General features: G+C 46.0%; 3 protein-coding genes across 3 annotated transcripts in view; all 3 read left to right on the plus strand.

Moving 5' to 3' along the window:
- LOC128497768 (uncharacterized) overlaps positions 1-9,669 on the plus strand; it is a 33,439-nt gene extending 23,770 nt beyond the window's left edge. The window contains exons 10-15 of the mRNA XM_053467929.1: positions 1-71; positions 1,019-1,191; positions 4,125-4,410; positions 5,619-5,791; positions 8,736-8,955; positions 9,501-9,669. The exon at positions 1-71 is cut by the window's left edge and continues 215 nt beyond it. Of these exons, the coding sequence (XP_053323904.1) occupies positions 1-71; positions 1,019-1,191; positions 4,125-4,410; positions 5,619-5,791; positions 8,736-8,955; positions 9,501-9,669 (1,092 nt within the window). The remainder of the gene's footprint in view (positions 72-1,018; positions 1,192-4,124; positions 4,411-5,618; positions 5,792-8,735; positions 8,956-9,500) is intronic.
- A 5,630-nt stretch (positions 9,670-15,299) lies between these two features.
- Positions 15,300-32,905, plus strand: LOC128496386 (pentraxin fusion protein-like). The gene is made up of 5 exons (XM_053465998.1): positions 15,300-15,372; positions 16,628-16,913; positions 17,802-17,962; positions 31,551-31,836; positions 32,693-32,905. The coding sequence occupies exons 1-5, from the start codon at positions 15,300-15,302 to the stop codon at positions 32,859-32,861; spliced, it is 975 nt and encodes a 324-aa protein (XP_053321973.1). The 3' UTR covers positions 32,862-32,905.
- A 6,281-nt stretch (positions 32,906-39,186) lies between these two features.
- RHPN1 (rhophilin Rho GTPase binding protein 1) lies at positions 39,187-54,735 on the plus strand. Its single transcript, XM_053465993.1, has 16 exons — positions 39,187-39,253; positions 40,516-40,613; positions 44,281-44,396; positions 47,408-47,536; positions 48,012-48,087; positions 48,293-48,370; positions 48,784-48,908; positions 49,063-49,229; positions 49,472-49,659; positions 49,954-50,110; positions 50,685-50,801; positions 51,494-51,688; positions 52,343-52,419; positions 52,996-53,142; positions 53,392-53,550; positions 53,907-54,735. The coding sequence occupies exons 2-16, from the start codon at positions 40,542-40,544 to the stop codon at positions 54,111-54,113; spliced, it is 2,010 nt and encodes a 669-aa protein (XP_053321968.1). The 5' UTR covers positions 39,187-39,253; positions 40,516-40,541; the 3' UTR covers positions 54,114-54,735.
- Positions 54,736-71,722: the final 16,987 nt, after the last annotated feature.

The following is a 71,722-nucleotide window of genomic DNA, read 5'->3' on the forward strand; positions in this document are numbered from 1 at the left end:
GATTGTTGTCCAAATCGTTTGCTTGGAGCCCAAATAAGAATTGGGAATTCTGACAGTAACAACAACCCGATGTGAGTCTCAGTTATATCCAGTTATCTGCTAGTTACACCAACTAATAAACTCATGTCAGGTATCGGGGGCCGGATTCTCTCCATCTGCGCTGAGTGTGGGAGTCTCAAATCATTAGGGTGAGATAAATAAAACGCCTAATCACTCCTAACCACCGGTGTAACAGAATGTGGTCGATGCGGCGGAGAGCAATTTCCAGATTATTCTGGAGATGATAGAACCCCCTTCATCCCCCCAGGGGCATCTTGATAAATGCATTTGGGACAATAGACCCTCCTATTTATAGTATGATCTGACTGCATGATACGATTAACATATTGATTAACTGAGAATATGTCTGAGCCTGATAATGGATTATACCTCTGGGACAGCAGCAAATGGCAAAATGTCTTCCACTTGGAACCAGAAAGATGTTTGAGACAGCACCATTTTATAGCAGGTGGTTGCCTGTCTTGTCATTCCCATCAAACAACAAGCAGATCCAGATAGTTGGCTTGATTTATACTTAAGAAGTCACTATCCAATTCATCTGGACAGATGAAGGTGGGTGAGCTGGCCGGTGGTGTTCTGTGAGCTGTACCCTAGTAGGACTCAGCTGCAACTTGACCAAAGTCCCTGCCAAAACCTTAAGAAGGCTCATCATGCCCTACTTGAAATAAGCCAGGTTGAGCCAACATCAGCAGAGCTTGCTATAGGGAGAAACTGGAAACACAAGGGAGGATTTTAAGTCATAGTATGAGATCAAAGCACTATAGTCCAGATTATTAATATACCAGTGACCACCAGAATTCCAATGTGTAGCTGGTAAATGTGTTATGCCGCCTCCACGGACTTCCCGTTCACTTTTACGTCTGTAACTATGTGATATATAATAACCGTCTGTAACTATGTGATATATAATAACCAGATGCCGTATGTTGGCTATTCTGATGTTTTCTTTCTCCTTCAGATGTAGCACCATCACCGATGTCTCTCAAGCCACCATCGCTGTCTGCTGTAACGGAATGGAGGGTCGCTATATCACGGTGGTGATCCCTGACCGCACAGAGTATCTCTCGTTCTGTGAAGTGGAGGTTTATGGAGATGTTGGATGGGCCCAGTCCTGTGGTCTGCAGCCAGGAGGTGAGAGAATCTCCATTTATGTTTTACTAAATATGTTTGTATTGCTTTTTTTGGTTAAAATGAATAGAGGAGCATGGGGTTCCACAGAAATTTGTTCGAGGAGCAGATCAGCCCTATCCAAGGGAAGGGATATAGAGTGGTGTTATCAGGGAATTTCTGGGCAAGGAGTGCCCACTCTTAACCCCTACTGAAGACAAATATGTAAGAGTAAGATGTCCGGTACATCAACCTCAAAGACATTAAATGTGTACCACCTCTCTCGTCAAGGAGCTAATCTACCTTTTCGCTCCCGATGTCTCCGTAACCTCTCTTATTTAATTTCAATTCTCACTAAAAACCCACCCATAGAAGCTTACCTACCTACCTACATACTCACCTACCCTCCTAATGTACTCAACCTGCATCCTAAAGAAGCCGTTCTTCATACCCACCTCCTACTGCCTCACCTCCTCACCCTCTTCTCTTTCTACGCCTGTAAATTGCGGTTGTGAGGTAATTCCATTAATATACCCTCTCTCAATAGCAGCGAATGGGGGGGGGCTAAAAATATATATACATTTTCTAATTGAGGCGTGGGTCCTTAGCTGTGGTTCCCCTACACTCCCTGTAACCAGTAGTATGAGGGTTAAAGTTTAACCAGTGGCCCAGTGAAGGTGCACCCTTTGAGCAGTGACATATTTACCATACCGAAGCCTGACCCAGGGCAGCACCTCCAGCCATCATAAAGGCTTTCGAGTCTGTGCTGGCTGTAAATCAGTCACTAAGCAGGGACGTGGACTGCTACCACCTAGGCCTCTGTATATATATATATATATATATATATTAAAAAGTCCTTCCCTACCCCAAACTCCCCCTGGTAGGGGGTAATGAAGTCCATCCACAAGACCAGAAACCGGCTAGGAGATAAGGGAGATGTGATGCTTTGGGTCTGTGCCTCCCTTAAAGTTTTTTTTTAATTAAATATTTAACATATATATATGAATCGCTCTGAACATTTCTATACAGAACGAACGCTTTGTATTTCCCGACCACAACCAGATTTACAGAAGAACGTTGAACTGAATCCAATGCCTGAACCCCTTAACGACAATCCCCGTACATGTACGGGGTTGCCGTGCAACGTGTTAACGACAATGCCCGTACATGTACGGGCTGCCGTTAAATAGCGTTTTCGCCGCGATCGGCGGCTTTGCGGCATCCACGGAAGCCTCACAAGTGAGGCTAACCGTGGATCCGGGGAGGGCAGCCCTTGGCAGCCCTCCCCGGAAGAAAAATGGCCGCCGCCGCACCGATCATCAAAGATCGCCCGGCTAAAACTGCTTAGGAAGTGATCGGAATTGCTTCCTAAGCATAAACTGTGTTGCTGACATGCCTCAGTATCGAGGCATGCCAGCAACACTACCCCCCTACCCCGATCACCTTGTGATTGCTCCGAGGAGCAACCACAAGTGCCATCCTGTGAATGACGTTGCCGTCATTCACAGGATGGCATTAACAATAGATCTGAGTTCACAGAGGGTCTATCCAGACCCTCTTGAGAACTCTCGAGCTCCTCCTGCAGGTTGAATGCAGGTACTGCATCCAACCATGCAAGGTCAATGGAGCCCAGCTCACTAATGAGAGTGACTAGTAATAAAAAAAAAAAAAATATGGTAACATGTAAAAATCCCCACTGTCACCAAAAAAAAAAAAAAAAAAGTTTTTAATAAGCAAGTCCTAAAATTCTTTATCTTTACAAAAATTCCAGCATGGAAAGAGTTAAAATATTGGCATTACAAATGCCCATAGGATGTCTAGTATTAAAAAATATATGATTTGATGGGGTAAATTGAATTGGCCGGGTTCAAAGATGTCCCAAATATGGGACATGGGGCAGATGTCTAAATGGCAAAAAAATACACACCTCACAAAGGCGGCATTTTACCTCCCAAATAACCCTACAAACCCATGCATGGGGGGTATCACTGCGCTCAGGAGATGTTACTGAACACATATTGGGGTGTTGTTTGACACGGACATATACCAGCACGATAAATTTATACCTGAAGTACAACATGTGTGAAAAAAATACAAAAAACATTTACTACCATAAAGTTTCACTAAGGGTGGTGGTAAAATTAGTGCATGAAAAGGGTTAAAATACCAGCATTTCAGATACCTTGGGGTGTCTAGTTTTTAAAAATATATGATTTGATGGGGTAAATTGCATTGGCCGGCTTCAAAGATACCCGAAATGGCACATGGGGGGAAGAATTACCAGATTTGGAAAAAAAGGATGTGAAATGGCAAAACGCTACCTGTACTTATTGCCCCATAACGTGCAGAAAAAAGCAAAAAAACATAAAAACATTGGGTATTTCTAAACTCAGGACAAATAGTAGAATCTATTTAGCAGGTTTTTTCATTAGTTTTTGCAGATGAGTAAAAGTTTTCTGTTTAAAAAGTGAGAAAAGGTAATTTTTTTACAAAAAATCCCCATATTTTATCATTTTTTTATAGTAAATTAGATGATATGATAAAATGAATGGTATCTAAAGAAAGCCCTGTTTGTCCTGGAAAAAACAATATATAATATGTGTGGAAGCACGAAATGAGAAAGAAGAAAATCACAGCTAAACAGTAACACTGAAAAACGTGAAAAGAGCCATTGTCCCGCAATATACTACGAGTAAAAACCTCTATTGTCCTTAAGGGGTTAAGACTTGTTAAAGATACCAATTCACTTTACATGAATTGCTTTTTATTCTATTGTGCAAATAAACCTTAGCAGATTTTGACGTTTTTCATCTTCCTTTAAAGTTTAAAGATATAAAAACGACCGTTAAGAAGCATTTTTACACTCGTTATCCGTTGTGTAGTAGAACCGGTAACAGTTAGTTCATTGCAAAGAAACAAAGATATTGGTTTTATATATTTAATTTTTTTCATTTCAGCTGTAAATTTGGCGAGATCGGGGACAGCCAGTCAAAGCTCCACTTACAATTTTAACATAACCCCAGGGGAAGCCAGTCTGGCCATTGACGGCAACAAAGAAACAAACTACTTTATCCATGCGTGTGCCCACACAAACGGTGATCATGAACCCTGGTGGAGACTGGATCTCCAGAAGAGCTTTAAGATTGACGCGGTGGTCATCGTGAACCGAATGGATTGTTGTCCAAATCGTTTGCTTGGAGCCCAAATAAGAATTGGGAATTCTGACAGTAACAACAACCCGATGTGAGTCTCATTTATATCCAGTTATCTGCTAGTTACACCAACTAATAAACTCATGTCAGGTATCGGGCCGGATTCTCTCCATCTGGGCTGAGTGTAGGAGTCCCAAATCTTTAGGGTGAGATAAATAAAACGCCTAATCACTCCTAACCACCGGTGTAACAGAATGTGGTCGATCCCTTATGAAAAAATTACTGCAGTTTTTCTGAAGTAATACTGCAGTTTTTTGGACATGAAAAAATTGCAATACTGCACTTTTAGTGCAGTATTACTGCACATTTACTTCAGTTTTACTGCACATTTACTTCAGTTTTACTGCATTTGTACTTCACTGTACTGCACTTTTACTGCAGTTACTTTTGTACGGAAGTACAAATGCAATAAAGCTGTAGTATATTGAAGTACAACTGTAGGTTTGCAATATAAAAAAAAAGTGCAGTAAATGTGCAGTAATACTGCACTAAAAGTGCAGTATTTCAGTTTTTTCATGTCCAAAAAACTGCAGTATTACTTCAGAAAAACTGCAGTAATTTTTTGTAAGGGATGCGGCGGAGAGCAACTTCCAGATTATTCTGGAGATGATAGAACCCCCTTCATCCCCCCCAGTGGCATCTTGATAAATGCATTTGGGACAATAGACCCTCCTATTTATAGTATGATCTGACTGCATGATACGATTAACATATTGATTAACTGAGAATGGGCCTGATAATGGATTATACCTTTGGGACAGCAGCAAATGGCAAAATGTCTTCCACTTGGAACCAGAAAGATGTTTGAGACAGCACCATTTTATAGCACGTGGTTGCCTGTCTTGTCATTCCCATCAAATAACAAGCAGATCCAGATAGTTGGCTTGATTTATACTTAAGAAGTCACTATCCAATTCAGTTGGACAGATGAAGGTGGGTGAGCTGGCCGGTGTGTTCTGTGAGCTGTACCCTAGCAACTTGACCAAAGTCCCTGCCAAAACCTTAAGAAGACTCATATTGCCCTACTTGAAATAAACCAGGTTGAGCCAACATCAGCAGAGCTTGCTATAGGGAGAAACTGGAAACACAGGGGAGGATTTTAAGTCATAGTATGAGATTAAAGCACTATAGTCCAGATTATTAATATACCAGTGACCACCAGAATTCCAATGTGTAGCTGGTAAATGTGTTATGCCGCCTCCACGGACTTCGTGTTCACTTTTACGCCTGTAACTTCAGATGTAGCACCATCACCGATGTCTCTAAAGCCACCATCGCTGTCTGCTGTAACGGAATGGAGGGTCGCTATATCACGGTGATGATCCCTGACTGCGCAGAGTATCTCTCGTTCTGTGAAGTGGAGGTTTATGGAGATGCTGGATGGGCCCGGTTCTGTGGTCTGCAGCCAGGAGGTGAGAGAATCTCCATATATGTTTTACTAAATATGTTTGTATTGCTTTTTTTTGGTTAAAATGAATAGAGGAGCATGGGGTTCCACAGAAATTTGTTTGAGGAGCATATCAGCTCTATCCAAGGGAAGGGGAATAGAGTGGTGTTATCAGGGGATTTCTGGCCAAGGAGTGCCCACTCTTTACCCCCTACTGTAGACAAATAAGTAAGAGTAAGATGTCCGGTACATCAACCTCAAAGACATTATATGTGTCCTACCTCTCTTGTCAAGGAGCTAATCTACCTTTTCGCTCCCGATGTCCCCTAACCTCTCTTATTTAATTTCAATTCTCACTAAAATCCCACCCAGAGAAGCTTATCTACCTACCTACATACTCACCTACCCTCCTAATGTACTCAACCTGCATCCTAAAGAAGCCATTTTTCATACCCACCTCCTACTGCCTCACCTCCTCACCCTCTTCTCTTTCTACGCCTGTAAGTTGCGGTTGTGAGGTAATTCCATTAATATACCCTCTCTCAATAGCAGCGAATGGGGGGGGCTAAAAATATATATACATTTTCTAATTGAGGCGTGGGTCCTTAGCTGTGGTTCCCCTACACTCCCTGTAACCAGTAGTATGAGGTTTAAAGTCTAACCAGTGGCCCAGTGAAGGTGCACCCTTTGAGCAGTGACATATTTACCATACCGAAGCCTGACCCAGGGCAGCACCTCCAGCCATCATAAAGGCTTCAGCGTCTGAGCTGGCTGTAAATCAGTCAGTTGTAACCGGCCCACTGAGCAGAGACTTGGACTGCTACCCCCTACCCAGAATATGTCACTACTTGTGTGATGGACAAGGTTAAGTTAAATTTTAGAATTATATATATATATATATATATATTTATATATATATATATATTAAAACGTCCTTCCCTACCCCAAACTCCCCCTGGTAGGGGTTAATGAAGTCCATCCACAAGACCAAAAACCGGCTAGGACAGCGGCGCGGCCCGCGTGAGATCGGCAGCCAGGATCACAAGAGCCCTGAGGCTTACTTGTGGGAGGGTCTTTTCTCTGCTCCAGTCCTGCTTCCTCTGTGGGGAGAACGAGGGAGGCCGCGCCCCCTGCTGAAGTCTGTGAGCGGCATCAAGAGCTGTAGTGAAGGTAAGGGGGTAGGGGGGGTTGTGTGAATGAGTATGCCTGATTGAGGGAATTAATCTGTGAATGAATGGTTTGTGTGTGTGATAGCATGGATGTGTAAGTGCTGGAACCTAGGCATGATGGGACTGTGATTGCTGTTAGCAATCACACTCCTATCATGCCAAGTCAGCCAGTACATGCTGAAACCTGGCTAGCTGTCCCCCTTGTGTATTGATGCTGCCAGTATTATGGCGTCTGCACATACAGCCACCCTGTACCAGCATGTACTGGCTGATTTGGGATGATAGGAGTGAGATTGCTAACTGCTAACAGCAATCTGCTATCAGCAATCACAGTCCCATCATGCCTAGATTCCAGCATTCACTGGTTGCCTGGGTATAAAAAGAGTGTGTTTGCTGTTATAAATCACACTCCTATCATGCCAAGTCATATTGTTGATTTTTTTTTTGTCCAATTGTGGTGTGTTACTTTTAATAAAAGTGTGGTTACACACTAAAATTGGACAAAAACTACAATGCCCAGCCAACCAGTACATGCTGGAATCTGGGTATGCCTGAGATTGCTGTTAACAATCATAATATATAATTTTTTGTACAATTTTGGTGTGTAAATTACTTTTATTAAAAGTGTGTGTGGGGGGGTCACCTTCAGTTTCGGCTAAGTGAACCCTGAATTTTCGGTTTTGGTCCAGAATTTTCATTTTAGTGCATCCCTATTTTTATTTATTTTTTTACTTATCCAGAATCCTGAATTTGTAGTCACAAAACTTTCTAGGCCCAGAAATCAGTGAGAGGAAAAGTAAAGGTTTTGTGTCATTTACTTTATTTTAATCTGCATATCTTATTAAAGGCACGTATACAATTCTGATGAAGTGGCCCACTGCAGAAAAAACTTGGACACCCCTGGGCTAGGAGATAAGGGAGATGCAAGGCTTTGGGTCTGTGCCTCCCTTAAAGTATTTTTTTAATTAAATATTTAACATATATATTCACCCAGAGTCATTTAATTACCCCCTGTTCGTACAGAAGCAAAATAGGACCCTGTTCCTAGGAGCTTAAAATCTATTGGGGGGTGAGGAGGAGATGAGACAGAAGAAGACTTCTTGGGTGACCATGACCCTCCCGTAATGTTTTTTAAATATATATTAAACCCCCATGCCTTGCGTTTTGGGGGTAAAAATATGTACCTTTGAAGGCTGGAGCTGCAGCCACATTCAAACAAGGTACAAATAAATATAATAATAAGAACAGTGAAGATCAGACATGGTTCTTCACATATATATTATCTAATCTCCAACGTGTTGAGTGGTTTTGCCGTTCTCTGAGTGCAGGTTGTGGTGTTTGCGTCTGAGGAGCATTTTGACTGAGGCAGCTCGTTCGCTTTGATCGTTCATTGAATCGCTCTGAAAATTTCTATACGGAACGAACGCTTTGTATTTCCCGACCACAACCAGACTTACCGAAGAACATTGAACTGAGTCCAAGGCCTTAAGACTTGTTAAAGATACCAATTCACTTTACATGAATTGCTTTTTATTCTATTGTGCAAATAAACCTTAGCAGATTTTGACGTTTTTCATCTTCCTTTAAAGTTTAAAGATATAAAAACGACCGTTAAGAAGCATTTTTACACTCGTTATCCGTTGTGTAGTAGAACAGGTAACAGTTAGTTCATTGCAAAGAAACAAAGATATTGGTTATATATATATATATAAAATATAATTTTTTTCATTTCAGCTGTAAATTTGGCAAGATTGGGGGCAGCCAGTCAAAGCTCCACTTACAATTCTAACGGAACCCCAGGGGAAGCCAGTCTGGCTATTGACGGCAACAATGAAACAAACTACTTTATCCATGCGTGTGCCCACACAAAGGGTGACCATGGACCCTGGTGGAGACTGGATCTCCAGAAGAGCTTTAAGATTGATGCGGTGGTCATCGTGAACCGAATGGATTGTTGTCCAAATCGTTTGCTTGGAGCCCAAATAAGAATTGGGAATTCTGACAGTAACAACAACCCGATGTGAGTCTCAGTTATATCCAGTTATCTGCTGGTTACACCAACTAATAAACTCATGTCAGGTATCGGGGGCCAGATTCTCTCCATCTGGGCTGAGTGATTTATACTTAGGAAGTCACTATCCAATTCATCTGGCTCCATTAACAAAAACAGAGAAGGTGGGTGAGCTGGCCGGTGGTCTGCTGTGAGCTGGACCCTAAAACCCTAGTAGGACTCAGCTGCAACTTGACCAAAGTCCCTGCCAAAAACTTAAGAAGGCTCATCTTGCCCGACTTGCAATAAGCCAGTTTGAGCCGACATCAGCAGAGCTTGCTGTAGGGAGAAACTGGAAACACAAGGGAGGATTTTAAGATTTTAAGTCATAGTATGAGATCAAAGCACTACAGTCCAGATTATTAATATACCAGTGACCACCAGAATTCCAATGTGTAGCTGATAAATGTGTTATGCCGCCTCCACTTCGTGTTCACTTTTACGTCTGTAACTATGTGATATAAAATAACCAGATGCCGTATGTTGGCTATTCTGATGTTTTCTTTCTCCTTCAGATGTGGCACCATCACCGATGTCTCTGACCCCACCATCGCTGTCTGCTGTAAGGGAATGGAGGGTCGCTTTATCACGGTGGTGATCCCTGACCGCACAGAGTATCTCTCGCTCTGTGAAGTGGAGGTTTATGGACAGGCTGCTATGGAGGAACCTCGGGTCTGCTGGTAGACCATAGTCACATTTTGTCCAGTGCGGTCCATGTCATGTTATTTAGTAATATGGCCTTATACATTTTGTGATATTGCTTTATGGTGCACTTGTCTTCATCAGAATGAAGGCAACAACTGTTGTTATACTGATGCAGCAATAAAGGCTATAAATATGGCTGGTAGACTGTTTCATGCACAACGTTCTCCTCTGGTCTGTCACTTCATTCATGGACAGCTTTGTGTCACAATAACATTTATGTGTTGATGTGAGAGCCGTTTCGCTAGCACACTGAATATATACAGAGTCATAATTACCCGCATTGGACTTCAAGATGTATTGGTCTGTTGGGGTCATTTTTTTGTCTGAACATCATAAGAAATCTGATAACAGCGCTTGGAGTGGCAAACGTTACCCCAACTGCTGCAAGACTACCAAGTGTCCTATTGTGTTTCCAAGCCTTTATGTCCCTTTTTTTTTACTACCCTCTTTTTTGTAATACATCATGTATGAAAGTAGTGGGTACTGTGTATAGAGAGGCCGACAACACCAAAAATGCCAACCCAAGCTTGAATAACCGAGATACACAACTTCCATGGTGAAAGCAAGCCATTAATTCACTAATAATGAACTTTTGTTCAGTGTAACTTAAACATATCAATATATAATAAGCCTAAATAACCCGTCCTTGCCAACCTTAATTAACAATGACATATAAAAACTATTTGGGTGCACCCCTCTACCAACCAATCGGCATCCAGTCCTGGCCTTACATTCAATTAGCGCCAACCTCTGGCCGGCTTTTAGCTCAGTGGGCACTGCAATTATCCTGTATCATTACCAGTGGCTAGGGAGGGATATCCCATCAACTCCTAAACCTTCCTGATTGGCAAGAACACCCTCGCCCGCTGCGACAATAAAATAGCTTTAGCAAATAAAACACACACCAAGTAATAAAAGGGAGGATGGGCAGGAAGCGGTTACCAAGCCATTGATTTCAAAGAAAAGGTCTACTTATGAGGCATGTATTGCCTAATTTGCCCAGGCCCTGTAAAATATTCTCACCAAAGCAGCTCCTCCATGCTCAGACATCTGCCCCCTCAGCTCCTGCATCTCTGCCCAGTCTCTACGTCTACCCCAACTTCCACCCTGTTATAAAGGGCCGCCTGCAGAGGATTCCTGAACCTGTACTCCATCCAGTTTGAAATGTCTCCTGCCCTCTTTGCATCTGACCAGGCAAGAGTAGACTATATCATTTCTCTGCTCACTGACCGGGCCCTGGCCTGGGCTTTACTTTTGTGAAAGAGAGGCTTGCCGCTGATCAACAACTACACAGACTTTGTAGCAGCTTCAGGACAAGTTTTTGACCAGCCTAGCAGGAGTCAGATGGTGTCATGACCCGGGCGAGCAGGTCGGGTAGGAGCCCATGTGCAGGGGATACTGGGGAGTTTGTCTGTACCCCTTTATGCATATTGATGGGTAGGTAGGTACAGACAGGCAGAGACAGGGGAGCTGAGGCAGAGACAGGGGAGCAGAGGCGGACGGCAGGTAAGCCCGCTGGCAGGGGCGGACGGCAGGTAAGCCCGCTGGCAGGGGCGGGCGGCAGGTAAGCCCGCTGGCAGGGGCGGGCGGCAGGCAAGCCCGCTGGCAGGGGCGGGCGGCAGGCAAACCCGCTGGCAGGGGCGGGCGGCAGGCAAGCCCGCTGGCAGGGTCGGGCGGCAGGGAAGCCCGCTGGCAGGGTCGGGCGGCAGGGAAGCCCGCTGGCAGGGTCGGGCGGCAGGGAAGCCCGCTGGCAGGGTCGGGCGGCAGGGAAGCCCGCTGGCAGGGTCGGGCGGCAGGTAAGCCCGCTGGCAGGGTCGGGCGGCAGGTAACCCCGCTGGCAGGGTCGGGCGGCAGGTAAGCCCGCTGGCAGGGGCGGAAGACAGGAACAAGGCTAGGTTTCCACTTGGGTTTTTGTCCGGCGTTTTTTTCTTGATGAAAAACGCCAGGAAAAACGCCAAGAAAACTGCCACTGCATTTACCTGCGTTTTGGCGTTTTTTCTGGAGTTTTTTCTGGCGTTTTAGCCTTTCTGTGGAAATTGCTTTTTTTGACCTTAGGCAGTTTTTCCAGCCTTTACAAGTTAGAAGTTTCACCCAGCTAAAAGGGATTAGGATAAATGGCAAATGCCCTCTCCTGATGTCATTTACTTGGTAGACCCTTTTGTCTCTTTTCTGTGGTTTGTAAGGCGTGCTTTATTTCGAATGTCTGCTCCTCTGGGAAGATTGGCCCCAAATGATGGTGCAAATTGTTTGCTGTTGCTTTTGGCACGCAGGATCCGGTCGCGTATGTTTGTTTGTAATGGCATGTTTGTTCCAAATGGTGTAAAATTCTCGTTTCTAGTAGGACACACAGATACTGGGTCCATCCTCTGCATTGTAACTGTGGAAAAAACGCCATAAAAACGCCAAGGCAATAAACCCACATGGCTTTTTCATGGCGTTTTTTCTCTCCCATAGACTTCTATTGGAGAAAAAAAGCCAAGATTTCTTGCAAAAAACGCCAGAGTGTCAACATGCTGCGATTTTGAAAAACTGCCACAGAGCCCAAAAAAGCAGAAAAACGCCAAAGAGGACTGAAAAAACGCCAAACAGAAAAACGCCAAGTGGAAATGGCATTTTGCGATTTCCTATTGAATTACAGCTAACATCTGGCTGCAGCCGTTTTTCACAAAAAAAAACGCCAGGTGGCGCTATTGGCGTTTTTATAGGCGTTTTTAGCAAAAAAAAACAAATGGAAACCTAGCTCAATACAGGTCCAGAGCAAAGCAGTCTTCCAAGGTTAATGTCAAGGCCCTGACTGAAGGGCAGGTCTTTAAAGGCAGGGCTCCACTCAGGTAATAAGGCTCAGCTGTACCTGGTAATTGGGTTCTGAGCACTCCAGAGGGAGGAGGGTGGCCACTAGTGGTAGCAGATGGATATACCACATGTATGATTAAGCCATGGATCAGGCAGCGAAAAGTGGACCCTAACAGATGGCTACTTCTAACTTGTTTACTTTTCGTAAGGGTTTCCACATCATGTCCAATTATGTAATTGCCGAGGGGAACTGGAACAATGAAATCCTGGTTGCAACATTTTCTATTGGCCTGATTGGTTGAAAGATAAAATCATGACCAGATACTTGGTGGCCAACCCTTGCTTGTTCTCCATTTTCTCCTTTTCCTGGGACTATGCCATGCTCTCCACTCTTGGTTTTCGTTTGATAGGAACAAGATGTACTTCTAGACAATAAATGCCTGACTGATTATTTTGTTCCTTCTATCTGCCCTGATATGGAGACTACAGAGATAGCCCCATCTCACCTGGTGCAACAGTCTCCTGCTCTCCAACCATCATATAACATTATATTATAATGCACATAATAGAGGGGGTCACCGTTAACATTTCTTTTTAGATAACATTCTGGCTTTTCCGGTGAACTCTTAAGGAGAAATCACAGGTTAAACATTATCCCTTTGGCAAATACCAATTTACAAAGAAAAGGGACGGGTCTGTTAAGTGCCTGCTTGGGAGTCTTTATAAAGGCTGCTTATTTTATCCTCCTGCTGTAGAGAATCTGGTGATTAAGGTGGGTACTAAATGTTTTTATTTTTTATAAAAAATAATTATTTAATTTTTATTTCATTTAAAGTTCATTCCGTAATGGTACTAATTATTTTTAATTTCATTTACCACCTCACTAAATGGGAAATTGGAATTAGAATTTTCTTTCTTAAGCTCTGGAGAGGGTGAATTGGAAATTAATTTATTGGATCATAAAGTCAGTTTTAAGTTTTTCAAGTTCGGAGGACCTCCTCGATTACCACCCAAATTAGGACAGGGGGTCTGTTTGCATGGACAATGGGACAGTGCCTGAAAATCAGGATGGTTGGGAGATATGTGTTTACAAGAAACTTGTGGAATTTGGAATCCACAATTTTGGATTTTCATAGACATCCCTCCTGTACCCTTCCACACACCCTACTAACCCCAATGTGTTTCGATACCTCCTATCACTATGTACTGGTGCTATTATACCGCTTTTCCAAAGGTCTTTGGAGTTCTGCTTTCAAATGCTTTACCATGGACACAGGCACCATCTTTTTGGGTAATCTTGTTGGTTCCATGCTATTATTCTACTTCCAAGACTCCATCTCCCTCAAACATATCTGAGAATCTTGCTTGTAATGTATGCCAATCCATAGGTGTCTGGCTGTCAGTTTGCTTTGTCCATGTATGACCATCAATCACCATAATGTTCAGTGAAATTCATTGTCCAGACAGCATTTATTCCCAGCAGAGGAACATGGTCACCCACCTCTACCACTGTAAATTTCATCTTTGGTTGTTATGTGGGGTTTTCAGTTTAATTCTGCAATCAGTACTTGATTTGTAGGTTCTATGTCTGCAGTCTTATTGAGCAGATGAGACGGAATAACATTCCAGCTTGCTCCACAATTCAGTTGAAAGTGAATAGTTGGCTTCTCATTATGAAGAAGAAGTTGGCTGAATAAGAAGTCAACCTCAGCATCGTCCAGGCATGTCGGTCCATACGCTGGACGTTTCTCTGTTTCCCTCATCTCATAGTATTTACACAGCAGTAGATATCCTGGCGTTAGCATGTCCCTTTCTTACTTTTGAAGTAATTGCATGTACCATGGAATGAGAAGCTCCAAACTCTTTCTCTTGTGAAGCTCTACATATTTGAAGAAATGTTTCCAGATTCAGCTCATTTTCCGTTAACTGTGAATCTCTGACTATTCTGTCCCAGATTATATCAAACTTATATTGCCTTTTCAAATCAGTGACATGAGTAAATTTTCTCCCGTTGCTCTTGATTGCTTGAAAAAAAAACACATTTTCCACAGTTTCAAAAGCTTGTAAAATGCAGGGGATGCTTAGTGTCTATTTAGTTGTTATTTGTCTACCTTTCACGCCAATCGAATTAAAAGTAAATGGCTCTCCAAGCTTGAGAGAAGTTAGCAGCATTGAGATTCAAGCTTTGTGGTGGTCTTAGAACAGCCTCCATGATATTATGAGTAAGCTTACTTAGGGCTTTCTGCTGTGTACTAGTCTGGTACTCCAGCAGCAGGCTTCACAGCGTTCTGAAGGCCTCAATGTGTCTCTGCTGTATTTTGCTGAAAACTAGGTTTTTTTGTGCAGTTTAGAAATCCAGTATTTTATGTGTGCCGCGGCCACCATGTTTGGATACCTCCTATCCATAGATTAACCCTAAACTGAAAGTGAATCAAACAGACTTCTTTATTATGTGGAGCTTAAAAGCATACGACTATGGGCCATGCTGGGCTAAAATAAAAATGGCTGAAGCTCACTGAACGCTACAGCTCCCTCTGCTTCGCTACAGATTGTTCAATGATCCAGGTGGTTTTTCTTCCTGGAGTCCATCATCCCCTTTGTGTAGATGTTGAAATAATATGAATTGTGGACTTGTGCATTCTGTAGTTTGTACGAATGTTTAATAACCTGGAGTGGGTCCAACGAAAATGAAGCTGAAGGCTCCAAATTCTTGTTGGAATTTTGTTTTCTATACTCACTCTGCCATGCTCTGTCACACTCTATCACATTCGTAGTGTTAAATTAACAGTAAATTTGATTTTCCATATCATGTTAGGATGAAGTGCTTTCTTCTTCTATTGGTGTGCGGAGCTGTTGGATGGGCCCAGTTCTGTGGTCTGAAGCCTGGAGGTAAGAGAATATACATACCGGTACATGTTTCACTAAATATTTTTGTAATGCCACAGAAATTATATTAGCCCTATCCGACTGGATGGTGAATAGGGCATTATCAGGGAATTTCTGGACAGTTAGTGACCACTGTTGCCCCTTAATGTGGACACAATGTAATAGTAAGAGGTCCAATTACATAAACCAGGGGTAGGCAATCTTCGGCTCTCCTGATGCAGTGGACTACATCTCCCATAATGCTCTTACAGTCATAATGCTGGCAAAGCATCAAGGGAAATGTAGTTCACAACATCTGGAGAGCCGAAGATTGCTTACCCCTGACATAAACCATTAAGACCTTGGAGGTCCCTGGCTGAAATCGTAGCTGTCTGATCAAAACTTTAGTGCTAATCTACCTTTCCTCTACCCTTCTTCTTCAAGCTCTTCATCTGACTTCCACTAGACCGGAGTAAACTCAGTGTAGACAACGTGCAAGAACACACTGCACATGCGCAGTGAAATAAAAAAACTAAGTGCACCAGGACATTTAACCCTCACAATGCACTACAGTATTTAACACTATGCGGCATGAATCAGCAGGATAAAAAAAATAAATTGCTCGGCTGCGCATTAAATTAATTTAGAAACCCTAACTGCTTCAAGTTCTGTTAATGGTAGACTTCAGTCAACATTAATGAGAAGTGTGTTTCTAATTTGAGTTGGCCAAGTTCCTGAATAAGGAACCCATCCCAATTAGCTGTAATCACAATTTGTCAAGGCAGCGCTCCAACGTGTTGAGTGATTTTGCCGTTCTCTGAATGCAGGTTGCGGGGTTTACTTCTGACGAGCATTTTGGCTGAGACAGCGAGTTCGTTTTAGTCACGTTCATCTGAACATTTCTATACAGAACGAAGGCTTTGTATTTCTGGACCCCATCCAAACTTAGTGAAGAACATTGAACGGAGTCCAATGACGCAATGCCTTAGATTTGTTAAAGATACCCTCACTCTTCACTCACACTTTACATGAATTGCTCTCTATTCTATTGTGCAAATAAACCTTGGCAGATATCATTTTATTTTATACTTTAATAATTTAAAGCAACACAGAACCTTTAAGAAGCATTTTCAGTTTATATGGGAACAGCCAGTGCTGACTGTGTGGTTCATGGAAAGAGATAGAAACAAAGATATATATAATGTGTCAAGCTCCGCACGTTTCATGTTCTGTTGTAGACCATTAACAATACGAATTATGTTTACTTTTTTCATTTCAGCTGTAAATTTGGCGAGATGGGGGACAGCCAGTCAAAGCTCCACTTACAATTATCACCTACCACCAGGGGAAGCCAGTCTGGCTATTGACGGCAACAAAGAAACAAATTACTATCTCCATGCGTGTGCCCACACAAACGGTGACTATGGAGCCTGGTGGAGACTGGATCTCCACAAGAGCTTTAAGATTGACGCTGTGGTCATAGTGAACAGAATGGATTGTTGTCAAAATCGTTTGCATGGAGCCCAAATAAGAGTTGGGAATTCTGGAAGTAACAACGACCCGCTGTGAGTCTCAATCATATCCAGTTATCTGTTCAGGAGCCTCATGCCAAATTCATAGAAGGTATCAGGGGCAGGATTCTCTGCTTCGTGGCTGAGTGTAGGCACCCTAAATCTATTTGGGGAGTGATAAATATCCTGACATAACACTAGTGTAACAAGACTGGGGAAGAGCTGCTTCCAGATTATTCTGGAGAGAATAGGTCATCTTCATTTCCCCTGGGGGCATCGTGATAAATGCATTTAGGCCGATAGATCTGTCTATCCGTAGTATGATCTGACCGAATAGTACAGTTAACATGTCATATCAGCCATCATATGCACTTGGATACTTATATTATTATTACTATTATTATTTATTATGTTAGATCAGTGGAAACAGTCCCTTACATTTTTTGGGGGTCCCAATTGAAAACGCATGAGGATTATGCAGAATCCCCCCATATGCATCTGCTCCTCCCCCACCCTCAAGCTCTTAGATGTGGAGAAGATATGTAAGGCCCGCTTTCCCTGCACGTCATGTTATTTACTAAGCTAAATGTATTACTATAATGCAATAATACTAATAATCACTGACCTTCTCCCTCAGGTGATTATTCTTCATTTTTAAAGCATTATTAAAGTATACCATATAACCAAACGTATGCTCTACTCTCGTGCTGGTCTTCAGGGTCTTGTAGGACGTCATGTTAGGGCATCCTCAGTCGTTCCAGAGCCAGTAAAGGGAGCACCATCATTGACACCAAATCATGAGTGGATCCAGACAGTTGGCCTGATTCACACTCGAGACGTCACAGTTGAGCGCGACACCTGGCTCTATTCATAGAGAGAAACACTAGAGATAAGTCATTGATGCCGTATGTTGGCTGTTCTGATGTTTTCTTTCTCCTTCAGATGCGGCACCATCACCGATGTCTCTCAATCCTGCATCCCTCTCTGCTGTAAGGGAATGGAGGGTCGCTTTATCACGGTGACGATCCCCGGCCGCGCAGAGTATCTCACCCTCTGTGAAGTGGAGGTTTATGGACAGGCTGCTATGGAGAAGCCTCAGGTCTGCTGGTAGACCCTGGTTCCAGTTTGGTCAGTGCGGTCACCAAATATCTTCCTGGAATATCTTGAAAATGCAAAGACTGCTGGTTACGGGTAAAGGGGAACTCTCGCCTTCACAGCTTTTATCATTAAAATCTGCTTTTGCTTATAATTTCTCCATCTGTGCATTTTTTTTGGATTCAATGAACAACAAAAGATATGGCGGGACTGGAAGCAGTTGTAATATGCCTGGGTGCTAACAATCCAAAAAGTATATACAGCAAAGTTGATGCACTCAGCGGGTCTTCTTTTTATAAAGTTTATTGGCTTGGTGAAGGTCCAACGTTTCGGGGGTCAATGAGCCTTCCTCAAGAACAAGAAATGATGCAGTCTGTGGCAGATGTATAACGGAATAAATGAAGTGAAGTGTGCTAACCTGCGCAGGACGTGGTCGTGTAGCCTGTTCCTGGTGTAATGTGCTCCTCATGATAACCCGCTGTATTGAGGGCGAGCTCTAATCAAAACTGACCACGTGCTGAAAAAACGGCAAGAAAATATGCTCCAAAGTAAAAAAAAAGGTGTAGTGGATAACTGTGTATGAGTGCCAGAGTCAGTGGTATGAACAAAATAATAGGAGGACTGACTAAACGAGTAGTTGGTGCGTGAAAGCTATGTTACATTGTGTGTATGTGATGGGGAGATTAAATACTTAAAACAGAATAAAACATATAGTAATATGTGAAATGTGGATAATAATAATGCTCATACACGACCCAAAGTGACAATATAATACTAAGATAAAAAAGCGCTTGGAGATACATGATACGATATCATAGAAGAGGCTGAACAATAAGCACTGTCCATAATAAAAATCCATAGGACATGCCTATGTAAAATATATGTGCGACTGTAATGCCACAGAATACATCCTGAAAACAAGAAACTATTATATCCAAAATGAGGTGTGACACGAAACCGCTCCGGCTGTTACAAGAGAGCGAACACATTTCTCAAGAACTCCGTATATAAGGCAACCTGTTATTATAAAAAAGATCATAAAACTTCAATATTAGAGAAAAAAGAAATGTGTTCGTTGAGACCCTTAGGTGTGACCGTATCTAGGCGGTGTATCCAATAAGTCTCTTTTTTGAGTAAGTTGTTGGAACGGTCACCTCCGCGGGGCAGTGGTGGTACCCGATCAATCGCATGGCAGGCGATGTGCATGCTGTTTGGTCCAATTTAGAATCCCTGAATGCTGTAATGATCATAGAACGATGACCTCTGATGCGGTGATGAAGTGTTAGGTCCGTTTTACCCACATAGCTTAATCCACAGGGGTAAGTGATCGAGTATCTAACGTGAGAAGTGGTGCGGGTTATGTGATGATTAATCGGTATACGTTTGCCCCTGTGAGGGAAAGAAGTTCCTATCTGCGTATGGCCGCAGGTCACGCAACTGGGGCATCTGTAGCCTCCTGGTTTCGGAGCTTGCTTGGTGGAACTGCAGCAGTGTTGGGGATCGGTTTTAACAATCAGATCTCTGATGTTGCGACTTCTCCCGTAGCTGAACGTCGGTGGTCTCTGGTATATTTTGGGAAGGGTGGGATCTGAGCCTATGATATTTTTTCTCATAGCGTTGGTGATTGTGGTGGTAGGGGTATTCTATGTAAGTGGCAAGAAGAAGGACTCTGATCGTTCCTTAGGTTGGGTATCAGTCGAGTTTTTTCTGTTCCAAGCTTCCATTGCTGCCTTGTTCAATGTCTGGGTGTTATACCCTCTAGCTTTAAATCTTTCTGTCATTTCACACGGCTGTCGCCCCCTGTTGGTGATGTTGCTATTGTATCTTAGTACTCTCAGGTACTGGGAAATAGGTAGAGCTCGTATAAGGTGCCATGGATGGTGACTGTATGGTAAAAGCAAGGAATCTCGGTCAGTATCTTTTCTATACAGGGTATACCCCAAGCTGTTATCGGTGGCTCTGTACACGCTTACATCTAGAAAGCGAATAGAATGACTATGATGTGTAAGCGTCAGCTTGACATTGGTGTCATGGCTATTGAGGGTATCCACCACGTGTTGAAGCTGTTCCTCGGCGTCTTGCCAAATTAAGAAAATATCATCAACAAAACGTGTATAGTATTTGATTTGAGGTCGGTATGCATCGAAAATATAAATATATCTATCTGTGAACCAACCATTATTCCACCCCCACCTTACACTGACCAGCCCCACCACTGTGACACTGACGAGAAGACCTTCAATCATTCCTTTCACCCCTTTATCCTAAGCCCAGCTCCTCACCCTGTCCATGGCTGGGGGGGCCTCACAGAAGAAACATGCAGGTCATCGAAGGACCACTTGACTTTATACCAAGCAGAAACAGAATTTGGCCCATGTAAAGGGTCACTCAACTCATCACAGGTACTTTTACCTTTTGGGTGCCAAAGGTCTGGCTATTTTTTTCCCTCCGGGAGGCCAGGGCATTTCTAACAATTTCTGTACCTTTTCTGGGGTTATTGTACAGAGCGAGGCATTTACCTTCTCCGCTGCCCTAGGCCTCGGTCTCATCTTAGATTCAGGATCCATATGTCCGTCTCATGCATAAAATAAATAAAACGTAGGCGAAGACGAAGACACACACCACAAAGATCTTCGTGATTGTCTTCGTCTTCGTCTACCATTCCCCCCCCCCCCTTCTAACTTACCTTGTCTTTGCAGCTTCGCGGCAGTTCCCGGAAGTGGAAATCCGCAGGTTCGCCGTCACGGGTTACAGGGCGGTGCGAATGAGCCTATTGGTCGCCTACAGGGACCTCCTCTGGCATCAACCAATTGGGTGATGCCAGAGGAAGACCCTGCAGGTGACCAATAGGCTCACTCACACGGCCTACGTCTACCCCAACTTCCACCCTGTTATAAAGGGCCGCATGCAGAGGATTCCTGAACCTGTACTCCATCCAGTTTGAAATGTCTCCTGCCCTCTTTGCATCTGACCAGGCAAGAGTAGACTATATCATTTCTCTGCTCACTGACTGGGCCCTGGCCTGGGCTTTACTTTTATGAAAGAGAGGCTTGCCTCTGATCAACAACTACACAGACTTTGTAGCAGCTTCAAGACAAGTCTTTGACCAGCCTAGCAGGAGTCAGGTGGTGTCATGACCCGGGCGAGCAGGTCGGGTAGGAGCCCATGTGGAGGGGATACTGGGGAGTTTGTCTGTACCCCTTTATGCATATTGATGGGTAGGTAGGTAAAGACAGGCAGAGACAGGGGAGCTGAGGCAGAGACAGGGGAGCTGAGGCAGAGGTGGACGGCAGGTAAGCCAGCTGGCAGGGGCGGATGGCAGGTAAGCCCGCTGGCAGGTTCGGGCAGCAGGTAAGCCCGCTGGCAGGGGCGGGCGGCAGGCAAACCCGCTGGCAGGGGCGGGCGGCAGGCAAGCCCGCTGGCAGGGTCGGGCGGCAGGCAAGCCCACTTTCAGGGTCGGGCGGCAGGCAAGCCCGCTGGCAGGGGCAGAAGGCAGGAACAATACAGGTCCAGAGCAAAGCAGTCTTCCAAGGTTAATGTCAAGGCTCTGGGCAGGGCAGGTCTTTAAAGGCAGGGCTCCACTCAGGTAATAACAGCTGTACCTGTTATTTGGGTTCTGAGCACTCCAGAGGGAGGAGGGTGGCCACTAGTGGTAGCAGATGGATATACCACATGTATGATTAAGCCATGGATCAGGCAGCGACAAGTAGACCCTAACACAGGGGCGTCCAAGTTATTTCTGCAGTGGGCCACTTCATCAGAAATGGATGTGTTCGTGGGCCGCACTAATTTTTCACTGAGAGAAAATATGGCCTTTTAGCTTTGTAATACATATTAATACTGAGTTAATTTGGCAATAATTAAAAAACCAGTCGACAAACAGTTTTTTTAATCAACTTTTATATATTATTCCATAAATACTAAATTACTTAAAACAGTAAAACAAAGTAATTCCACGAACCATTTTAACACAAGTTTAGTCAAATAAAACTGCACAAAAAGGTTACAAAATCTAATGAGAGTACTGGTAATTAGCTGACTGAACTATGTTTGAGAACTCTGGAGTGTATTCAGTCAGGCCACATCTTAATTCGGATTCCAAGTTAACATCACTTAATGTGGCTCTCAGCTTGGATTTGAGCAGCTTCATAAACGAGAATGTGCTTTCACAGAGCCAAGTAGACCCAAACATTGCCCAGAGCTTGGCAACATAGGTCGAAGTTTCTGGATAGTTTTGTGATTTATATATCTGTCTCCAAAAGTCCAGAGACACTGGGTCTTCTTGGTGGACATAGTTCGATTTTAGTTCAATCAGTTCCTCTTGAAATTTTGCTATGTTGATAGCGCCTATTCGTGAAAATTCAGACACATCCTGAGGCTTGCATTTCAAAGGGAGGCGAAGAAAGTCAAAGCATGAACTAAACTCATCAAAGTCCTTGAACCTTTTTTGAAATTGGGATTTTGTTTCAAGCAAATAGCTCTCCAGTTGTTTAAAATCTGGGACTCCACTGAGTTCAGGGGAGTTTAGCAATGGGAAATGAGTGCAATCTCCCAGTGCTATTTGCTCAATCCACATGTCCAGTTTCAGTCTGAATATCTGGACTTCTTTGTACAAATCTGCAATGCTTTTGTTTCTTCCCTGTAGTTTCAAGTTCAGTGTGTTCAGGTGTCTTGTCAATTCTGTAAGGAAGTACAGCTTTGTGAGCCACTGAGGGTCTGACAAGTTGGGTCTCTGGGAGCATTTTAATTCCAAAAAATCCCTTATCTGTGGAAGCAGCTCTGTAAACCTTTTCAACACATTTCCGCGACTTAACCATCTGACTACATTAAAATATATTAAATCTCCATACTCTGCTTCAACTTCTTCCAGGTATCCCAGAAATTGCCGATGGTTGAGGGCACGAGCACGGATAAAATTTACAATCTTTATTACTTCTTCCATCACCTCGTGCAATTCACCTGACTTAAACAGTTCACAACACAAACTCTCCTGATGTATAATGCAGTGGAAGCTGGGAACACAAACTTTCTCCTTTAATTGGAACAATCTGCTGAAACCTTCATTTTTCCCTTTCATTGAAGGTGCCCCGTCTGTGGCAAGTGAAGTCAGTTTTTGCATATTTAATCCAAATTTTTCAAACTCCTTACTGGCAGCTTGAAGTATATTGCATCCTCGTGTTCGGTCATTAATTGGGGACAAGGCTAGTAATTCTTCCTTCACTTCAAAATCTTTGGTGACCAGTCTTATCCAAATGCACAACTGCGCAGTGTCTCTCATGTCGGTGGATTCATCAAGAGCGATACTAAATGAGAGACAAGAATTCAGCTCTTTTTTCAGTTGATCTTCAATATTCTGAGACAAATTGACGATTCGTCTAGCTGTCGTTTGTCGGCTTAACGGCATCATCTTGACTCTTTTTGTCAGTTTTTCTCTTTCCTTTTCGGTAAAGTCAAAAGTAAGAGCTTCCAGTGCTGCTAGTAGAGTTTCTTTCAGCATTTCTGCATCTGCAAAAGATTTCTTTCGCCTCGCCAAAATCCAAGAGCATCTTAGTGTGGCAATTTGGATCATGTCACCTTCACCTATGAATTTTCTCATTCGCTCTGCCTGCGCATTCAGCTGCCTTTTTATCTTTTCTAACTCCTGCTTTCTTTGCTCAGATTTAGGAGGAAATCTCTTCTCCATTTCAGCGTGAGTTGTGTCATAATGACGTTTCACATTGTATTTTTTACCGATAGCAAGAGTTTTGTTGCAAAGCAGACAATATGGCTTGGAGTCCTTTTCTGTCACAAAAAACTCAATTTCCCATTCTTCTTTGATTTTGCGATTTTCTACTTCCAATGCTCGTGTCTTCTTTGTTGGTGGTTCTTTGCTACTACTGGCACATTCCTCAGTCACGTGGGAGTCCTGTGGTTGTGATTTTTTAAGCCATTTATCCATTGTCAGGGCTTGACAAGACGATTCTTTGTACAAGAAAGAAAAAGTCACCATTTGTGGCCGCAACAAGAAATGCTTTCTCATAGTAATGGTGTAAGTGTCTCACAGAGCTCCACGCCAATAAAATCCACAGCAATGCACAGTGTGTAAGTGTCTCACAGAGCTCCACGCCAATAAAATCCACAGCAATGTACAGTGTGTAAGTGTCTCACAGAGCTCCACGCCAATAAAATCCACAGCAATGTACAGTGTGTAAGTGTCTCACAGAGCTCCACGCCAATAAAATCCACAGCAATGTACAGTGTGTAAGTGTCTCACAGAGCTCCACGCCAATAAAATCCACAGCAATGTACAGTGTGTAAGTGTCTCACAGAGCTCCACGCCAATAAAATCCACAGCAATGTACAGTGTGTAAGTGTCTCACAGAGCTCCACGCCAATAAAATCCACAGCAATGTACAGTGTGTAAGTGTCTCACAGAGCTCCACGCCAATAAAATCCACAGCAATGCACAGTGTGTAAGTGTCTCACAGAGCTCCATGCCAATAAAATCCACAGCAATGTACAGTGTGTAAGTGTCTCACAGAGCTCCACGCCAATAAAATCCACAGCAATGTACAGTGTGTAAGTGTCTCACAGAGCTCCACGCCAATAAAATCCACAGCAATGTACAGTGTGTAAGTGTCTCACAGAGCTCCACGCCAATAAAATCCACAGCAATGCACAGTGTGTAAGTGTCTCACAGAGCTCAACAGCAGTACAATTAACAATCATATGTGATGTGTCTCATAATGCCCCACAACAGCACAATTATATGCAATGTGCATCACAGAGATGCATAGCAGTAACTCACAGTATTGGGCTGATTCAGGCTGGCTGGAGCACACTGTGGGTACAGGCTGGATTCAGTCAGGCCGGAGCACACTGTGGGTACAGGCTGGATTCAGTCAGGCCGGAGCACACTGTGGGTACAGGCTAGATTCAGGCTGTGGGTATTGGCATGGGGGCACACTGTGGGTATTGGTCTGGGGGTCACACTGTGGGTATTGGTCTGGGGGGCACACTGTGTTAAGTTAAATAAATGGTACCCACAGTGTGCCCCCAGTCAATACCCACAGTGTGCCCCCAGGCCAATACTGGGGACACACTGTGGGTATTGGCCTGGGGGCACACTGTGGGTACTGACTGGGGACACACTGTGGGTATTGGCCTGGGGGCACACTGTGGGTATTGGCCTGGGGGCACACTGTGGGTATTGGTCTGTGGGGCACACTGTGTGAAGTTAAATGAATGGTACCCACAGTGTGCCCCCAGTCAATACCCACAGTGTGCCCCCCAGGCCAAAACCCAAAGTGTGCCCCCAGGCCAATACTGGGGACACACTGTGGGTATTGGCCTGGGGGCACACTGTGGGTACTGACTGGGGACACACTGTGGGTATTGGCCTGGGGGCACACTGTGGGTATTGGCCTGGGGGCACACTGTGGGTATTGGCCTGGGGGGCACACTGTGTGAAGTTAAATGAATGGTACCCACAGTGTGCCCCCAGTCAATACCCACAGTGTGCCCCCCAGGCCAAAACCCAAAGTGTGCCCCCCAGGCCAAAACCCAAAGTGTGCCCCCAGGCCAATACTGGGGGCACACTGTGGGTACTGGCCTGGGGGCACACTATGGGTATTGGCCTGGGGGCACACTGTGGGTACTGACCTGGGGGCACACTGTGGGTGTTGGTCTGGGGGGCACACTGTGGGTTTTGGTCTGGGGACACACTGTGGGTATTGGCCTGGGGGTCACACTGTGTGAAGTTAAATGAATGGTACCCACAGTGTGCCCCAGGCCAATATCCACAGTGTGCCCCCAGTCCAAAACCCACAGTGTGCCCCCAGTCCAAAACCCACAGTGTGCCCCCAGTATTGGCCTGGGGGGCACACTGTGGGTTTTGGCCTGGGGGGCACACTGTGGGTTTTGGCCTGGGAGCACACTGTTGGTTCATTTAACTTTAAATTGTTTTTTTTTTTTTTTTAATATACTTTATTGATTTTTTAAATATATAAACTTTACGTTGTAAGGCTGCTCCTCCACGTACCTGGCGTCCCGGTGAACTTCCTCCCTCACTCTGACCCTTGCGTATGACGTCACACGCAGGGAAGAGGAGGGATCATGTGGCGAAAAACTTCCCCCGCCGCTCCTCGGGTGACGTGCGCTTCTCTCCCTCACATGCAGGGTAGAGGAGGTGCGCACGCTGTGTTCCTCCGGTCGCCGCGGTGAGTTAGGCTTGCTGTCAGCAGTGGAGGTGCGGCTACCGCTGCAGATCTCGCGCGGGCCGCACCTCGGACCCCGGCGGGCCGCATTTGGCCCGCGGGCCGCATGTTGGACGCCCCTGCCCTAACAGATGGCTACTTCTAACTTGTTTACTTTTCGTAAAAGTTTCCACATCATGTCCAATTATGTAATTGCCGAGGTGGACTAGAACAATGAAATCCTGGTTGCAACATTTACTATTGGCCTGATTGGTTGAAAGATAAAATCATGACCAGATACTTCCTGAATGATCTAGAGACCCTTATTACCATCATGGGTCAAATAGATCTCCGTCTTAGAGAATACCAGGTCCAACAAAACCATCAGAAAGGACTCTTAGTTCGGTTAGGCTCAAAGAAGGACTTTGCCCGGACTCAAGCTGTGAAATAGCAGCTCCTCCAGTACTAAAGATATTTATTTGTTTCTTTGTGCCTATTTCCTTGTATTTCTTGGGAAAGAGTCTTCATACCACTGCCTTTATTGATTGTCTGAATTGTTTGATAAAGTCTGTAGAGCCTATAATTTGAACCTAATTGTTGGGTTGTCCTGAATTTGTTGGGTTTATCTATAAAAAGCTTGCGAAGTGCTGTCCTTATTAACCAATGGCATCTTTTCGTTCGGATTGGATAATAAAGTGACTTGCAATCTCTTTTCCAGTTCATCTAAGTTATTCGAAGGGGTTGAGGTCAGGGCTCGGAGCGGTCGGTCACGTTCTTCCACATCAAACTCATCCAACCATGTCTTAATGGACCTTGCTTTGTGCACCACTATATGGACACATGTATTAGCACACACCTCTAAATTTTTTTAAATTAGGGTTTGGGCCCCTTACTTCCAGTAACGTAAACTCTTAATGCTTCAGCACACCAACACATTGTACAATGCTATGCTTCCAGCAACGTCAGATGTAATAGTCAGGTGTCCCAATACTTTTGACCACATAGTGTCTGTTTACAATGTAAAGTGCAAGGCTGAGCTCGTATGGTTATTCATTGGTATGAGGCTATGAGTTCACAGGAATTGTGTGGGTAATGTTTGTGTACTGGGAGGACATGAGAGAATATAATAAGGACATTACATGTTTGCACATTAATATCACATTCTTGAATTTGTTGGGTTTATCTATAAAAAGAGTACTTCACCGGAAGCGCCACCATTTTGACAGAAGTTCACACAAGGTTATCTCAGTACAAAATGGCAGAGGTTCCGGAAACATCCTCTGTCTCGACCCTTCAATCGGACGTCCACCACTCATAGCGCTAAACATCTCTTTCTGCAAAACGGATACAGTATCATGTGGTCTAGCGCTAAAGAGTTTATATGCCTTGAGTGTCTTCTTATCCATTATTCAATAAGTATCAACAGGAAGAAATATGGAGCATCACAGTTATATGAATATGGCAGGATTCTGGAATATGATTTCATAATGAAATCATTATGAGTTGAAATGACCAGAATAACAACTGGCGCTACATTTGTGCACCTCTCTCAAAGACCATATAATGGCTTTATCTGCACTGAAACGCGGCTGCTCCGTATTTCATTCCTGGCAAGGGTTTCCGTTCCGGGATCTCATTGTGGATTCCTGTAACTCAGCTAGAGACTCCTTTGTGTTCCTCAGACCTTGGCACGCATGTACATCAATTAGCAAGTGGAGAACCTAAGTCTGTGGAAAGCTGAGAGACAGCATAATCTCAGGTGTCCTGGCCACCCTTGCTTCTTCTCCATTTTCTCCTTTTCCTGGGACTATCCCATGCTCTCCACTCTTGATTTTCATTTGATAGGAACAAGATGTACTTCTAGACAATAAATGCCTGACTGATTATTTTGTTCCTTAAAGTTACCGTCTGTCGATGGTGCCCAAGGAGCGCTTCTATCTGCCCTGATACGGAGACTACAGAGATAGCCCCATCTCACCTGGTGCAGCAGTCTCCTGCTCTCCAACCATCAGATCTATGAATATAACATTATATTATAATGCACATAATAGAGGGTCACCCTTAACATTTCTTTTTTAGATAACATTCTGGCTTTTCCGGTGAACTCTTAAGGAGAAATCACAGGTTAAACATTATCCCTTTGGCAAATACCAATTTACAAAGAAAAGGGACGGGTCTGTTAAGTGCCTGCTTAAGTCTTTATAAAGGCTCCTTATTTTATCCTCCTGCTGTAGAGAATCTGGTGATTAAGGTGGGTACTAAATGTTTTTATTTTTTATGAAAAATAATTATTTAATTTTTATTTCATTTAAAGTTCATTCCTTAATGGTACTAATTATTTTTAATTTCATTTACCACCTCACTAAATGGGAAATTGGAATTAGAATTTTCTTTCTTAAGCTCTGGAGAGGGTGAATTGGAAATTAATTTATTGGATCATAAAGTCAGTTTTAAGTGTTTCAAGTTCGGAGGACCTCCTCGATTACCACCCAAATTAGGACAGGGGGTTTGTTTGCGTGGACAATGGGACAGTGCCTGAAAATCAGGATGGTTGGGAGATATGTGTTTACAAGAAACTTGTGGAATTTGGAATCCACAATTTTGGATTTTCATAGACATCCCTCCTGTACCCACACACCCTACTAACCCCAATGTGTTTCGATACCTCCTATCACTATGTACTGGTGCTGTTATACCTCTTTTCCAAAGGTCTTTGGAGTTCTGCTTTCAAATGGTTTACCATGGACACAGACACCATCTTTTTGGGTAATCTTGTTGGTTCCATGCTATTATTCTACTTCCAAGACTCCATCTCCCTCAAACATATCTGAGAATCTTGCTTGTAATGAATGCCAATCCATAGGTGTCTGGCACATTATGGTGATTGATAATGTGCTTTGTCCATGTGTGACCATCAGTCACCATAATGTTCGGAGAAATTCATTGCCCGGACAGCTTTTATTCCCAGCAGAGGAACATGGTCACCCACATGAGGAAGAAGCTGGCTGAATAAGAAGTCAACCTCAGCATCGTCCAGGCATGTCGGTCCATACGCTGGACGTTTCTCTGTTTCCCTCATCTCATAGTATTTACACAGCAGTAGATATCCTGGCGTTAGCATGTCCCTTTCTTACTTTTGAAGTAATTGCATGTACCATGGAATGAGAAGCTCCAAACTCTTTCTCTTGTGAAGCTCTACATATTTGAAGACATTTTTCCAGATTCAGCTCATTTTCCGTTAACTGTGAATCTCTGACTACTCTGTCCCAGATTAGAGAGAGTCTCTTATATTGCCTTTTCAAATCAGTGACATGAGTAAATTTTCTCCCGTTGCTCTTGATTGCTTGAAAAAAAACACATTTTCCACAGTTTCAAAAGCTTGTAAAATGCAGGGGATGCTTAGTGTCAAGCTTAGATTCAAGCTTTGTGGTGGTCTTAGAACAGCCTCCATGATATTATGAGTAAGCTTACTTAGGGCTTTCTGCTGTGTACTAGTCTGGTACTCCAGCAGCAGGCTTCACAGTGTTCTGAAGGCCTCAATGTGTCTCTGCTGTATTTTGCCGAAAACTAGGTTTTCTTGTGCAGTTTAGAAATCCAGTATTTTATGTGTGCCGCGGCCACCATGTTTGGATACCTCCTATCCATAGATTAACCCTAAACTGAAAGTGAATCAAACAGACTTCTTTATTATGTGGAGCTTAAAAGCATACGACCATGGGCCATGCTGGGCTAAAATAAAAATGGCTGACGCTCAGTCAACTCTACAGCTCCCTCTGCATCGCTACAGATTGTTCAATTATCCAGGCGGTCTCTTGTGATTTTCTGGAGTCCATCATCCCATTTGTGTAGATGTGGAAATAATATGAATTGTGGACTTGTGCATTCTGTAGTTTGTACGAATGTTTAATAACCTGGAGTGGGTCCAACGAAAATGAAGCTGAAGGCTCCAACTTCTTGTTCAAATTTTGTTTTCTATACTCACTCTGCCATGCTCTCTCACACTCACATTCGTAGACACATTTCTAGTGTTAATTTAACAGTAAATTTGATTTTCCATATCATGTTAGGATGAAGCGCCTTGTCCTTCTGTTTGTGTGCGGAGCTGTTGGATGGGCCCAGTTCTGTGGTCTGAAGCCTGGAGGTAAGAGAATATACATACCGGTATATGTTTCACTAAATATTTTTGTAATGCCACAGAAATTATATTAGCCCTATCCGACTGGATGGTGAATAGGGCATTATCATGGAATTTCTGGACAGTTAGTGACCACTGTTGCCCCTTAATTGTGGACACAATGTAATAGTAAGAGGTCCAATTACATAAACCAGGGGTAGGCAATCTTCGGCTCTCCTGATGTAGTGGACTACATCTCCCATAATGCTCTTACAGTCATAATGCTGGCAAAGCATTAAGGGAAATGTAGTTCACAACATCTGGAGAGCCGAAGATTGCCTACCCCTGACATAAACCATTAAGACCTTGGAGGTCCCTGGCTGATATCGTACGAAGCTGTTTAATCAAAACTTTAGTACTAATCTACCTTTCTTCTCTACCCTTCTTATTCAAGCTCTTCATCTGACTTCCACTAGACCGGAGTACACTCAGTGTAGACACCTTGTAAGAACACACTGCACATGCGCAGTGAAATAAAAAAGTGCACCAGGACATTTAACCCCCACAATGCACTACAGTATTTAACACTATGCGGCATAAATCAGCAGGATAAAAAAATAAATTGCTTGGCTGCGCATTAAATTAATTTAGAAACCCTAACTGCTTCAAGTTCTGTTAATGGTAGACTTCAGTCAACATTAATGAGAAGAGAAATGTGTTTCTAACTTGAGTTGGCCGAGTTCCTGAATAAGTCTGGGACATCTCAAATTAGAAACATGTGTCTCTTCTGAAGTCTACTATTCACAAAGACTGAGGCAGTTAGTGTTTCTATGTTGTTTAATTTAATTATTTCATTGAAATATTGCTCTATCAATGAATGAAAGGTTGACGCAGGTTACCCATCCCAATGAGCTGTAATCACAATTTGTCAAGGCAGCGCTCCAACGTGTTGAGTGCTTTTGCCGTTCTCTGAATGCAGGTTGCGGTGTTTACTTCTGACGAGCATTTTGGCTGAGACAGCGAGTTCGTTTTAGTCACGTTCATCTGAACATTTCTATACAGAACGAAGGCTTTGTATTTCCCAACCCCATCCAAACTTAGTGAAGAACATTGAACGGAGTCCAATGACGGAATTCCTTAGATTTATCGGGGTCTGAAGATAATTATCAGATCATCCGGGGCTGAGTGTGTAGTAGAACAGGCCACAAGAGTGCATGGCAAGAGACAGAGACAAAGATATATATAATGCGTCAAGCTCCGCATGTTCCATGTTCAATATGAATTATGTTTACTTTTTTTTCATTTCAGCTGTAAATTTGGCGAGATCGGGGACAGCCAGTCAAAGCTCCACTTACAGTTATAGCGTACCAACATCGGAAGCCAGTCTGGCTATTGACGGCAACAAAGAAACAAATTACCACCTCCATGCGTGTGCCCACACAAACGGTGACTATGGAGCCTGGTGGAGACTGGATCTCCAGAAGAGCTTTAAGATTGACGCTGTGGTCATCGTGAACAGAATGGATTGTTGTCAAAATCGTTTGCATGGAGCCCAAATACGAGTTGGGAATTCTGGAAGTAACAACGACCCGCTGTGAGTCTCAATCATATCCAGTTATCTGTTCAGGAGCCTCATACCAAATTCATCAGGGGCAGGATTCTCTGCTTTGTGGCTGAGTGTAGGCACCCTAAATCTATTTGGGGAGTGATAAATATCCTGACATAACACTAGTGTAACAAGACTGGGGAAGAGCTGCTTCCAGATTATTCTGGAGAGAATAGGTCATCTTCATTTCGTGATAAATGCATTTAGGCCGATAAATAAAGTATGATCTGGCCGCATAATACAGTTAACATATCATATCAGCCATCATATGCACTTGGATACTTATATTATTACTATTATTATTATCATTATTTATTATGTTAGATCAGTGGAAACAGTCCCTTACATTTTTGGGGGGTCCCAATTGAGAACGCATGAGGATTATGCAGAATCCCCCCCATATGCATCTGCTCCTCCCCCACTCTCAAGCTCTTAGATGTGCAGAAGATATGTAAGGCCGCTTTCCCTGCACGTCATGTTATTTAGTAAGCTAAATGTATTAATATTATGCAATAATACTAATAATCACTGACCTTCTCCCTAAAGCATTATCATATATAATAATGTATACTATATAACCAAAAGTATGCGGACGTCTGACACTTGCTCTACTCTTGTGCTGGTCTTCAGGGTCTTGTAGGACGTCATGTTAGGGCATCCTCAGTCGTTCCAGAGCCAGGAAAGGGAGCACCATCATTGACACCAAATCATGAGTGGATCCAGACAGTTGGCACTCGAGACATTCAGCGCGGCACCTGGCTGTATTCATAGAGAGAAACACTAGAGATGAGTAATTGGGCTGATGCCGTATGTTGGCTGTTCTGATGTTTTCTTTCTCCTTCAGATGTGGCACCATCACCGATGTCTCTCAATCCTGCATCCCTCTCTGCTGTAACGGAATGGAGGGTCGCTATATCACGGTGACAATCCCCGGCCGCGCAGAGTATCTCACCCTCTGTGAAGTGGAGGTTTATGGACGGGCTGCTATGGAGAAGCCTCAGGTCTGCTGGTAGACCCTGGTTCCAGTTTGGTCAGTGCGGTCACCATATATCTTCCTTGAATAGGAAGGGGAACTCTCGCCTTCACAGCTTTTATCATTAAAACTATCATCTGCTTATAATTTCTCCATCTGTGCATTTTTTTTGGCTTCATGGTTAAAGAGTGGCTGGATCAGCATTATCTATTAATGCTGCCATGGTGCACACTACGCGACCACATTTTATTTCTGCCATAAATTATGCAATCTGTGGCAGATTTATAACGGAATAAATAACCCGCTGTATTGAGGGCGTGCAATGACCAAATGTGCTGAAAAAAACGGAAAAAAAAGGTGCTCCAAAGTAAAAAAAAAAAAAAAAAAGGTGCCAGAGTCAGTGGTATGAAGTAAATAATAGGAGGACTGACTAAAGGAGTAGTTGGTGCGTGAATGCTATGTTACATTGCGTGTATGTGATGGGAAGATTAAATATTTAAAACGGAATAAAACATATAGTAATAGGTGATGTGTGGATAATCCATATAATAATGCTCATACACGACCCAAAGCGACAATATAATACTAAGCTAAAAACGAACAATAAGCACTATTCATAATTAAAACCCATAGGACATGCCTATGTCAAATATGTTAAAATGTATTCACGTGTAAAGAAACAGATGTAATTCCAAAAAACACTCTGTGCGACTGTAATACCACAGAATACATCCTCAAAACAAGAAACTATTATATCCAAAATGAGGTGCGACGCAAACCGCTCCGGCCGTTACAAGAGAGCGAACACATTTCTCAAGAACTCCGTATATAAGAAAAAAGAAATGTATTCTTTGAGACCCTTCAGTGTGACCGTATCTAGGCCAGTAAGTCTCTTTTTTGAGTAAGTTGTTGGAACGGTCAGTTGCAATAAAGCGTAAGCATGGCAGTCCGATTTAGAATCCCTGAATGCTGTAATGATTGTAGAACGATGTCAGGGCCCAGCGGTCAGAACACGCCGCAGCGACTCACCGGAGTACCCACTATCCACGGGTACGGGACTCATCGCCGCGGCATCCGTCTCCTTCTTCCTCCCAGTGGCCGATACTAATGCGCCCTCTAACAAAACTTTATTGCTCGGCAAGTTTAAAAACGAGCACTGAGCTTTGCTCAGTGCTCAGTTATTGTGCTTACCCTACGTATCGCCTGAGTGCTCCTTATTCCCTTTTACTGTGTACCAGACCCGGCTTGCCTTCACTACTCTATATATTCGGACCCTTCGCTCCTGCACCTGTGTACCGACTTTTGGCTTTCTCCTTCAACTTCGTTTTTGGGACTGATCACCTAAGTACCGTGCCTGTTTCTCCTGCATACTGGTCTCCGTTCCTCTACTGACGCTGCTGACCAGTCCTGACAAACGATGACCTCTGACGCCAGGGGCGTAACTAGAAACCTCAGGGCCCCAGTGCGAGAATCTGTTAAGGGCCCCCCCACCCCCCACCCATCTATCCCTTTTTCACGATCTACCCTCTCCCTCCCTACCCCCCCTTCTCACGATCTACCCACTCCCTCCCTACCCCCCCTTCTCACAATCTACCCACTCCCTCCCAACCCCCCCTTCTCACGATCTACCCACTCCCTCCCAACCCCCCCTTCTCACGATCTACCCACTCCCTCCCAACCCCCCCTTCTCACGATCTACCCTCTCCCTCCCTACCCCCCCTTCTCACGATCTACCCACTCCCTCCCTACCACCCCCCCTTCTCACAATCTACCCACTCCCTCCCTACCACCCCCCTTCTCACGATCTACCCACTCCCTCCCTACCCCCCCTTCTCACGATCTACCCACTCCCTCCCTACCGCCACTTTGTAGGTCACTTACCGTCAACTCCTGTGTTGGGAGCGTGAGGCGTTTGTCTCGGGTGCCGGCGCTTCACTACTGAGCGCCGGCATATGACATCATATGCCGGCGCTCAGTGTGAAGCGCCGGCACCCGAGACAAACGCCTCACGCTCCCAACACTGCACTCTGGGCAGCGCTGAGGCAGGGGTCGGCGGCGGTTGGGGCGGGGCGGCAGCGGCAGCGGGGAGCGGAGGTATCCTGGATTTCTGTCAGTCAGGGGGGCCCAAGAGTTGCCGAGCGGTCGTTTTCAGCAACCGCTCGGCGCCCCTTGGGCCCCCCTGACTGGCAGAACTCCAGGGCCCGGTCGCGACCCCTGCGACCCCGGTAGTTCCACCACTGTCTGACGCGGTCACGAAGTGTTAGGTCCGCCAAGTTGCTGGGCCAGGATTTTAAAAGTCTGTACAAGCGACCCTATTGGTCCCCAACAGAGGCTCGTCTGGCATTAACCAATTGTTTGATCCCATAGGAGGACCCTGCAGGTGACCAATACGCTCACTCACATGGCCTTTTTAACTCCTGACGGCGAACCTACAGATTTCTGTTCCCGTTAACCCCTGCGATGCTGCAGAGATAATGGGAATGGTAAATCCGTAGGTTCACCGTCAGTGGTTAACTTGGCCGGCAGAGACCACTGTTAAAAGTCCGAAGTTGCTTGTACAGGTGTACTTCATTGGTTGATGGCAGAGGAGGCCCCTGCAGGCGACCAATAGAGTTGCTTGTACGGACATTTAATCTTCTGGCGCCAAAGCTGCTGCGTAGTCCATACCACGTTAACCCCGTATTAACCCCTTCTACAAAAAACGGAAAAAAAAACAAACACAAAGAATGCACACGAATATTCGCCCGAACCGAACACAGGAACGGCGAATATTCACGGAATACGAAGATTTTTCCCCTAACGAAGATGAACACGAAGAGTTGGCCGGCACCCAAGTCTAAAAAATAACATCAATAAACATAAATAATTAACAAAACCCATAAAGACTACCAGGCAAACAAAGGGACAGACATACCAAGATGCCCAAACCTGAGGCTCCCAGCACCACCGGACCCCCCGCCAAACGCTCCTCCCAGAGCATTCACACCCCCTAGATGCCTGGTAATCTACCCCCCCTGGCAGAAATACCCCAACATAACACAATAAACAGGGAGGGAGGGCGGGAAAAACAACACAAGGTGAGGTGACTACAAAATGTCCCTCAGGCTCGTGTCACACCCCCTTAACTAACTTCCCCCTAAACCCCACCCCCAATTTACCAAAACTGGCGCCAAAGCCTTTGCAAGGTGAAAGTCCTACGTCTTACCGGCAATAAAACGCCTCTGCAGGGTATTTCCATAAAAATCTGAAGTAACACGGAAGTGTCGGTTACAAAAAGTGCAGGAAATTATCGATACGGCTAACTTTGGCAAATAAATTATGATAATGTAATTAGTACTAATATTAATAAATAAGAATAATACGATTAATAACATATAAAGAAAATGTAATTTCACTTAGGATTTATTATACCCAATTTATGTTCAGAAACATTATAGTAATACCCCAAAACCATTTTTTATGTTCTAGAGGGGCTCATTGATCCCTTACATATTATTCTCTAGTGTTTTTAATATATCTTGGTATGGGGGAGGTTTTTGTAATTTTCTGATTATAGGCTATTGGGGCATATTTTTTTTAAAAAAACAAACTAATTATATTTTTATTTTTTGCCCTGCTCCCGGTATAGATAGAGATCCCCTTGGAGGTTGTCACACATACCCTTCTTGTAAGAATATTAAGATGCAGAGAGACCCCTATAATGGCCTTGCATTTCCTTGACCCATTTCCGCCAGTTTTTGTTTTTTTTTATCAAAACAAACACTTTCCGCAAGGCTGGGAAAAAATATTTTTTGCTGATTTAGTTTTTTTTTTACTTCAAAAGGGAATAAAACAGAATTCAGATCAGACATTTTCAATAAAGCATCAATAAAGGTGTTAAATGAAGCTCGATCATCAAATCATCCTGTGAGCAGTGATGCAAGCCCCGCCCCCGAGGAGCAAAGATCACTGGATATTGTAGTAAATACTTGTCTGATGCTCATGATGATTACTCCTCAGTGTAAATATGAGTATAAACGTATAAAAGCACCCAAAGCTTGCTGGTTTTTTCTCTATATGGTGGGACGGAATATCAGGGTATTTATGGCTGGGTTAGTGATGCTAAAAACTATTTTAGGGACAGATATGGCTTATGTAATAAATAGCTTTGTATTTTTTTCCTCATTTCCATAAAAACATCTCAAAGTTATGTTTTTTAAATTATTCCCCGGTTGGAAATAAGCCCAAGACCAAACTATGCAATTATCACTCATTTATCAACCAGAGAAGGATGAACACAAAAAACAAAATACTGTCTGCGCTTCTCACCCTAATAAAGTTGGCAACAAATATGTAAACATAATATAAATGAGAGGTTTTGGTTATATGAATTGGCCAAAGCATAATTAAGCTCACCCGCCACGTCAAGGCACACTCTCAATAGGGTGAGAACCTACTCTCACCTCCTACATAGTGGGCACACAAAGCAGTTTATACTGCTACCAAAACCTTATTAATGTGTTGGGGGAGGTGCAATTAAACCTCCTCCCCATTAACCCCTGGACAGCAAGCTGCAACCAGACTGATGAGGAGCCAACAACCTCAAATATGTGCAAACAGGGAAAAGAAAAAATGTCGCTGCGCTAAGCTAGTCACAGGCTCAAATAATACAAATGTATAATACGAGGCCTACCAAACAGGTGTAAGCATGCTGCAAGAAACAGTGTATTGGCTGTACAATGTATACAAGAAACAAAAACTGTCTGCGCTTCTTACCCTAATAAAGTTGGCAACAAATCTATAAACATAATATAAATGAGAGGTTTTGGTTATATGAATTGGCCAAAGCATAATTAAGCTCACCCGCCAGAGAAGGATGAAGGACTGAATTGTTTCTACTGGGATTCAATTGGGCAACCCTGAGGATTGAGTGGTTTCCGAAGGCAGGGAATTTACCCGCTGAGCCGTTGCACTAAGGATAGTACTTTTTGGGGTCTACATACCAACCAATCAAATCCATCATAGCAGAGTGACAGGTGTCAGTCACTGGGAATATGATGAGGGTTCTCATGGAGCGGGGGTCTTAAAGTGCTGGGGTCACCTAATCATCCCTGTCCGGCTCCGCTCCTCGCATTTACGGATCCACCGGAACTTCTATCCGGGCATTACTGAGAATCACACCCGGGAACTCCCGGGGCTTTTTGCCCCAATCTTATGGTCTCGGGGTAGATTCTCGGGGTCACACACTCTGGATCTGACTCCTTTCTATATAAGACTCCCAGTTGGTGCTTTTGCTCCCGGTATGTTATGGTTGATATCCCTGCTTGAATGCAGGTGACTCCATTCAGTGTAACTTCAAATAATGACAAGTCAAGGTTTCCATGGCGACCGGTATTAGGGGTAACACATTCGGCCACTCGCTACATAGAATCTTCACGACGGGCTATTAAAGGGTTAATTCTTCCGCTCATTTAGAGAGTCCCCGGAACGCTGATCATTTCCTAAAATAAATACGGTAAGGAAGTGTTTTTTCACCCCGTGTTGGCGTTTAACGTTTCTGACCTCTGCTGACCTTCCACTCATTAACGATGCTTTTGTGGCCCGTTCTTTGTGTCGGTCGGCTGGTAGCGACCGTCAACCCCGGATCTCCTTTCCCCATTCCCGTGTTAATATTTCGAGTTTATTGTAGCTCCTTTTGGCGCCGGCTTTGTCTGCGCAGGAGATCGCGTCGGCACGTTATAAATAATGAGACAGCCCCGGGATCACACGAGACAGCCTGTATGATCCGTATGTAACCGGACGCTAATCTCCATACACACCTAAGCAGGACTCTGTCGTCGAAGCCCATACCTTTTATCAGGTCTGACATAGAAGAAAAAAGATCTAAAGTAACATAAGCTTTCAGGACTCAGAGGTCTCTTCTTCAGATGGAATGCATTTAGCCAATAGCGGTCCATCTCAGTTTTTCATCAAGAATTAACTCCGCAACAGCCGTTCATAACCCACTAACTGCAAAGCCCCCCTCATCTATATTCCGAGCAGCGGCCAATCACATACGCAGCACCTGCGTTACAGGTAACAGGACTTGGTATGTATGCTACTAATTTCCTGCTCTCTGCAGTGCCCATTCTAAAGCAGCAGGTGGCGCCATCACACCACGCATAGACTGGTAAAAAAACACGCCTCATTCTCCGCCCCTTGCCTGACGTCACCCGGCGTGCCGAGCTCCTCTGTTGCCATGGGAGACTCAGGTCCTCTCTGTAAACCCAAGCTTTCGCTCTCTGCCTGGGTACCCGCCTCTTCGCTCTGCTGATTGGTGAAGGGGGATGAAGCGAGTGGAGCTCATTGGTGCAGTGGATGGTTGACGTCACCCGCCAGTGCTGGTCCCTCCCCGCTGGGTATCAGTGTGTGTGTGTGTGGGGCAGGCGGGCTGGCTCCGGGGCAGATGCGCAGGTACCTGGGGGGTTTATGAGTCATGAGGGGCAAATGGGGAAGGAGAACGGGGCTTAACCTTGACGAAGAGGGCAGGAAATGTCTGGGAAGTGTATAGGTGCAGACATACCCCTCCGAGACTGAGAGGGGGGCTATTAACCATGCAGTGTTGCGCATTGGCTCCCACTAGGCTGCCCACTTAGCGGCATCGAGTGGGTTAACTAGCGGGGCAAAGAGTGCGGTGGGCAAGTAGTGGAGGTAATTGAGGGAGGGCATGGTGCAGATGGTGCAGATGATGCAGTGTGTGGGGGGGTACCTGTTGGGTGTCTATGGGGAAGCAGTGATTGGGCGTAGTGGGGGGTATTAGGAGGTCTGTATAACGCATGGGGGTATTTCTCTAAGATGGGGGGGGCGAGAAGAGGTTTGGGGGTAAATGCAGAGATTCGTATATGTGGAGGCAGGGATGCTGTGAGGTAATTCAGCCTCGTGTTGCCCTGTGTGGGGTATTTAGGGGAGAGGGCTCGGGATCTGGGTCTGTTTTGCTTATTATCAAACAGCACAATTCCCAGAAGTGCCCCTAAGGATTGCCTTCAGGAGTTTCATGCTTGAGAACAGGTGAATTGGCTGTATTTTAGGTCTACAAGCCATCTGACAGGTGTACGTGTGGGTGGGCCTGCCCACCTCAATACAGTCCACCTATGGGCCCCCAGATCCGGGTCGTATAGGGGCCCCAAGGATATCTTACTTACAGGATACTACTACTATGTATATGTTGTGTGTATGTACAGTATATATATGTATGTATGTGCGTGTGTGTATATTGTATATGTGTGTGTGTATATGTTGTGTGTATATATGTATGTATGTGTGTGTGTGTGTGTGTATATTGTGTATATATGTGTGTGTGTATATATGTGTATATGTTGTGTGTATGTACGGTGTATATATATGTGTGTGTGTGTATATATATGTATGTGTGTATATATGTGTATATGTTGTGTGTATGTACGGTATATATATGTATGTATGTATGTATGTGCGTGTGTGTATATTGTATATATATCTGTGTGTGTATATATGTGTATATGTTGTGTGTATGTACGGTATATATATGTATGTGCGTGTGTATATATATATATATATGTGTGTGTGTATATATGTGTATATGTTGTGTGTATGTACGGTATATATATGTATGTATATATGTGCGTGTGTGTATATTGTGTATATACATGTATATGTTGTGTGTTGTATTTGTGTCACTAATTTCTCGCCCCCCGCAGACCTCCCGAGTCTCTTCTCGCTGAGGATGATGGAGCCGGTGAGTTCAGACCCCGATCCCTTCCCGCCGCGCCACGACACTGAAGGCAGCGTCCGCAAGGTGAGTGCGTTCCGCCTGCTTCTCCTTTATGAATTGCTGGTCTTTCGTTAGATTGCAAGCTCTTGGGAGCAGGGGACTCCTCTCCTTCTGTACCGGATGCCTTAGCGAGGCGGCCCCCGACAGAAAGCGCCTGAGAGGGGCGGCCCCCTGAAAGGCTTTCCATCACCCCGTGCGAGAGGGACCCCCCTGCGAGTTGGCAGTGGGATTGCGGTTTCATCTCCCTGCCCCCCCCCTGGGCCCTGTATAATGTATAGCTAATATGGGGAGCTTTAACGCGTTCCATTATTCCTTCCTCTCCTCTTATAACGCAAAAAAGAAAAGAAATCCGCTTTAAAGAATTATTTAATTAGGAGATCCCGTAAATAAATAAATAAACCCTCGCGCTTTATTACTTAAAAGGATTTCCCATTAATAAGGGCCAGAAATATCGTTCAGACGACCCACGTCATACGGGAAGCAAGAGGTCAGTGTACTTTACTGAAACAGTAGTGGATACCTGGAATAGACCTTAAGTGGAAGACATTAAAAGTATTGAAGCAAAGCTTCGGATGCCCCTAAAGCTCTCCTAAAGAATGAATGGGCTAAATGGGCAGGTTAGACGCCCCCCCCCCCCGGTGGAAGCTGTGTTTGGCATAGATGTGACGTTTGGTTGTGTGTTTTGTAGCCGGTCCCCTGCGCCGGGGTAGGAATCACATTTAGGGCCGGATACGGCGACATAAATACCGTTCTGTTTGTTGCCGGCTGATATCTGCACTTCGTGCTTCCCGTGTAAAATTACAATATACAAAACACCGTGTACACCGTCGTCATCATCATCATTACATCATCATCATCATTACATCACCACCGTCACCATCATCATCATTACATCATCATCATCATTACATCACCACCGTCACCATCATCATCATCATCATTACATCATTACATCATCATCATCATTGCATCATCATCATCATTACATCACCACCGTCACCATCATCATCATCATTACATCATCATCATTACATCACCACCGTCACCATCATCATCATTACATCATCATCATCATCATCATCATCATTACATCACCACCGTCACCATCATCAGTAACCTCTATAGCGCCAAAGTGCTGTACAAGAGAGGAGAGCGGTGAACCTGCCGGCAGATCGGCCCCATCCGGCCCCCAGTCTGTAACGACTCAAACGTTAATCAGTCGTTGGTCTATTCAGGAGCCGTATGTCTATCCCATGCATGTTTAATCCCCTCACTGTATTACCCTCTACCACTTCTGCTGGGAGGCCATTCCATTTATCTACCCCCCCTCTCAGTAAACTAAAATTGCCTTCCATCCCATCTCAGTCTCTGACCCTCTAGTGTTAGATTCCCTCCTTTACCCCTTTATGTATTTAAATGTCTCTCCCATCCCCCGTCTCTCTCTTCTCTCCCCCAAGGTATTATTTTAGGGAACGCTGAAATGTTTAGAGGCAGGTGCGTGCGGGACGGGGGGGCAGATCTGTGAAAACCCGGAGGAGGTGATGGTCAGGGGGCGGAATAATGTGGCACACGCTTGGATCGGGTCAGCTTGGTCACTTGTACGCAGTCTCTCTGTTCCTCGGTCCGGATCGGTTGCTGAGACGCAGTCTCTCGTTCCTTGGGCCCCCTCCAAAGCTGCGGACCCCCTTTTCTCTTTGTTATTCTGCCGGGGGGGCTGCACCTGAGCCGGAGGCTTCAGCGCAGAATGATGAACGGTTTGTTAGCGTTACTGGAATTCCACGGCTTCTAAAAATAGCAATGCGTCCGTCTAATTAGCTGTAAAGTGAATCGTGCCCTACGAGCGACCGGTCGGAGGGGGGACCCAACGTGCGCGGCCGCGCTGCCCGGGGTTAGCCGCAGATCTGGCTGGCTTTTTGCCGGTTTTAAGAGGCATAGAAATGGGGCAAATCCATGGATTCAGGGGATTTACGATCGACCTATAGAAATGAGTATAAGATGCCGCAAAACTTTGAGCGCAGGCAGTACGGTTTTAGGAGCCACGGCTGAGCTTTATGAGAGTCGTAATCCACAGCAGTAGCCCAGCGCCTGTAGCACCCGCCAGCACCCAGAGGGTTAAGCGTGCGAGGGAATCCCTCACGGCCGAGGCTTTGATCTCCCCAGCTGACGCTCTTTTCCTGACGTGAGGAGGAGGACCCCCTGGCCGCCCCAGCTGGCTCGCATCTCCCTTCCTGCGAGAGGTGGGCCGCCCCGGAGTCTGGCACCGCCTGGGCCCTGCGATGGGACGGCGGCCAAATGGGATGAAATTGTGCCTCTAAAACCTTTTTTTTCTTTTTTTTTTTTTTGTCCTGGGTTGATATTATAATTTTTGTGGCGTGTAGAGTCCTGCACCAGTGATTTCACTATGTTTGCATTGGTGATTCTCAGTTCGTGCTAAAACTTAAGCTCCTTCCTTCCTGCGCTGGGCGTCGGATACCTGCTGTGTCCTATGGGCGGTGATAGAGTCCGGGTGCTTACTTTGTGTTTAATATTATTTTTAGTATTTTATTATTTTTTTATTTTAATATTTGATTATTATATACATTTTTTATTATTATTATTTTATTTTAATATTTTTTATTTTTGTTTTAATATTTGATTATTATATAAAGTTTTTATTATTATTATTTTATTATTATTATTTTTTTATATATAAATATTTTTTCCGGGCCTCCGACTCTCAGCAGGAATTCTGAAACCGTATGGAAAAAATAAATAGTGAAATTTCCAGTTCCTGTTTATCGTTCCAGTTCAGTCATTAGATCGTAAGCTCATCGTTCAGCTCGGCGAGGTCTCTGTATAAATAAAGAGAAAGATAATTAAGAACAAATATTATTTTTTTTCCGTGTTGCTGGCGGCGACGGCTGTTACTAAAACAAACAAAAGACATCAACATCCACGACTCCATCAGAATTTTATTTTTAAAAAAGACCCTTTTTGGGTCAGATTTGTTTCATACAAACACTTTTAATGTTCTTCAAAAACAAACAAAAATACTTATTTGTAACATTTCAAGGGCTTTTTTTATAATTTTATAAATTGTTTTGCTCTATTTTATCCGTTTTTGTTTTTTATTATTTTTTTTACAATTTTATTTGAAATGCTTGAACGGAGAAAAAACAATGTTATAAATTCTCTTTGGCTGCCCTCATTACCTTCCCTCCTTCCAGATATGTGCCGTGAGAATCTGGGTTTATTTACCAACTTGTGGAGTTAAATACTCGTTACGGCAGGAGAAAGCCTGCTATTGCCCTCGACCACTTCTGCTGGGAGGCTGTTCCGTTTATCTACCATAAATAACATGCCAGTGTTCCGGAGATGGACATACGCCTCATGCATGCGTTGTAAAGGTCACTAAAACCTATTCCACCATTGGAGTCCTAACTGTCTCTCCTGCGTTTAACCCCTTGGTGGCTTCGCACTCCCGCAGCGTTTAGCATTCATTCATTCATTCGATCCTCCTAGGGCTGGTACTCCTCGTTTGGCTGTTGGTGTAATTATGATATAATAATTTAAATATAATATATGGAAGCTGAAGCATGGCAGATCCCGTAAATAACCTGTCAGCAACTAACAATAGAGGGGGGAAAAAAGGTAATGGGGAGGAATAATCCTGCCGGTCCCCTAACTGGCTGTCGTTTCTGTTGTATTGCAGGGATGCGACCCCTTTGCCCAGTCCCAGCGGAGTAAACTCCAGCACCGCCGGGCGCGGATCAACCAGCAAATCAACAAGGAGATCAGGATGAGGGCCGGAGCCGAAAACCTCTTCCGGTGAGTTCCGGCGCTGTTAAGTGCGCGCGTGGCTTTGACTGCTAAACGGTGCGTTCCTACACCAAGCACGGCCTCTTATTCGGCAACCGCGCTAATCCCGCAGATACCATCACGAGTTCCCCGGCCCCGAGGAACGGACGATGTGTTACACAGAAGCCTGGCGCTCAAAGGGTTAACCCCCCCCCCCCCACCCAAAAAAATTGTCAGGTTCTTGGAAGCGTTCTGTGTCACCGGCCGCGCTGCCTAATCCTTCCTGAGAGGGTTATGTCTCCGCGGCCTTAATCCGCTTCCCCCGATACGCGCTGGCAGCGGTGGGATTATCTGTATCCGATCCCCGCTCATTCAGAGAGACGCCGTCTGCGATCGTCGCCGAGCATAAAGACACCCATACTGCCCCCAGCATCTCCGTAGGCTCTCCCGGGTGCTTGTGTAGTAGCCCAATCTACTAGACACCCCCCCCCCGACTCCTTATCATACTGCCTGTGGGAAACAGTAGAATGCCTCAGTCTTAATCACCCAGTTGGACTCCCTGACTAATCAAAGTCTATTGCGGAACGGACTTCATTAGCATCGCCATAAAGCGTCAGCTCAGTGCGGTGTTTGAGCCGGGAAAGTCACCCAAAATATCACATGACTGACAGCGATGGCGGCTCCAGGTCTGCAGATAAAGGGGGTTTATTGGGGCAAAATGAGATAAAACCAGGTTTTTGTCAGCGTCGACCGTCATGCGGGTTTAAAGCGGCTTCCTCTGCGCAGGACTTTCCGGGGGGGGGTTCTGTTCTGTTTGAAATGAAAGAAAAACAAAGCAGCAATAATGGCGGCTCGTGGGATGAACCGAGATGCCGCGACCCCCCCCCCCCACGCCAGAAAAAGGACCCAACAGCTGGAGGGCGAATTAGATAAATTCATTAACTTTCAGCATTTTCTACCAAGTGACCCGAGGAAAACAACCCGGCTTTGTTGATTTTGAATCTTAAAAGAAAACATGATCCGGCGGCCCCCCAGTCGACGACGCCCCCCCCCACAGCCTTCCTTACTGCTGAGCTTGGCACAGCCCTCCATATTTTTAATGGGGGATCGGTGATCTCACCCAAGAGATCTGCCGCCCTGCCTAGGCCAGAATACACTACTGCTTGCAGTCTGTCATTAGCCGGCAGAATTCATTAGCGAAGATGCCATTTATCTCTTAAAAATACAACGGCATTTATCTGAGGTGTAAGCTGCCGCCCTGCCGCTGCAGCTGCCTTCCTAGGCTGTGGTCCTGCGGTTCTTGGCCACTAAGTACTGTCAGGAAAGCACCGCGTTGCAGTAAAGAAGCGCTTTCTGCGCATGCACGCTCTGAATGCCGAGAGTGTATACCGCGCAGAGGGGGATGCCTAACACATAGCTGGGGGGTGGGGAATGGGGGCAAATCTGCTGAATGCGACAATGCTGCTCTCATATGATAATTGCAGACATAGAGATAAAAGCACCAGATACGGAAGATGGATGGGCACACTCCGTGCTCTCTGCTGCGTGACCGCGTCCGCTCTGTCCCGTCATACGTGTTACATGCCACTAAAGAGGCCATGATACGTATTGTATGTTTTTGGGGTTTTGAGTGACATCACGTGTGTTTCTTGGCTTTTAAAGCACCCCGGCATATGTTGGATTCACAAACTAAAGCCACGCGCTGGAAGCTCCTACCTTTTCTAATGATCCGGAGAGTTTCGGTGCGGTGCGATACGGGTGCGAGAATAATATTTGTATCTGTGAGACTCTTTAGCTTCTACACACATTTGTTAAAATAAGTTAAATAATAATAAAAACAAGAAAACCAGAAAGACCCCCCCCGGGGTAATGTGTCACTTTGTATCTCTCCGTGTGACACTTGCAGGGGCCGCTCCTGGCTTTCTGCTGTCCGCACAGATAAGGGACGCACAATGGAGCAGATTCGTGACTCAGTCCTCCCCGGCATCTCTGCGCATTATCTTCCCGCGGCCCTTTGTGTGGCAGAGTTCGGCGGCGTGGAGCAGACAGAGAGGGGCTTTTTGTGGGTCCTGAATGGGTTTGCAGCACAAAGGGCCCCGAATGCCTTCAAAGCAACAATGTGCCCTGCTGTGTGAAAGCGAGCGGATTCTTCTAAAGGAAAAGGACGCCTCCTCCTTCTGGCCGATGCAACAACAACCTTCCTATTTATATCATATATGTTGGTTTATATAGCGCCATCGTATTCCATAGCGCTGTACAAGCAGTGAATAGGACGTGCGTTGCTAATGGTGCAAAGAATGTTGCAGTTAATACATGATGAGTAAAATAGCTTTGATACAATGTATCACATTCACTCACACAAACACTTTCTCTCATTCTCACTCACACACTCATGCTCACACACACTCAGTTTCACACACACTCATTCTCATACATTCTCTTTCTCACACATACTCCCTCACACACTCTCATTCTCACACATTCTCATTCTCACTCACACACTCATTCTCACTCACACACTCATTCTCACATGCACACACTCTCCCCATCTTTGAGACTTCATGCTTAATGCCTGGAGCACCAATGTTTAAATCTTTAAGTCTTCTCCTTGGCCAAACCGGTGTGTTAGTGGTTAGTAATTGTCGGTAATCCTGCTGTCCATGGAAGAAGACGTTACAATCATCGCTGGGAATTACAGTCTTTATTCACTCACTTAGATGACACGAGGGCCGCAGTCAGGATCCATGACCATGCTCCATTTATAATTAACCATTTGTTTCCAAGGGATGTGGGTAAACGAGATGCATTGCCCAATCTTCTTGGATTCTTCTTCTAAGGGCCACAGGCAGGGTTATGACCTCTGCATATGGCGTCTTGGAGGAGTTCACTAAGCTCATAGTCTACAGGAGGGTGAAAACAATGTCATCTCCCTGACTTCATTCTGTGTTATGAAGGGCCCTGGTCCTGGTGAAACCACCGGTGGGGAGAGAAAATATATATCGGCGGCCCCGCGTTTTTAACCTCTTCATTTCTCATCCTAGCGCCACTACCAACCACAAAGTGAAGGAGACGGTCGCCCTGGAGCTGAGCTACGTCAACTCCAACCTTCAGCTCCTCAAGGAGGAACTCGCTGAGCTCAACAGCTCTGTGGAGATCTACCAGAACGACAGGTAGGGGACAGCTGCCCCCCGACCTAAAACCCTTTCCACATCCCGATATCTACTGACGGATCCTCTGAATTACAAACCGGCCCGCACAGAAAGAGAAAGCTGTGACTATAAAAGCCAAAGGCCCTTTGATGACGTCGGGAATTCCCGTTGCCAGAATGGCTTCTGGAATTCTTACTGACCCGGGGCTGTTCACAGGGCTCAGGGGCATTTCTCTTAAGGTTCTTCACCATGGTGCGGCACGGTAACGCTCTCTATAGTGGTAATAATGCTGATATCTCCACATTCAGCCTGTAACACTCCACATACGTAGAACTCGATGGCTGGTAGGAGCCGCTCGGCTCTTCTAGCGTCCCCGTTACGGTCTGGATCGTGGTATCGTAACCCCGAAGGTGCTGGATGTTCGGATGGAAGGGGCTCCGTTGGACACCGGCGTCGGCTCGAGGCGTCTGCTGACCTGATGATTGTCTTGTTTCAGCGGCATAATCAGCGTCCCGATGATACCCTTAGGATTAAAGGAGACGAAGGAGCTGGATGTCACCGAGCAGCTGAAGGTGAGCTTTTCACACCTTTCTACCCATAATTCAGTGGGGTAGATCTAGGGGCCGGTGTGGACACGGGGGGGGGTTAACCAAGCAGCCTCTTGGCTTGTGCTTTCTGTGTTGCGTTTGCTGGCAGATGAAGCTTTCATGTTATTTTATATTTGTGTACGTGGTGTATATGTACGCACTTCACGTGCATCCGTTGTTTGCTGGACAGGATTTCATCAGCAGTCACTACGGTGAAGATCCTCACGTCTACGAAAAGGAGATCCGGGAATTCAACCACCTGCGCCAGGTGAGTGACTCTCCTGAATTGAGCAGCTCGGCACGCGCTCGCTCCGGATTATTCTACTAATTCCGCAGAATGTTCACCGAGCTCGCCGTACGATGAATTTTAAGATAGGTTCCCCCGTTAAGTATGGGAACGTTGGTCTGGACATCTCTGCGCTATAAGTCCGCCATCTATCGGTGAACGCAATCCAGCGTCAAGTTGCCAGGTAGTTCTTCTCCAAGCAGGAGGGGGGACATGGCGGCGTCTGTAGGTTCCTTCCATTATTGGTACTGCCCACCCTAGCTGAGACGGCTGTCTCTCATTGGCCCAGTAATAAGACAGGGATCCCGCCACCACCAGCATGTCGGCGTGAATAGATGACACCTTCCCGCGTCTGTCTGGGTTCGGCGGTAATTCGGGTTCTTTGCCGTCTCCAGGCTATGAGGACCCCGAGCCGCAGCGAGGCCGGACTGGAGCTTCTCATGGAGTATTACAATCAGCTGTACTTCTTGGATAACCGATTCGTCCCACCCAACGGAAACCTGGGTGTCTACTTTCACTGGTCAGTGCAGCTCCGTATATGGTCACCTGACCCCCAACCGGTAACCAGTAGCCTGCGCTGGTATAACGGGATGTCTCTGGTTGGCCGCACCGTGTTCGCTTGTGATGCCGGCAGGGATGGTTCCTGCCAGTGATTGCCCCCTCTGCCCCCGCAGGTACGATTCTCTCACCGGGGTCCCTTCCTGCCAGAGGGCCCTGGCCTTCGAGAAAGGCAGCGTGTTATTCAACATGGGAGCCCTGCACACCCAGATGGGGGCCAGAGAGGACAGGCTGTCGGTGGAAGGAGTGGAGACGGCCATCGAGGCGTTTCAGAAAGCTGCCGGTAAGTGTCTGCCTTTCGCATGTGTTTCTAAATGGCTGCATGCAGCTTCCTAGGTGTCCGTGCGGCCCTCGGGACCGGCCCCAGGGGCGCTAAGCCAACAGCAGCTAATGGGTCGCGTCTTCAAGGCCTTGTCCTGAGTTCAGAACCTGATAAGCATTCTAGGACTTAGCTGGCTGAGCATGCTGGGAGTTGGATCAGTCGCAGTGTCCATCGTATGCTGAGGATCTTTCTCCCCCCCCCAGGGTGTTTTAACTACTTGAAAGAAAACTTTTCCAACGCGCCGAGCCTAGACATGAGCGCAGCCTCGCTGAGCATGCTGGTCCGGCTGATGGTCGCGCAGGTTCAGGAGTGCATCTTTGAGAAGTTTGCCCTGGAGAACACGCGGAGCACGTTCCTGAGCGAGCTGCGGATGGCACAAGAAGCTGCGGTGGTAATGCGAGAGCATCAACGTCAGGGGCCCGATTCCAGCAAATGCCCCCGGCGGGCGAGACGCTCAACCAAAGCACAAAGCGGCCCCGGACCACGGGGGGGGGGGGCAGACACAGGGTGTTTGTATATAGAGGATATCCGGTGAAAACATAGAAAGTATCCACCTGATGTCCTCTACGTACAGATCCGTCTCCCGGTTCCCCTGGGGGTCTTTGTGTCGCTCGGGGGGGTTATTTGTAGAGCGTGTGAACGAGAAGTGTGTCGGGCGTATGACGTGTACCTCTTCGGTCTCCAGGTGGAAGACGTGTACACCCTGGTGTACAGGACCATGACTCACCCTCCCGTTAAGGACTACGTCCCTTTCTCGTGGACCACCATGGTGCGAGTCAAAGCCGAGCACTTCAAAGCACTTTCGCACTTTCACGCGGCCAACGCGCTCTGTGACTTCACCAGTAAGTGGCCGCAGAGCTTGCAATCCGATCGTCTCTAGTCCCCCTGGGGCTCGGGGGGTTCCTATAACTCCAGGCACTTGTGTCCAGGGCAATAATTGCACTTTATTGGAGACGAGCCACTTTTTTGCACCAGTAGCTATGTAGGGTTTTGTGATGGCTTCCTTCTCTAGGGAGCACCCCGGTTCTAGATCCTTTCCAGGCTCTGAGAAGGTTAAGGGGTTTAGGGCGTGCTGGGTGTGATTCTCGCCGGTGGGAACACGGTCCGGATTAATCGCCCGTCCCCGATAAAGACCCCGACCCAGGGCTGCAGCCAATCAATGAGCTCCATTGTTCGGTCCGTAATCCCCAGGAATGAGCAAATCCAAGCTTATTTCCTGGAATCCCCTTTTTACGGGTGTTTTTTGATAGTTGTTATGTAAGCGCCGGGAGGACCGGCCTCTGGGGGTTTGTTGAGTAACGATTTAAATTCTTTATTTTTAGTTTATAATTATCACACTCTATTCCGGGGCTGTATACATTTACTCCTTTTTCCCACGTGATGCTTTGCTGTGTAACCGCTTTATTCTTCCCCCAGCTGTGGAGTCGGAAATGAGCGAACACGAGAAAGCCTTTCTTCAGTTCCACGTGACGGCTCCGGAGGGTCCGTCTGTCCCGTTTTTATTGCAAGACCTTGAGGAACGGCGGAAACTAGGTGATGCTTCCATCCACGCTCTGCGGCCATCTCTCCCAATTGCTTTTCATTATCATGACCTGATCGTTTAGTAGAGTTTTTACCGCGTTCGGCCTTAAAGGGGCGGTTTGATGTCCCTGAACCCCCTCTATAGAAGAATGCATATTAAAGTAGTAACCTTAACCCTCTGAGTACAAAAATGAAAGGAGAAATGATAAAAATGACCAATCAGAAACATGAGTGGTACGGACTCTCGAATTATCAAAGCAGGGAACCAGCGCCACCTTGTGGCATCCCTTGGCGTTGTGGCTAGAAGCGGCTGCGAGGGTTTGGAGCATCACGGCGGGTTTGCTGATCACAGGACGGCCGTAGCCAGTGTGAATAAAAATATTTATTGCAGAAATGACTTGCGATTATGTGAAACGGTTCGTTTATCGGGCTCACAATTCATCGTGATGTCCCACGTGCATCTTTTAACTCTAGAGGCGCTTATTCGTTGGTGTTAGATTCTGGTTCTTATAGGGTTAATACAGGCTACGGTGCCCATAGGAAATCGTATTCCCGGTCTGGATTCTCTTTTCAGACGGAGCTGGAGATCAGGTGATTGCTGAGAATAATCATGCGCAGCTGTATAAAGAATAAGTACGGGGTATTGCGCCCCTCTGACAGCAGGGGGCGCCGCGGTGTTACCTGAACCTTTGGTGTCGCTGCAGGTAAGGCCCATTTGAAGAAGGCCGTTATGAAGCACGAGGAGGCGATGAGGATCCACGGCCTGTGCAAGATTCTGCGCAAGATGGACATTTTGCAGGAAGTCCTCTCCTCGGCTCACAAGAGGTCCCTGGGAAAATACTCGGACATCGACCACGAGGAGGACTTCTTCGAGACGGGGGACGCGCCGGACATCGAGCGTAAGAGCATATTGTTATCTTTCGTTAGATTAAGTGACCCTTACTAAATGTACAGTATCCCAGCCCCCCCCACCAGCTGTAGCCCCCTTATGTAAATGTATTAAATCGGCTAATGGGCCACCAGCCCTCCTGTCACCTGACCGGTCAACCGTGAAAACGTGGAGTCCGCCGTAGGGTGAGATTGGGTGATCCCTTGGTTATATCGTCAAATAAAATGGCTTCTTGAAGGTCAGCGGGGAACGTAATGGGGGTGCCAAGCGCTCTACGTTTCCCCACGGTATTTAAAAAGGCTGCGACCCTGTATTACGGTTCTCCGTCTTTTTTTAAGGGTATAAATTCCCCCTTTGGGAACTCATGAGATAACAGAGATAACGTATGTGTAAGTCTCCTCACGCGCTCCGCGAGGTGCGACGTCTCGTTCTAGACCTATGTGTTAAAATGCGAGGAGCTGTTCCAAGCCTCCTCGTGAGTCTCCGTAGAGTAACCCATCACCATTAGAGGTCCCCGTCACACCGCCCGAGGTCCCCGTCACACCGCCCGAGGTCCCTGTCACCATTAGAGGTTCCCCGTCTCACCGCCCGAGGTCCCTGTCGCATGTACGAGGATTCGGTTGTCGGAGCACACCTGTAATTCCGTTTCACGTTTCTCTTCCAGCAAAAACCGAGCAGAGGCCGGAGATAAAAATGCCGGTTTTCTCGAAGCTGAAGGTGAAGGACGTTTTCCATCGCCTGGTGAGTTTGAGGAATCTTCGGGGGATTCTTCGGCGCTCTTGTTGGTCTCGTTTCACGAAATGTTTTGAGACCGAACCCATGTATTTCCGGAAAATGGCCTTTCTGCGCTATTTTCTGAGGCCCGTTTCCGGGTGATCTGGATGCTGCGCACTCTTATTATGCTCAGCCAGCCACTGCAATATAAGAGTTGGAGGTGTAGGGCAGCAGGCGTCGCTTTTGTCGCAGGGTCTTCTTTGGAGGACTTCTTTCTTGGATGTGGATGATCTTACAATGGGACACGTTTCGGCCCTCAGGGGCCCATCTGTCACAGGTCCGTTGGCATTAGAACTTTTTTCATAATTAGGGTTTTATCGCGTTATTTGTTAGCGGGATAACCGCTTCGGGAGGTGAAGGTAAGAGTTGGTTTTCGACCCCTGGCTGCCCATTGAGAGTTGCCTTGAATACAAGGGGTGGATTCCCTTTATGCCCCGCTATCCATCTGCTCATCCGCCTCCCAGCGCCTATGGCTTCACCGCCACGAAGCTTTGAATGGGGGGTAACTGCACGGATTAATAACCAGTCTCTGTTCCTCCCCAGGGCCCTCTGTCCGTCTTCTCCGCAAAACACAAGTGGCGCTCGGCGCAGAAGGTTCGCCTGGAGAGGGGTGACGGAGGCTTTGGGTTCACCTTGCGGGGGGACTCGCCTGTCCTTATCGCCGCGGTGGTCCCTGGAGGCTGTGCCGCTGTACGTATCGCCGATCGTTCGGACGCCACCTGATAGAGGGTGGGGGAAAAAGGCTAGAATGGCGGCCGTGAGGGAGGAAGGAGGCTGTCGGGATATTGGGAATAGGACAGAAGGGTTTGACGGCGCGGAATGTGCGGAATTATTATGTTTTTGGATTTTATGTATAGAATTTGTTTGTATATAGATATATTTGTAGCCGCACGGCGGGGCTTCCTGCTGGTGGCGTCCGGTAAACTCGGTGTGTTTCAGGTTGCCGGGGTGAAAGAAGGATCCTACATCGTCTCTGTGAACGGGGAGGACTGTCGCTGGTCGAAACACTCAGAAGTTGTCCAGATGCTTAAAAACATCGGCAAAGATGGCGCGGACATTGAAGTGGTGACTTTCCTCAGCCCCGACCCGCAGAGCACGGTAAACCTTTATCGATTATTATCGGCGTGACGTATGGCAGGAGCGCGAGAGGGGCTGGACACCGAACCAAAGGGGTGTGAGAGTAACTCTGCAAGTGGGGGGCAGCCGCTCCGTAACCTGTCCTACGGTGCGTCCCGCTTGGGGGGTATCTCAGATGTTAGCCAATGATCTCTTTAACAGTCACGATGGAGGACGTAATATTACAGCGGTGGTTTGTGGGGACGTAGTATTACGTCCTCCGTCCTTTAGAGGGATACTCCAGCCATCATATCAGAGCTTGTCCCTGACACTTTAAGCACTAAGCTCTGCCCGTGTGGGAAATTTCTCAGGGTTTCATGCGTGTCCATCTCCTACAGGTGGTGGACAAGAAGGATTCTATGCTGACGTCTAGCGAGATCCTCGACGGTAACAAGGAGAACAACCGAAAATCCGCCCTCGGCGCCAAGTGTACCGGCACGCTATTAATCTGGAACAGGAAGAACAAGTCCCGTAAAAAGGACCCAAATAACGACGCATTTCAGCTGCCGTTCAGTGCCGTCCAGAACAGCGAGTCCTTGTACTGAGGGACGGGAGGTCCGCGTGGAAGGCAAAGCCCACCAGTCTTGTCTCTTGTGCGAGACGTCCGCCGGGGGGGGCCACCAAGCGAGGCGGCACCCGGTGTAGAAATCTACCCTCGTAGAAATGGAGTAGGAGCCGTAAGCTTTAGGAAGCCTTGAGAGATGCCTGCTCTGGAGGTGCTCGGACCTCGTGGAGATCGGCGGTGGAATCGTCTCGACCGGTGGAACTGCATCTTCTGAGACGGAGCTGCCCGATTTCCCGTTTTGGGAGATTTTTGCTCGTTAGTTGTTGCTGTATATAAATGTTACTAATTATTTATGTCTGTGTGTCGTTAGGAGCTCTGTGACAGGCTCGGTACTGTTGACCCGTACGCGCCATGTTTGCGTCCGACGTGGCGTCTTGGCTCCAACCCATGTTGGATATCGAGCGGTGAAATGTATCATTTCATTCTGTGTAATGTGACTACTCGGGGTGGGGGAAGGGCAGACATCTCGACTAATCTGATTATTTTGGAAGGTAATCGGAGGCTTCGTGGATTCAGCTTGAAGTGGATGGATCCGGCCAGATCTTCCCCCGGAAAGTGTAGGAAATCAGGAAAAAATAAATAAATAAAATGTAATTGGTTCTTCGTGGTCGTTATTCGTGGTTCTTCGTAGACTCTGATGGCCACGGGGGGAGTCTGATGGTCACGGGGGGAGTCTGATGGTCACGGGGGGAGTCTGATGGCCACGGGGGGAGTCTGATGGACCTCCAACCCACCAGCCAAATCTGCTTTCAATGCAACTTAGTATGAGTTGGCAAATAAACCCAACGTGGCAGCCGACTAGAAGCAGGTGGAACCTCTCTGTATAAACCCCCTCGGGGAATTTAGAAGAATCAATTGGGTTAAGACCGGCAGGAAATGGTAGGGCTCAGAGGAGTAGATGGAATGGAAGGATGTTTTATGTCACTGAGTAGTAGATAAGTGGAACAGCCTCCCAGCAGAAGTGGTAGAGGGTAATACAGTGAGGGTATTAAACATGCATGGGATAGACATACGGCTCCTGAATCTAAGACAAGACCAGCGACTGATTAAGGTTTGAGTCGTTACAGCTGTGGAACGGGGCCGATCTGCCGGCGGGTTCTGTGTTTCTGAGTCTGTCTCCCCCGAGTGCTGCACTCGCTCGGTTCTGTAAAGGAGGTCCCGCTCTCTGTCTTCAAACCGAGGCGAGCTTTGGGTGGATGTAAGAAATGCTTTCAGTTCGGTAAATGCCCGATGTTAACCCCGTGTACTCAGGAGCAGCACCGAGAGCATCCATTTGTACCAGTAGGTGGCGCTCTTGTCTCCGGATGGAGTCTTCTACCCTCTGCTCTGCACACCTCGCAGGATTCCTTGCTGCGGCCCAGGAGCCCCCGGAATAGACCTCGTCTCCGTCATCCAATAATATCCCGGACGCGCAGGAGGGGCTGCTGCGGAATTATATGTATAGCGGCACCATATTCTGCAGCGCTGTACAATGTGTTATTATTTATATATCGCCGTCATATTCCGCAGCGCTGTACAATGTGTTATTATTTATATATCGCCGTCATATTCCGCAGCGCTGTACAATGTGTTAACAGGACTGGCAAGCAAAACAAAAGGGCCCAAAGGAGCTTACAATCTAGAGGGGAGGCATACATACCCCCCAAAAAATGGCCAGCAGGAACTACCGTAACCAACCTACAATGTGTTAAGGAGGAGACATTTAAAGCCCTTTACAAGACTCAATAGAGGTGGGTAGCGTGTGAGTGACCTACCATGATCCGCCGACCCGCCGCCGCCACCACCATCCCAGTTACTCAGTAACCTCAAAACTGGATCGCTTTCCCACGTGTTCTATGCACTAAATAAACCCACGTGATGTATTTTAGAGAATAAAATAAGCAATATATTTATATAAATATATTAGAAACCGGTCTTTGTGCATTCTATGGGAGCAGTCATCTTAACTTCCTGCTCTCAAGATCTGCAAGATTATTCCTCCCCATTAAATTATCCCTCCCCTATTTTTAACTTGTTTCTTGTTGTTGTTGCATCCTATGGATAAAGTCCAAGATGGCCCACGTGGGGTATAATATATTCATTATATATCCCTTCAAACCGTTACTTCAACCACAAACTTGGCTTGCGATGACGCCCCGTCCCTGGCACTTTAAATCACTCTACATTTTTATGCCCATGTAGTAGCCTATGGAGCCGTGCGTGGCACTTCGGGGTGCCGGGGGCCAGTTGATTATTGTGCCGGACCATGCGCAGCAGACATGCTACAGGCTGCAGTGCGGTACCTTTATGTCTCCACTAGAGGGCAGCCTTGATTCATGAAATCGCACCCTGGATTAAATGTCCCTGAAATATATTATTATTTATTGTGTTATATAGCACCATCCTATTCTGTAGCGCTGTACAACGGGTAAACAGGACATAGCAAGTAGTAAATAACACTCTGGACGATAATCAACCATATTGGATAATTGCGGGTCAGAGGGCACATTTTTTTCTCATTATTTGGCCTTTGCTGTCATTTTCCAATCCTCTTTAGTTGAAATAAATGGGGGGGACCCCTGAATACGGCTTTTACTAATCTTTGGCCCTTCACCCAAGTGGGGTGAAAAAATAATTCCCTCACCTTATTGTCGCTGTTATGACTTTATTATTGCTATTACATTTCAATCACATTCATTATTTTTATGCAGCCATTAAGAGTTTTTTTTATACCCCTGTTCCCAGGATCTGGATGGTTATTCCTCCCCATTAAGTTATCTCTCACCCATTGCTAAGTCGCTAATTGCTGTTGATTGGTTGAGGCAGCCTTTGTAAGGATGGAGCGGAGGAAACGTTAGGATGGAAACAATGATAAGATAATGCTGGCTCTGCCACAGGCTGCCACCAACCTAAAACTAAATATCTCTAAAACAATGACATCGATTGACGAGATCCCATCTGAGGAAGAGACCGCTGAGGCTCCAAAGGTTTGATCTGATTCTGTGATTGGCCCAGTAAATGGATTAAAGCCGAGTTCCTCATACTGATGGCCCGCTGTACGTAGTTCTAATTCATTCTTTAATTATTCTGAAAGCTGTGATGGAGACGTTTCCCCTTCTTTTTTGCATTCAGGCATTTTTTCCTCATTTGTTTATTTCACGCTTTGGTCACCTGATTCTCCCGCTGATTCATTGGGTAAATTTACCCCCCACCGCCCCTTTTTTGCTGTTGCCCATGGAAGGGGGGGTGATGAGTCTTTAAAATCGTCATGAAAAGCAAGTATTTTAAATACTGAAGATTCGGCCGGAGAAGGGTTAACAGGGAGCCGTGAGCTGCAGTTCCGGTTAGCGGCTGTAGATGGCGGTGTTGGCGCGTGCGATAGGATCGGGAGCCGCCGAGCTCCACGCGCAGCGCAGTGTATAGTAACATCGCTTCGCTGACAACATGTGCTTGGTCATCAGTTTTACAGGAGCTTCTGGAAGGCACGGCGCGCTCCGGGCTCCGGGTCTCAGGAACGAGGCTAACAAGCGCCTGTATTGGTCCAATCTCAGGGGCCGAACCGGCACGTCTTGGTCCAACCTCAGGGGCCGAACCGGCACGTCTCAGGGGCCGAACCAGCACGTCTTGGTCCAACCTCAGGGGCCGGACCGGCACGTCTCAGGGGCCGAACCGGCACGTCTTGGTCCAACCTCAGGGGCCGAACCGGCCCGCCTTGGTCCAATCTCAGAGACCCAATGAGCCGGTCCTGGTTCTGTGATGTTAATGTTATGACGATCGGGTGTCATCGTTTCCAGACGGTGGCCTGATTGAGACTTCTGCCCCCTGGTATTTTTTGTCCCCTCTTTAGCCTAACAGTAAATTATATTTTATATATAAAAAAAATAAATATAAACGTAAAACCATCAAATATATCTAGAACAATGAATTCTGCTATAAAAATCCTCACCGAACAGTCTATTTTACTAAATAGAATCATATATTATAAAAGTACCAAAAATCCTCTGTCTCTGTCTGCCTGTGTTCGGGGTAATTTAATCAGAATGTGGTCTTTTAGAACAGAATAATAAAAGGGTTAATTTCACGCTCACTCTATTCATTCGCTCCAACTTTCTATGAATTCCCTCTTTACGCCTGCTCCTTATTCCTCAATTCATCCAATGGAGTGGATGCGAGGGGTAAAAGTCTGTCCTGCCTCTGCCCAAAGTTTGGAACGGAATAATAAAAGGGTTAATTTCACGCTACTCTTTTATTCCTCAATCCATCCGGAGGGGCAGAGATGGGGGTAAAATTCTCCGTCTTGCTCCTGTCTGCCCAAAAAACGGTTCTTTTGTGTGATCCAGAAAAAGTTATTTCCTCCAAAATGCCGTCCCAGGCAGGCGTCAAAAATACTTTCATCAGACGTAAAAAACTCATTTAGTGGCATTTTGTCTCTGAACCGCTGCGATCTTCTTTTAGATCCGTATTCTTTCTGTATGCGGGAAGCGCTTCGTTTTAACCGGACTCCCACCTTTTTATTCCTTTTATCAGATTTAAAACATTCTGTGTTTAGTTTTTGCCCCATAATATAATATTTTCAGCCGTTTGTATGATTCTCGCTCTGTTATCTGACCCCCGATCTACTAAACCCCCCGACTCCTTATCATACTGCCTGTGGGGAACAATAGAATGGCTCAGTCTTAATCACCCAGCTAGACTCTCTGACTAATGAAAGTCTGTTGAAAAACTGAGACAAAAGCAGATTGTTGTCAATGCCAACCGACATTACAGTATACAGCACTGGGGGGTTATATTACTGTATACAGCGCTGGGGGGTTATATTACTGTATACAGCGCTGGGGGTTATATTACTGTATACAGCACTGGGGGTTTATATTACTGTATACAGCGCTGGGGGTTATATTACTGTATACAGCGCTGGGGGTTATATTACTGTATACAGCACTGGGGGGTTATATTACTGTATACAGCGCTGGGGGTTATATTACTGTATACAGCGCTGGGGGTTATATTACTGTATACAGCGCTGGGGGTTATATTACTGTATACAGAGCTGGGGGTTATATTACTGTATACAGTGCTGGGGGGTTATATTACTGTATACAGCGCTGGGGGTTATATTACTGTATACAGCGCTGGGGGTTATATTACTGTATACAGCGCTGGGGGGGTATATTACTGTATACAGCGCTGGGGGTTATATTACTGTATACAGCGCTGGGGGTTATATTACTGTATACAGTGCTGGGGGGGTTATATTACTGTATACAGCGCTGGGGGGTTATATTACTGTATACAGTGCTGGGGGGGTTATATTACTGTATACAGCGCTCAGGTGTTAATAGCGACGCGGGTGACAATGTTTCCGCTCACCAGGAGTCTTTGTCAGGCCACGATAGTGAAAAAACAAATCCATGCGCGATTTAATGAGGGGGAAGTCAGACGCCAATCAATTAAAGCGATAATATTTTAGAATTATAGATAAATCTGCAACAATGTGTCAAATATTCCAAAAATGATATATATCGATTCAACATCTCATAATAAAACATTTATATTTTATCACATATTATATATATTCTATAAATCAATAAAGCGGTGTGTGATTGTGACAACGTATGTCTCACTTCCTTTAAACAGCTGGGTGTCTGCTGAGCTGCTCTGGTGACTAACAATAAATTGTCCCCCCCAACTATGCCCCTTCTTGGGTCCGGTAATACCCCACCTGAAATCATCACCTGAAATGCTGGGGGTATAACGTGACGACTCGGAGAGTCATGGTGTCCCGAAATAAATGCTCAGCTTAGTGGGACTTCAGAAAAAGCGCCCCGAGTTTCATTGGAGACTTTGAGTGGAGCCCCCCCCACAGGAACAACTCGCAAGCGGGGCTTTTACTCTCCAACTTTCTGCATGTTTTAGTAAATACTCCTGGGGGGTTTATGTCCAATACAGATCTGGCCCTAAAGATTATTATTATTATATTCATGTAAAAATAGTTAATGAATTATAAAAAAAGTTAAAGAATGAGAGAAGTCTGGAAATAACTATTTCCAACATTCCACCCCTTAGTGAATCTCTGCTTTTATGTGCGACGCTTTGGTGGTTGGTGCTAAAAAATGTATTAAAAAAAAGTATTTTTGACTTATAATAAAAAAAAAAAAAATTTGGTTTGGAATCTGGTCCGCCGCCCGGCCTTGGTGGTACTCTTAAGGCCCTTTTTATATTTCCCAGCCCTCACCTAAAAAAAAAAAAGAAAAATAATAAAAAGAAAATTAATAGATTTCTTTTTGCTAAAATAAATAGATGTTTTTTTGTTAAATTCCCGTTTTTTTACGGTGATGGCGGCCTGGCTCGGGAGCTCGCGGGAGCGAAGGGGTACTGAGAGCGCGAGATGCCGGGGGGTTTTACAGGAAGAAGGGAGCTTTGTAGAATTCCCAGTACAAACGAGAAGCCGATCCCCCAGTCATTAATGCCGCGGCGCTCGGCGGAGTCTCGTCTTTAATGGAGGGACAGAAGGCTTCTGGAGGAAATGGCTCTTAAATGTTTAATAAAGAAAACATCGTCTCCTCCATAAACATGCGATGACAGAAGCGCCCTCCTCAGCTTATTACCTCCTCACCACTTCTCTACTTAACTTTACAATAACCGCCTTAATAGCCCGACGGGGAGCTGAGGTGAAAGTTCTATTAAAAAATGGATTTCCGAATTTAATTGAAGCTCCATCTGTGGGGAGAAAAGAGAGCAAAAATCTACATGAGAATAGAATTGTTTGTTTTTTTGGGGGGGGGTTGGAGGGGGGGTTAAAGGGTTTGCGAGGTGGGAGGGGCCATTCCAAACGCGCGGCGCTCTTCTAGATTTGGGGGGGTTGGGAATACGGTGAAGTTTAGGAGATTAATATCGTGGGATTGAATCGTTCTGTGCTTCTGATAGGCCGTGGCTGGAGAAGCCTCTCGCTTGGCGGAGCCGTTATATGACCTGGTTAAGCGGTGGCTTTGGCCTCCAATGGTTTTCATTTGCCAAAAATCCACTCTTTCTTCTCTTCTCCTCTTTTCTGCTTTTTCTTCCACTCTCTGTCATCTCCCTTTCTTTCTTTCTTCCCTCTCTGTCTTTTTTCTTTTGCCCTCTTTCTTCTCCCATCTCTCTTCTCTCCCTCTCTATCCAATCTCTCCTCCTCCTTCTGATTTCTCCCCATCGTTTCCCTCTGTTCTCTGCCTTTCTTCTCTTCTCTTTCTTCTATCTCTCCCCCTCTTCCTTCTCTCTGTCTCTCTCTCCTCTGTCTCTTCTCCCCCTCTCCCTTCTCCCCCTTTGCCTTTCCACGTCTCCTCTCTGTCCTCTTCTTTCTCCCTTCTCTTCTCTCTTCCCCTTCCTTTTTCATGTCTTGCTCTCTTTACTTCTCATTTCACCCATCTATCTCTTTCCTCCGGTGAATTATAGCAGAAGAGCTGATATTGAGGACCATCTGCCCTCCAAAGTTTTTACTTGTGGCCGTTTCTAATAGACACAGCATCTGGGTGAATAAGGCACCCAGTCATGTGGCAGTTGAAGTTCCAACATGTTCTCTAATGTCAAAGACACCTTGGCCAGCGCTGCCACCACCATGCTGGGTGTCTGTAGTGACCATTGTCCCGTTTAAAACAAAAAAAGAACTGGATGCGGATTGAGTTGGGTGGAAATGGGAGCCTTGGTAGGTATCTCAGCTGGCACGTTGAAACCTGTGAGAACAGGTCATTTTGGGCCATCACTTTCCTGCTTGCTCACTGATACCCCAAAGTCTAATGCTGCTGAGGAGCACTCAGGGATCGGTAGGTGGGCTGCAGGGAAAGACCCTGACGTCCTTCAACTGCGACCCTTGCTGTCCGCAATAAAGACTCGGCTAACATAACTCTACGGACAGCCAGCCCTGCGTCAGGAATCCCCTTCAGGGACTATCCGAGAAGATACATCCTGCGATGGTCCCTCTGGGTACATAAGAGCATGGTCTAATCGATCATTTTGGGTCACAACGGGTGGCTGGCCGGCTGAATATTCCCCGAGACATGTAGCAGTCGGCGTGGCCGGTGCCCTCGTAATCCCCAGGCGAGGACCACAACTAATGAAGAGAGTTCCTCCCAAGAAGAGAGAAGCAAACTTGGTGCGCTGCGTGTAAGCAATATCCGCCAGCTTCCCCAGAGCCCGGCTTCAGTAAACAACAACCAATTTAATTAGCACCAAACAAAAAGGATATCTAACAGCCCCCCCACCCCCAATTATGTTCCTACCCTCTTCCGCCCCATCCCCAAAGCCTCCCCTGTTATAAGATTCACCCGGTGTCAGCGAATCTGTCGAGGTCAACTCCGTGGGTTATATTAATTCGATTAATACAAACGCACGTCATCGGGGTAATTACCCAGTAATTGGGAGTGACAAGGTTGTCAGAGTTAGTCCCTCGGAGGAGAAGGCGAAGGTTCCTTCTCTACTCATCACGCCGCCTCTCGCATTAATTAAAAGTCATCGAGCTGAACGTTCCGGGTTCTCCTGGTTCCGGGATGATTGTGGCCTCCGAGAGGACCCCTTCCATGTAATGGAGACCTCTTCCCACGGCCGCCCCTCGGGGTTCCTCTTCTCAACCTGGACCATAATTAGGAGAAGGACGTCGAATTCACCCAAAAGAGTGAACGTTGTCACCCAACCTCCGGCATGGAGGAAGTGACTCGGAATGTGGCGACTTCCTGAAACGTTCTACGGTTCTTCTTAGTCTTCTCTTGGATTCAGGGGCCGTATGTCTATCCCATGCATGTTTAATACCCTCGCTGCATTACCCTCTACCACCTCTGCTGGGAGGCCGTTCCACTTATCTACAACCCTCAGCGTAAAAGTAAAACTTCCAGACATTGCATCATGGGGGGTAAAATCAGTATCAACATTCCATTAGTTGCTATGGTAACTGCACTACGTTTAGAAACGAATGATGCTTAACCTCTGATGTACTATTTGTCTGGAGGAATAATAATATTTTTTTTTTGTGAGACGCTGGCCGTTTGTTAGACGCAGCGCTGGGGTTTCAGCGGATAATAATATCGGAATCGTGGAGAACCAGCTCCTAATTCGCCCAAATGAGTTCCCCGGGCAGAGTTTTCCGGATGAACGGTAATAAATACATCAAAGCCGCGATTATGAAAACACCGCCGGATGAGTACAGACGGCTCGAGGGAAACAATATCTCTCCCGCCGTCACCGGAGAAATGCGAGAAGAGACCAGCGGCATACGGGTGTCTCTTAACCCTCTGAGAACACCTAGAGTAGTGGGTACAGTGCTGGAGATCCCACCTGCAGAAGGAGATTAACATTCTGGAGAGAGACTAAAATGGTGAACGGTTTGCAGGAAAGGACCGAAGGATCTCAATATATCCGGCTTGGGGGAGAGAAGAGAGAGAGACGGGAGGGAGAGATGTAAATGCAGAAAGGGATTAAAGGACAGGAGGGAAGTTTATTCCGAAGCAGGAGAAAAAAGAGACCGGAATGGAAGGAAGTTTTACTTTACTGCGAGGGGGGTAGATAAGTGGAACAGCCTCCCAGCAGAAGTGGTAGACGGTAATACAGTGAGGGGATTTAAACATGCATAAGCAATAATAATAGTAAAAAATAAATTAAAAAAATACAATAAAACATTTTAAAATAAATATTATGTCACCATGACATCACCAGCGTTACTATCTAGTTAAGGGAGAGATCCTTGAGTTCTATACGATCTCCGTAATTAATAATAATTATTATTATTATAAGGCGGAAAAAAAATGTAAAAAAACATTTGCTGTCCTCAGGCCCAAAAGTTTTAAAAATAAATAACATGTGAAATTTTGGTACCACCCCTGCCCAGAAACCTCTCTGCGTTGATTGCTTTGTGGCAGGACGCTGCAAATACATAAGGCCTTATATAATCTATCTATGTATGTATGTAAGAACTTTACAGACACGAAGCACGCAAAGCGGCCAAAACATTATATATTTATGACATTTCTCACTATTTCTACACTGAACGAATGACAGGCTGTCCCCAAAAATATTCAAAATGGCGTCCAACTTCAAAATGGCCAACTGTGCGCGTTTCAGCTCTTGGCTTGAAATGGTTAAAAAGAAGCAAGAACTTCGCAGTAACGAATAATGACTTGTGAAGAGAATGTGCTGACGGCCGGAATATTCCAAGGGCGACATCGGAACATCCGCCCGGCCCCCGTGATTACATCTGTGTCCGCGCGCGGGGTGTCCGCACGAATAACGAGCGCGGCATATCAGCAGAGCAGGGCCGCCAGAGCCGAGGGGACGAGATCGTAACCGACATTGACAGGCAAACGGAAAGGAGGGCTTCCCGCGGCTCGGGGAGAAGTGCTGCCTCATCAGGCTTTAGCCTCGCGGGGCCTGGATTGTGGATCAGTAACAAGAAATGAGAGGGCCGGGCCGGACACGCGGCGTGGATCCAAACCACGGCTGCCCAGCGTCCCTCCAATTCCATACTCGCCGTGCGTCCCTGTTTATGGGACCAGTCCTCCAAAAAGCGCCTAATAGGACAATTTTTATGTGACTTTGTGCCCTATTGCGGGGTATTTGTGTAACTGAGTGGGGTATTTAGAAGAAGAATAATGAGTTTTATTTACCCCGTTTAATTTATTAACCCATTCCCTGCTGTTTCTATACACATTATCGGGGCTTTTAGGGCTGTAGAACCCTGCGATCCCCTCATACCCAGCAAACATTCTGACCTCCTAGAAAAGAGGGGCATCAGGAGAGGAGAGAGGGGCAACAGGGGAGGGGAGAGGAAAGTCAAGGGAGGAAAAGGGGTTGGGGAGAAGGGAGGGGCATCAGAGGAGGAAAGAGGAGCAAAGAGGCAACAGGGTGGAGAGAGGGGCAGATGAGAGGAAAGAGGGACATCAGGGCAGGTAAAAGGGAAGTCAAGGGAGGGAAGAGGGGTGTCGAGAGAGGACAGAGGGGCATCAGAGGAGGAAAGGGTTGCTTTAGAGGAGAAAAGAGGCAACAGGGAAGAGAGAGACAGCAGAGTGGAGCAAAGAGGGCACAGGGGTTTTAGGGAACACACAGGGGCCGTCCGAGCTAAACAGAGAAAATTAAAGCCCATCTGCTATTTATCAGTGGGGGGCAAACACTCCATTATTTGCCCCGCTGCTTCCCGGTCCTTCTTCTCGCCGTGTGGCGAACGTCGTCTCCTTGACAGTCAGAGTCATTATTTGGCGGGCTCTGCGCAGTTTATAAACGGGATTCTTTAAATGATATTTATGGTGCCTGAAAGGCTTTGTCCGCCCCGAATCCTCGGGGGGCGCGTTGTGGCTCTAGAACAGTTTGAGAACTCTGCTGAATTCATGAAATTTAAATTGCTTCACCGACTGACTCTCCACACCGGGGCTGGGGCCGCGCAGGCACCGGCTTTCATTACAGTGCTTTTAATGAGCAGCGGAGTCCCCGCGTCGGTCCCCCGATATTTCAATAGCAAAGAGAAGTGAAAAGTTACCGTTAAACATGACTCGTTTGTGTAATTCGAATTGTTACGCCCTGTTTAACCTTTGTACAGCGCTGCAGAATACGACGGCGCTATACAGAGCAATAAATCATAATAATAATTAAGTCATAGAATCTCCAGACATCATTTTAGATACAAAATGCTTTATTTGTGCCTCGGTTCCACTATAATCACAATAAATATCACAATAACCTTGAAGAAGTTTTCTGCGTTTCTATGGCGATAACCAATCAGTGCTTTTGTGACACAAAAAATGATAAAATTATGAAAAAATGCTTTAATAATAACATTATTTATTAAATGATTAGAATTTATAATATAATTATTTGGGGGGGGCATCTGGAAAGGCTTCTAATGCCGCGTTCGGTTCTAAAAGCGTTACATTCGGCAGAGGAGGCGGAAGAACATCTGTGACGAACCGGCCCTTGTAAGCCTGAAGAACGGGCACCTCGGACGGCCCTGGCTCCTTTTTCCCCCCCGATCGCCCGCGAGAACTTGAGCGCCGAGCCCCCCAAGCATTCGTTGTTGGAATCGTCTTTCCTCCCGTCTGGAAGGAAACAAATTCTGTGTGTGGCAGGAGCAGCCAGGCAGTAAGTGAAGAGCCGCGCGGGACATTCATCAGCGGCTGATAAAGCAGGAGCCGCCGCTGCCGTAGGTGAGGGAAGCAGAGGACGGCCACCTAATGTATTCACAGCCCATTCACGGCTTCAATATATAGAGTGCGCGAGACAGCCCGTGACAGGCGTGTGCATTATTTGAAAAGGAAGCATACGGCCATTACTCACGTTAATGAGTACTTTGACATTCATATGGTGGGACTCTGACGCGCGCAGGATGGATGCGCTGAATATAGACAGGGATTTCACATTAAGGAAGGGAGAAGATTGGAAGCCAATGATGCTTCTTCTTCTTCTTCTCTCTTTTTCTTTCTGTTGGGGAGGTCAAGTGTTTGGCGAGGAACCCACAAAGCCACCAGCGTTGGACGTTCATCATCAACGGTGGTGGTGGTGGGGCAGGTTCGGGGTTATTGCCAGATATTGGCCACTCCGACCTGTCGTCAGCTTCATGATATCAATCATATCCAACCAGCCTTGGTGAGAGCTCCTGCTCCGGAGAATCCATGGTAGAACCTTAAGGAATATCCCGTCAACAAGAAAGAAGCAGATAATAACAAGGGGTTTAGCGGGTTTGTGATATGGACGGGCATCTAGAAAGTCAAAAAGACTTGGACAATGTCAGGGCTGAGGCTTCTACATAAACTTCTCACCATGATGGAGGAACATTGTGACAGTCAATTGTTGGAAATTTTTGAATCTTGCCCTAGGTAACCATTTCTCCACCCCTACAACATCTCATACTCCCCTTCCTGAATGCCCGCTAGTCCCACTCTTTCTAACCGGTCAGGAGGAAGTTCTGGGCAGGATACCACATCTGAAGTAGTCAAAGAAAGCAAGGAGAACTACTTGGGCTTAGACCAGAACCCCAAAATTTTGAATAGGGGTTCATTTACCAACATTAGAGAGGTTTCACCCAGGGTTCTAAGTGAGGTTCTAACAAATTCCAACTCCATTCATGGAAGAATCAACTTGGAAAGACTCCAGAAAGCTGGACGAACCAACCGAGGTCCTTCAAAGCTCCAACATACTTCAGCTCCAAGTCAGGTCACCCCGAGTCCTTTTGAGCTTCCATCTTCATTGAATAGAATCATTAATCAATTCCTTGTTTTGTATATAAAAAAATAGCTTAAAGGTCAACCAGCTACATGCTGAACCGCTTCGCTCCAAAGGTTTTAGGTTCCTCACGCTGAGAGAAGACTCTTGGTTCGGTTGGTGGACATCAGACTGGTGATGGATAACGTTGGTTGAGGAGGACAAGGTAAGGGTGGACGTCCGTGGTAATGAACGAGGGGAAGTGGGCAGCAGCGGCTGAGATAAAGCCGGTGATGTATGGGAGGACAAGCTGTTAGTGACTTGTTCTTACATACAGAGCCATTAGTCAAGTGGGGGGGGGGGGGGCTGCCACGTGGGACGGTGAGCCCTATAGATTAACACATCTGTGGCTCTTTGGCCGGTGATTCTAATGACCGTCCGATATTTATCAGTCTTATCACATGCTCACTACTATTGAGGAAGGTGGACATTAATCTGCCCTGAGGGGCAACAAGCTGGGGCGGGAAGAATACTTCATTGCTTAAGTGGATCTGCCACCAGGAGACAACCATACGTGAATCAACGAGTGTTCTTTGCCTGCGTACAGATCTCAACTCACTGTCAGCAGAAACTACATGGTTATTCCTCCCCATTACATTATCTCTCCCTGATTGTTAAGTTGCTGATTGATGCTGATTGGTCCAGGCAGGTTTGTGGGGGGGGGGGCTTCAAGACTTTGGGAGAAGCTGCAGTTTAACCATTTTGTCGACATGATGAATATCTATGGAACAAAAGCCAGGGCAGGAAATTGAGGTCAGAATTTATCTCGCTCCGAGCGTCGGAGTCTCGGCAGGGAACATAAATTGAAATTAATTGGGGATCGGTCGCCACATAAATCAAGAGGGACGTTTAAAGCGTACAAAGTGCCGGATTTAACTTCGGGGAGGAAAAATAAAAAAAACCTCCGCATGAAATCTATGTCGCTGTTGGCTTTCAACGACCTGAGGATGATAAACTTTTCTCCGCCGGCACCGGCAGATTATGAGCTAACCGGGAAATTGATGGCCCCCGGGGAACGCTCAGGTTTAGAGCTCAGATTTCTCCAAACAGACCCTTCTGAAATGAATTTAAAGGACGGACGGAATTTATTGTCATTATTATTTCTTCTTCAAATGGAAAATTTTGCAAATCGAAATTTCTTTTAATTAATGTTTTTTTTAAATATATTTCTAATTGATTTTTTTAAATGTAATCGAAGCTCTTAACTCAGCTCTTACGCATTTGTATGTCCTACGCGCCTCATCGTCTCCTAGCCAAAGGGTTAAAAGCATCACTAAACCAGGATTAAAGAAACGAGCCCCTCTTACATGAATGACCGCAATGCCCCCCATTCTCCATTTGCTCTGCAGATCATTTCTATGTGAAACACTCCGTAGGGCTGCCAGATCCGGCCTCTTCCCGCGCATGTTACCCGGTAAAGTCAAGACGATAGGACGTGGCGCCATTGGGTTTTACCAAAACGAATTTTGATTGGCGGAAGGAAGTGGACGCGCATGATACTGCACACGGGCTGTGCTGCCTGGGCGTGCTGAGTGCACAATGTCAGGAGGCAGCAAAAAAGCTCGCTTCACCGATCCCTGAAAAAAAAGAATTGCCATTGCTGCCCCTTTAAAAAAAATATAGTAATGGGTTCACCAAGTACTGGGCACTGATTGGTTTGCCGGCAGATCGGCCCCATCCGGCCCCCATCTAGTCGCCCGTTTCTCCTGCTGTAACGACTCAAACCTTAATCAGTCGTTGGTCTCGTCTTAGATTCAGGAGCCGTATGTCTATCCCATGCGTGTTTAATACCCTCACTGTATTACTCTCTACCACCTCCGCTGGGTGGCTGTTCCACTTATCTACCACCCACCCTGTGAGGTTTTTATTTAAACAAGAGATCTTTGAGCTTCCAATAGCTTATATGACGTTACTTTTTCTAGGTTGCTCCAATAAGAAAGTATTAACTCGGTTAAAGACTCCAGTCTTTTTAAGTGGTTGTAGATTCCTCCATTCTGTGGCCCCCAATGAGTTAAACGCACTCCACGCAATTACCGCGCGTATTCTTCTAACGGCATCGGTGTCGTCAGGCGGCTTACAATCTAACCGCTGCGTTGCAAACACATTAGCCCTCCTGCATTATTTAACGGCGTGTTCTCGATGGGTCTATGATGCGTCTCGGCGTTAAATCCACGACCCGACGGGTAAAATCGTCCAATCGCTGCTCGCCATTTGCTTAAATAACCTCTTTGGCGCTCCCCGGCTGATTAAAGCCAACGCGAGACATCCGGCGTCCTGGTTAAATAACTCAGAACTTTGTTGAGCACCCACTTAGAGACGTGTAATAGAATTTGGCACCGGGCGGCCGCGGCCACTTACATAATGTATGGGCCATACCAAGAGCGCGGGGGGGGTTAATAGGTTACGGGAGGGTTCTTCATCCTCAGATCTGCTCAGCGTGAAAGATATATTTCAGCCCTCACTGTATTACCCTCTACCACTTCTGCCGGGAGGCTGTTCTGCTTATCTACCACCCTCTCAGTAAAGTAAAACTTCCTTAAATTGCATTTAACCCTTCTTTGGGCATTTTTCCGTAAGTCCCCCCCAAAAAAAATGTCTCACCTCTCTCTGCGGCCCCTCCGGGCACCTTATCTCAGGAAACCTAATAAGAGAACATAAACAAAATAAGAGCCGTCGTTTCCCGCGAGGACAGAGAAGAATTACTGGCGCCACTTACATGAACATAAATGTGTGTTTTATGCCCGTTCCGTGCCTTTTCGGCCCCCTCTCCCCACCTCATCATTCCGATAGCCGACTTCTGCCGACAAGTTCTTCTTGACCTCGCCGCGCCTCCCAGATCGATACAGAAAAAAAGGAGATCTTATTTTTTTTTTCGCTTCCTCTCCTGCGCGACCCTAATACATTAAACTCGCCCGCCGCCCCACCCCCGCCCGCCAGACACGCTCAGTACCAGCAATCCTTTCTTTCCTGAACCTTTTTTTTCTTTTCAACAGCAAAAAAGGATAAATTTAAAGGTAAGGGGGGGGTGAGAAAAAGCGAGGGGCCGCTTCGATTTTCGCATGAATTTAAAAACTTCCCTTATAAAATTGTTAATTACTTTAAAGGTTACGGGAAGCATGACTATTATTTTCATAAATTCTGTTTTAAGCACCCAGAGCGCGGCGTGGAGCGTCCAGCGAGACTCTTTTCGGCTCTTTTTGTTCTCCGTGGCCTGTGGAGTGAAAAAAGGGTTAATTTATCCCCAATGATTAACCCCGTAATTAACCCTGGAACTGGGGCGATTTACCAAATATAATGAAAGTTCATATAAAGAAATATTTTTTTAAAAAAAGACTTTATTTTTAGGGCCAGTCCCGCCCCGTTTTGGGAATGTCACCGCCCCTGCCACACCCCTTAGTACAGGCGCCATGACGCATTGAGGGGTTATGCGTTTGTTTGGAACTCCCAAGGAGTTAGGCTGCCGTTGGGGGGTCCGATCTCCAGAGGGGCTTTGGGACCCCCACACGCTCACACGAGTGTGCACCCTACTCTCTCCAGTCTGCATTGATGGCAGGTGGGGAGAGGTACTTCCAGGGCGGCTCTGGTGGGCTATTAAAACATGGTGGAAAATAATGTTAGGTGTCCATCCCGGCTTCTCTCCATGCACGTTTTTATGGCCTGGGGCGGAAAAACACGTAACATTTTCTTGTTCATGACATTTAATCTCTATTTATGTAGACCAGGCTAGATAAACGTATTATGGCGAAATCTTACTGCACCGGAATAAAATATATTAACCCCTGAGTCTTTCTAGTATATACAATAGACCTCAAAGTGACCTAAAAAGTCTTGGTCACGCCTCTAGCCACACCCTTTAACATAAAAGTGCCCCTCTGGTCACTTCCTTTATTGGGAGGGGGGGCACCAGAGTTGTTTATCATTCCATGTGCACCGACATCTCGCTGGTGGCTCGACTATGGGGTCTGGGGGGCTTTAAGCCTCTGATATACACTTATATATACGGGCTCTGGATTAACCTCTTATTTTGGCTGACTGTGATGAGAGTTGGAGCAGACATTTCACAGAGTGGCATTAGCCGCGCCATCCGTACATCGGCGGCTGAGCGTGATCGGAAGTGTGATTCTTCCTGCCGTCGCACGAAGAACTCGTTCCAGCAGAACGGGGGCCACTTTGGGTCACGCCGCGCCCTCGGCCATATGCTGCGCCCTTGAAACTCCGGTGGCATTTGCTGATCGGCTGGTTCCACGCCGAGCGCTGACTCGTGAACTTCCCGGACTCGCAGCGACGGCGCCCACCTGGCCAACCTGCGCTCGCCGCGGCTCCGGGACACCAAACAGATTGAAGCTGCTGTTCTTTTTTTTATTTATTTTAATAAAATGTGTTGAGCTCAATAAAATA

The sequence above is a fragment of the Spea bombifrons genome, chromosome 5 (assembly GCF_027358695.1).
Source record: "Spea bombifrons isolate aSpeBom1 chromosome 5, aSpeBom1.2.pri, whole genome shotgun sequence".
Classification (NCBI taxonomy): Eukaryota; Metazoa; Chordata; class Amphibia; order Anura; family Pelobatidae; genus Spea; species Spea bombifrons.

Bases quoted from the DNA above. Each gene is read 5' to 3' on its own strand.
- LOC128496386 (XM_053465998.1), top strand. From the start codon at position 15,300: ATGAAGTGCTTTCTTCTTCTATTGGTGTGCGGAGCTGTTGGATGGGCC. The intron at 17,963-31,550 runs GCTGGTAGACCC...TTTTCATTTCAG, and splicing joins TATGGAGAAGCCTCAGGTCT to CTGTAAATTTGGCGAGATCG. The intron at 31,837-32,692 runs GTGAGTCTCAAT...TTTCTCCTTCAG, and splicing joins GGAAGTAACAACGACCCGCT to ATGTGGCACCATCACCGATG.
- RHPN1 (XM_053465993.1), top strand. From the start codon at position 40,542: ATGATGGAGCCGGTGAGTTCAGACCCCGATCCCTTCCCGCCGCGCCAC. The intron at 40,614-44,280 runs GTGAGTGCGTTC...GTTGTATTGCAG, and splicing joins CTGAAGGCAGCGTCCGCAAG to GGATGCGACCCCTTTGCCCA. The intron at 49,660-49,953 runs GTAATGCGAGAG...TTCGGTCTCCAG, and splicing joins TGGCACAAGAAGCTGCGGTG to GTGGAAGACGTGTACACCCT.